Source organism: Protomyctophum parallelum, assembly GCF_964188405.1.
Source record: "Protomyctophum parallelum genome assembly, chromosome: 15".
In the NCBI taxonomy this organism is placed as follows: Eukaryota; Metazoa; Chordata; class Actinopteri; order Myctophiformes; family Myctophidae; genus Protomyctophum; species Protomyctophum parallelum.
The window spans coordinates 17859148-17930566 of NC_139710.1; the positions used below are offsets into that span (position 1 = coordinate 17859148).

At 42.9% G+C, this 71419-nt stretch overlaps 5 protein-coding genes across 9 annotated transcripts in view; 2 read left to right on the plus strand and 3 right to left on the minus strand.

Annotated features, from left to right (window-relative positions):
- The first annotated feature begins 10055 nt into the window (after positions 1-10055).
- Positions 10056-22985, plus strand: LOC310872186 (E3 ubiquitin-protein ligase ARK2C-like). Of its 4 annotated transcripts, none has more exons than XM_083783921.1 (9): positions 10084-10226; positions 11130-13780; positions 13903-14233; positions 15627-15755; positions 15899-16028; positions 16234-16338; positions 16800-16895; positions 17947-18050; positions 18857-22985. In XM_083783921.1, the coding sequence occupies exons 3-9, from the start codon at positions 14007-14009 to the stop codon at positions 18972-18974; spliced, it is 909 nt and encodes a 302-aa protein (XP_083640047.1). In that variant the 5' UTR covers positions 10084-10226; positions 11130-13780; positions 13903-14006; the 3' UTR covers positions 18975-22985. The 4 variants fall into 4 exon arrangements, with proteins under 4 accessions (XP_083640045.1, XP_083640047.1, XP_083640048.1 ...); XM_083783922.1 differs by having other exon boundaries at positions 11130-11300; XM_083783919.1 differs by lacking the exon at positions 11130-13780 and having other exon boundaries at positions 10056-10226.
- A 10615-nt stretch (positions 22986-33600) lies between these two features.
- Positions 33601-39310, plus strand: LOC310872204 (ATP synthase subunit alpha, mitochondrial-like). The gene is made up of 11 exons (XM_083783948.1): positions 33601-33754; positions 34278-34356; positions 34842-35011; positions 35557-35730; positions 36154-36320; positions 36542-36842; positions 37577-37801; positions 37907-38014; positions 38151-38295; positions 38383-38533; positions 38644-39310. The coding sequence occupies exons 1-11, from the start codon at positions 33695-33697 to the stop codon at positions 38720-38722; spliced, it is 1659 nt and encodes a 552-aa protein (XP_083640074.1). The 5' UTR covers positions 33601-33694; the 3' UTR covers positions 38723-39310.
- Positions 39311-43422: 4112 nt separating this feature from the next.
- On the minus strand, positions 43423-51209 carry LOC310871929 (phospholipid phosphatase 1-like). Its single transcript, XM_083783566.1, has 6 exons — positions 50789-51209; positions 47655-47812; positions 46742-47022; positions 46420-46477; positions 45728-45904; positions 43423-44634 (listed from the first exon to the last, which is right to left on the minus strand). The coding sequence occupies exons 1-6, from the start codon at positions 50847-50849 to the stop codon at positions 44500-44502; spliced, it is 870 nt and encodes a 289-aa protein (XP_083639692.1). The 5' UTR covers positions 50850-51209; the 3' UTR covers positions 43423-44499.
- A 5003-nt stretch (positions 51210-56212) lies between these two features.
- On the minus strand, positions 56213-65105 carry LOC310872081 (chondroitin sulfate N-acetylgalactosaminyltransferase 1-like). Its single transcript, XM_083783782.1, has 11 exons — positions 64907-65105; positions 63935-64062; positions 63059-63734; positions 62241-62341; positions 61737-61915; positions 60379-60595; positions 59903-60004; positions 57594-57775; positions 57039-57133; positions 56815-56896; positions 56213-56707 (listed from the first exon to the last, which is right to left on the minus strand). The coding sequence occupies exons 3-11, from the start codon at positions 63422-63424 to the stop codon at positions 56403-56405; spliced, it is 1629 nt and encodes a 542-aa protein (XP_083639908.1). The 5' UTR covers positions 63425-63734; positions 63935-64062; positions 64907-65105; the 3' UTR covers positions 56213-56402.
- A 5206-nt stretch (positions 65106-70311) lies between these two features.
- The window catches only part of rnf122 (ring finger protein 122), a 17177-nt gene continuing 16069 nt past the window's right edge, over positions 70312-71419 (minus strand). For both annotated transcript variants that reach the window (XM_083784243.1, XM_083784242.1), the window contains exon 6: positions 70312-71419. This exon is cut by the window's right edge and continues 1070 nt beyond it. The gene's annotated coding sequence lies outside the window, so the exon portion shown is untranslated.

Here is a 71419-nt window from a genome sequence, read left to right on the forward strand (position 1 = left end):
CATGGTCACGGACCGCATACTGGCCAAGGTCATTTATACTGGGGAAGATCATTTACTAGTCTTATAAAGGTCATTTATACTGGTCAAGGTCATTTACTAGTCTCATGAAGGTAATTTATACTGGTCACAGTCATATACTGGTCACGGTCATTTCTACTGGTGAAGGTCATTTATACTGGTCAAGGTCATTTGTACTTGTCAAGGTCATTTATACTGGTCAAGGTCATTTACTAGCCTTATTGAAGGTAATTTATACTGCTCAAGGTCATTGATATTGGTCAAGGTCATTAAGTGGCACGCTATAGTGCGCGATTTTTCATCATTGTTGAGGATTTGAAAAAAGGTTAAATCGCAGAAAAGCGAAAGGCTAAAGTCCATGGTCACGGAGGGCATACTATAGTATGTTGTTTTTCATTTTTTGGTGGTGTGCGGGCTCCATCCAATAACTACACCAGTTGTGATGCAATAGAGTTTGCTGTGACCGTTGTGAATTATGGGTGGTGTGGTCTTTGCCAAGACGGTGGATTGTGGCCCATGCCTTCCTGCTGTTATTTGTCATGTTGGTGTTCTCTATATCTTTTCGTCCTGGGCATGACGTTAAACTGTTCCGTTCGAGAGGACCGGCGACCCTCGAATGTAAACAGCCACAAAAGGAAACTATGTGTGTGTGAGGTGTTCTCTATCATTTCATTCCAGACTTTCCTTCGTTCATTCCCAACTTCACTGTCTATCTCCTGTGTTCTCCATTCATCTTGAGCGATACACAGTCGTCTGATGTGCGGGGGGAGGTGCCGGCTAGCGCATAAAGGCACGGGACAGGTGTTGTCTTGACGCATCCCGTGTTGATGCGACAGGTGTCATTTAGGGCTGTGTCGACCAATTTGGTGTGACGTGATCGGCTCCAGCTTGAGCAGGCATACTCTGCTGTAGAGAAAGACAGGGCCATGGCAGTTGCACAGATTGTTTGTGGGTCTGCGCCCCTCTTGGAGTTCACTAGTTTTCACAGGATGTTATTGTGGGTGTTGACCGTGGCTTTTGTGTTCTCCAGGTGTTTTTTGAAGAAGAGTGTCCTGTCCAGTGTAACTCCAAGATACATGGGGTGGGTATGGTTGGAGAGTTTGTGACCATCCCAAGTGACGCTCAGTTCTTTTTTCGCGTCTCGGTTCCTCAGGTGGAAGCTGCATAGTTGGGTTTGTGTGTGTCTTTCTTTTTCTGTCTTTCTTTCTTAGGACGGAGATCAAGGTAGACGCCGTTGGAAGGCTCAACACAAGCCGATGCCCCTAGAGATCCATCCCAAAGCTTCCCTCAGGGAGCCCAGCAAGCCAGCTAGCCAGCAAGCCTGCCCAGTCAGCGAACGCAGCCAGTCAGCTCCGCCAGTCAGCCAGTGTAGAAAGTCAGGCTGCCAAGCCAGAGCATATCAGCCCTTGCAGTCAGCCACTGCAGCCATGCCAGCCTTGCTCAGTCAGCTCAGCCAGGCCTCTCTCGAGGCCTGGCTCTCTGTCTGCCTGGCCCGGTCTGCCCCGCCCTGCCTTGCAGCAACAGAACCAGCCTTTCTGGCAAGCCAGCCAGCTCAGAATGCGAGCTGAGCAAGCCAGTGCAGCAACAAGCCCAGACTAGGTTACTGCAGCCTTACTGTGCAGCCACAGCCACTCAGCGGAGATCAGCAGGAGCTGGCCAGGCTCCAACCCTTGCAGCGCAGCCTTAGGCCGGATAGTCCCCCTGCCTGCACTTTGTTGCCTTCCTGGCCTGTCTGCCTGCCTAGGCGCCTCGGTCTTCCTGTCTGTCTGCCTTGGCCTGCCTGTCTGAAACTGGTTAAGACTAACTGCGTGCTTGCCAGCTGCGCTGGCTTGCTGAGCTCGTATTCTGAGCTGGCTGGCTTGCTAGCAAGGCTGGTTCTGTTGCTGCAAGGCAGGGCAGGGCAGACCGGGCCAGGCAGACAGAGAGCCAGGCCTCGAGAGAGGCCTGGCTGAGCTGACTGAGCAAGGCTGGTATGGCTGCAATGGCGGACTGCAAGGGCTGATATGCTCTGGCTTGTCAGCCTGACTTTCTACACTGGCTGACTGACGGAGCTGGCTGGCTGCGTTGGCTGACTGGGCGGGCTTGCTGGCTAGCTGGCTTGCTGGACTCCCTGAGGGAAGCTTTGGGATGGATCTCTAGGGGCATCGGCTTGTGTTGAGCCTTCCAACGGCGTCTACCTTGATCTTCATCCTAAGAAAGACAGACAGAAAAAGAAAGACACACACAAAGTCAACTATGCAGCTTCCACATGAGGAAGGCAGGCAGGAAGGCAGGCAGGCACGCAGGCAGGCACAAGCTGCCTGCGTGCTTGCTTCGCCCTCCAGTTGCTGCTCCAGTTATTTGTTTTCCCTCAAACCCATCCTCAATGTGTTGGGTGAGGTTGAGCTCTGTCCAGCACAGGACGGGACGGAAACCACCTTGGTCTTTAGTCAGCTTGGTGTCTATGAGTGGTATGAGGCGTTGGAGTAGCAGCCTCTCTTGTAGGTGATGCAGAGGAGGGAAATGGGTCGGTAGCTCTTTGAGGATGATGGGTCTTTGCCAGGTTTGGGGATTGCAACCATTTTGGCCTTTCTCCAGACAGAAGGGATGGTTTTCTGTGCCATGCATGTGTTCAGCATCCCCACGAGCCAGGTCTTTGCGTTAGGTTCCAGGTGCTGTATAATTTCTGCCAGTATGTCATCAATCCCTGCTGCTTTTCCGGGTTTCAACTTTCCCATTGCAGTTTCGAGTTCTTCTAGGTCGAAGGGTTTGGTTTGAGGGCTGGCTGATTGTGGTTGGTCTGATACCACTGTGCGATGGTATTCTCCTGTGGGTCGGCGGCGGTGTTGGTTACGACTGTTGGCCACCAGTTGTGATGCAACAGAGTTCGCTGTGACCGTTGTGAATTATGGGTGGCTCCCTGAGGTCCTTGATCCCCATGGGGTCCAACAGTGGTCATTGAAGCGTGCACACACACATGCACACATGCACCTACACACGCACAGGCGCACATGCGTATGCACACCTGGACCTTTAAATTAACAACAACACAAAAACTAAGGCACTGGTGTCGGACTTCTGGTTTACCGGAACGGGGTTCAACTCCCTGCAGTGCCCTGCTCAATGTGTTGTATTTCATTCATTGGTCCATGGTCTCAGGTCATTGAGCGGCGCGCTATAGTGCGCGATTCTTCATCATTGTTGAGGATTTTTTAAAGGTGAAAATCAAGGAAAAGCAAAAGGCTATAGTCCATGGTCACGGACCGCATACTGGTCAAGGTCATTTATACTGGTGAAGATCATTTACTAGTCTTATAAAGGTCATTTATACTGGTCACGGTCATTTACTAGTCTCATGAAGGTCATGTATACTGGTCAGTCATATACTGGTCACGGTCATTTCTACTGGTGAAGGTCATTTATACTGGTCAAGGTCATTTGTACTTGTCAAGGTCATTTATACTGGTCAAGGTAATTTACTAGTCTTATTGAAGGTAATTTATACTGCTCAAGGTCATTGATATTGGTCAAGGTCATTAAGTAGCACGCTATAGTGCACGATTCTTCATCATTGTTGAGGATTTGAAAAAAGGTTACATCGCAGAAAAGCGAAAGGCTAAAGTCCATGGTCACGGAGGGCATACTATAGTATGTTGTTTTTCATTTTTTGGTGGTGTGCGGGCTCCATCCAATAACTACACCAGTTGTGATGCAATAGAGTTTGCTGTGACCGTTGTGAATTATGGGTGGTGTGGTCTTTGCCAAGACGGTGGATTGTGGCCCATGCCTTCCTGCTGTTATTTGTCATGTTGGTGTTCTCTATATCTTTTCGTCCTGGGCATGACGTTAAACTGTTCCGTTCGAGAGGACCGGCGACCCTCGAATGTAAACAGCCACGAAAGGAAACTATGTGTGTGTGAGGTGTTCTATCATTTCATTCCAGTACTACTACTTTGGGTAGTGGCTGGACGTTTGTGTAGATATTGAAAAGGAGGGGGCGAGCAGGCTACCTTGTGGTAGGCCGTTCTTTTGGGCTTTCCATTTACTCCTCTGGTCATTTAACTGGACATAGAAGCGCCTGTTGTTGATGAGGCTTTTCCTGACCATTGTGCGGTGTTGGACAGTGTCGTAGGCAGCAGAGAGATCTCTGAATGCTGCTCCAGTTATTTGTTTTCCCTCAAACCCATCCTCAATGTGTTGGGTGAGGTTGAGCTCTGTCCAGCACAGGACGGGACGGAAACCAGCTTGGTCTTTAGTCAGCTTGGTGTCTATGAGTGGTATGAGGCGTTGGAGTAGCAGCCTCTCTTGTAGGTGATGCAGAGGAGGGAAATGGGTCGGTAGCTCTTTGGGGGTGATGGGTCTTTGCCAGGTTTGGGGATTGCAACCACTTTGGCCTTTCTCCAGACAGAAGGGATGGTTTTCTGTGCCATGCATTTATTCAGTATCCCCACGAGCCAGGTCTTTGCGTTAGGTCCCAGGTGCTGTATCATTTCTGCCAGTATGTCATCAATCCCTGCTGCTTTTCCGGGTTTCAACTTTCCCATTGCAGTTTCGAGTTCTTCTAGGTCGAAGGGTTTGGTTTGAGGGCTGGCTGATTGAGGTTGGTCTGATACCACTGTGTGATGGTATTCTCCTGTGGGTCGGTGGCGGTGTTGGTCACAACTGGTGGCCAACAGTCGTAACCAACACCGCCACCGACCCACATAGAATACCATCGTACAGTGGTATCAGACCAACCACAATCAGCCAGTCCTCAAACCAAACCCTTCGACCTAGAAGAACTTGAAACTGCAATGGGAAAGTTGAAACCCGGAAAAGCAGCAGGGATTGATGACATGCTGGAAGAAATGATACAGCACCTGGGACCTAGCGCAAAGACCTGGCTTGTGGGGATGCTGAACACGTGCATGGCACAGAAAACCATCCCTTCTGTCTGGAGAAAGGCCAAAGTGGTTGCAATCCCTAAACCTGGCAAAGACCCATTATCCCCGAAGAGCTACCGACACATTTCCTTCCTCTGCATCACCTACAAGCTCTATGAGAGGCACTAACATTTCTGAACAGACTATATTTACATCAATATGTCTGGGTCCCCACATACTCACTCAGGGTTGACGTGTCACACCTGCAGTGGTGGGAGGGGCACCAAAATGTGGTGTTTTGATTGGTTGATGGGGGCACTCCCTTAGTATAAAAGTGTATGTTTTGTGTACACATGACCTGATGAAGATCAAATATATCGAAACGTTGTCAGTATTTCAATACAGAACGGTTTTTTTACACCTGTGATGTGCGGGCTCCATCCAATACCTACACCAGTTGTGATGCAACAGAGTTTGCTGTGACCGTTGTGAATTATGGGTGGTGTGGTCTTTGCCAAGACGGTGGATTGTGGCTCATGCCTTCCTGCTGTTATTTGTCATGTTGGTGTTCTCTATATCTTTTCGTCCTGGGCATGACGTTAAACTGTTCCGTTCGAGAGGACCGGCAACCCTCGAATGTAAACAGGAGTAGCAGCCTCTCTTGTAGGTGATGCAGAGGAGGGAAATGGGTCGGTAGCTCTTTGGGGATGATGGGTCTTTGCCAGGTTTGGGGATTGCAACCACTTTGGCCTTTCTCCAGACAGAAGGGATGGTTTTCTGTGCCATGCATGTATTCAGTATCCCCACGAGCCAGGTCTTTGCGTTAGGTCCCAGGTGCTGTATCATTTCTGCCAGTATGTCATCAATCCCTGCTGCTTTTCCGGGTTTCAACTTTCCCATTGCAGTTTCGAGTTCTTCTAGGTCGAAGGGTTTGGTTTGAGGGCTGGCTGATTGAGGTTGGTCTGATACCACTGTGCGATGGTATTCTCCTGTGGGTCGGTGGCGGTTTTTCGCGTCTCGGTTCCTCAGGTGCAAGCTGCATAGTTGGGTTTGTGTGTGTCTTTCTTTTTCTGTCTTTCTTTCTTAGGACGGAGATCAAGGTAGACGCCGTTGGAAGGCTCAACACAAGCCGATGCACCTAGAGATCCATCCCAAAGCTTCCCTCAGGGAGTTCAGCAAGCCAGCTAGCCAGCAACCCTGCCCAGTCAGCGAACGCAGCCAGTCGGCTCCGCCAGTCAGCCAGTGTAGAAAGTCAGGCTGCCAAGCCAGAGCATATCAGCCGTTGCAGTCAGCCACTGCAGCCATACCAGCCTTGCTCAGTCAGCTCAGCCAGGCCTCTCTCGAGGCCTGGCTCTCTGTCTGCCTGGCCCGGTCTGCCCTGCCCTGCCTTGCAGCAACAGAACCAGCCTTTCTGGCAAGCCAGCCAGCTCAGAATGCGAGCTGAGCAAGCCAGTGCAGCAGCAAGCCCAGACTAGGTTACCGCAGCCTTACTGTGCAGCCACAGCCACTCAGCCAAGACCAGCAGGAGCTGGCCAGGCTCCAACCCTTGCAGCGCAGCCTTAGGCCGGATAGTCCCCCTGCCTGCACTTTGTTGCCTTCCTGGCCTGTCTGCCTGCCTAGGCGCCTCGGTCTTCCTGTCTGTCTGCCTTGGCCTGCCTGTCTGAAACTGGTTTAGACTAACTGCGTGCTTGCCAGCTGCGTTGGCTTGCTGAGCTCGTATTCTGAGCTGGCTGGCTTGCTAGCAAGGCTGGTTCTGTTGCTGCAAGGCAGGGCAGGGCAGACCGGGCCAGGCAGACAGAGAGCCAGGCCTCGAGAGAGGCCTGGCTGAGCTGACTGAGCAAGGCTGGTATGGCTGCAATGGCGGACTGCAAGGGCTGATATGCTCTGGCTTGTCAGCCTGACTTTCTACACTGGCTGACTGGCAGAGCTTGCTGGCTGCGTTGGCTGACTGGGCGGGCTTGCTGGCTAGCTGGCTTGCTGGGCTCCCTGAGGGAAGCTTTGGGATGGATCTCTAGGGGCATCGGCTTGTGTTGAGCCTTCCAACGGCGTCTACCTTGATCTTCATCCTAAGAAAGACAGACAGAAAAAGAAAGACACACACAAAGTCAACTATGCAGCTTCCACATGAGGAAGGCAGGCAGGCAGGCAGGCACAAGCTGCCTGCGTGCTTGCTTCGCCCTCCAGTTGCTGCTCCAGTTATTTGTTTTCCCTCAAACCCATCCTCAATGTGTTGGGTGAGGTTGAGCTCTGTCCAGCACAGGACGGGACGGAAACCAGCTTGGTCTTTAGTCAGCTTGGTGTCTATGAGTGGTATGAGGCGTTGGAGTAGCAGCCTCTCTTGTAGGTGATGCAGAGGAGGGAAATGGGTCGGTAGCTCTTTGAGGATGATGGGTCTTTGCCAGGTTTGGGGATTGCAACCATTTTGGCCTTTCTCCAGACAGAAGGGATGGTTTTCTGTGCCATGCATGTGTTCAGCATCCCCACGAGCCAGGTCTTTGCGTTAGGTTCCAGGTGCTGTATAATTTCTGCCAGTATGTCATCAATCCCTGCTGCTTTTCCGGGTTTCAACTTTCCCATTGCAGTTTCGAGTTCTTCTAGGTCGAAGGGTTTGGTTTGAGGGCTGGCTGATTGTGGTTGGTCTGATACCACTGTGCGATGGTATTCTCCTGTGGGTCGGCGGCGGTGTTGGTTACGACTGTTGGCCACCAGTTGTGATGCAACAGAGTTCGCTGTGACCGTTGTGAATTATGGGTGGCTCCCTGAGGTCCTTGATCGCCATTGGGTCCAACAGTGGTCATTGAAGCGTGCACACACACATGCACACATGCACCTACACACGCACAGGCGCACATGCGTATGCACACCTGGACCTTTAAATGAACAACAACACAAAAACTAAGGCACTGGTGTCGGACTTCTGGTTTACCGGAACGGGGTTCAACTCCCTGCAGTGCCCTGCTCAATGTGTTGTATTTCATTCATTGGTCCATGGTCTCAGGTCATTGAGCGGCGCGCTATAGTGCGCGATTCTTCATCATTGTTGAGGATTTTTTAAAGGTGAAAATCAAGGAAAAGCAAAAGGCTATAGTCCATGGTCACGGACCGCATACTGGTCAAGGTCATTTATACTGGTGAAGATCATTTACTAGTCTTATAAAGGTCATTTATACTGGTCAAGGTCATTTACTAGTCTCATGAAGGTCATGTATACTGGTCACAGTCATATACTGGTCACGGTCATTTCTACTGGTGAAGGTCATTTATACTGGTCAAGGTCATTTGTACTTGTCAAGGTCATTTATACTGGTCAAGTCATTTACTAGTCTTATTGAAGGTAATTTATACTGCTCAAGGTCATTGATATTGGTCAAGGTCATTAAGTGGCACGCTATAGTGCACGATTCTTCATCATTGTTGAGGATTTGAAAAAAGGTTAAATCGCAGAAAAGCGAAAGGCTAAAGTCCATGGTCACGGAGGGCATACTATAGTATGTTGTTTTTCTTTTTTTGGTGGTGTGCGGGCTCCATCCAATAACTACACCAGTTGTGATGCAATAGAGTTTGCTGTGACCGTTGTGAATTATGGGTGGTGTGGTCTTTGCCAAGACGGTGGATTGTGGCCCATGCCTTCCTGCTGTTATTAGTGTGGGCAACCAGACTCTAGTAATTGTAACACTTTATTATTAGTGTGGTTGCCTGAAGGCAACCATACTATTGTTTTAGTGACCTTTTATTCTTTTTATAGATAAACTTTATTTTGTCGCGTTATACCTCCCACAGTTTTTGTCGCACGCACTCGAGCCATATGTCAAAACGACGGGCTACATCGGGAATCGTGTGCGTGTATTTTGCTAAGACATTTGTTGAATAGTTTAATTGATATGAATTAATTCGTGCATTAAATTGCCCCATAGACATGAATGGGAAAATGCAAAGACTCACTTTCAAGTATTTTTTCCTCTGAGACCGTAAGGGCTATACATACAAGACTTGGAGGAGAGATTCATAATAATTACTAAAATTAATTACCTTAGAACTATATCGGTCGGCCTCATGGTGGCGCTATAACAGCCAACTTTACATTTTTGGGTATAACTCTTGAACCGTAGGTCGTAAAATCAAAATGTTTTTTCCCCTGGATTCCTTGGGTCATGACGCATCTCCCCATATAGGCCACGCCCATTTCCGCCATGATAGATTTTCCGCCATTTTGAATTTTGTCCAAAACAAACTTTTTGCTTTTCCTCCTACATATTTTGTCCAAATCTCACAGAAATCGGCACACATGATCTCTGGACATATCCGATTAAAACACCAAATGCAGAATTTTGGTAGTGCGTATCGTTCGGCGGTAATCGTCTTCCGAAGTTAGTAGGAGGGGCCTATATCACAAAAATGCCATAAATCACGAACGGAATGTCCAATCCATCCCACATTTTTAATCACATGTCCGGGGTGGTTCAATCAACCAAGTTCTAAAAGCAATTCCATTTTCATCCATAGGGGGCGCCGCAAATGCGAGAAATGTAACCGTTTGTCGCAAAAACATGAATTTCGGGGGTTAAATCCCCTCTGAATTACTTACGCATGATCTAAGGCGTGACTTGAAATTGTAATTGGCTGGCAATATTAGTGGGAGGGGCATATGTAAGCCACTGCGGCAACCACACTCTGCAATTTTTTTAAATTGCGAATTTTCTAGTTCTTTTATGCAAGTCATGTTTATTTTGTATTCCTTGATGACAAAAAAAGATGCACACGTAGAAAGTACAGAGTAGGCCTACAGTCAAACACAGGGCTCTATTTTCGTCCATGCTAAACCCCTTATCCCTAAACTACTTATTTTTGTATTACTACTATTTTTACTAGCTCTGTCAATTCTACCCGGAGCCAACCTGAACCTAGAATATCACAATGGAATGGGTTGCAAAATGTTGGGTCATGTGCCCCAGGCTGAGAGGTTGTCGAATTAGTTCGTTTTGGTGATGATAATAATGATGAGGATAATGTTTAAAATACATGAACAAACAGTGCATTAATATCGCCCCCTTTCGTGTCGGATACAAAACGACACGTCTGCTTTGTCAGCTATGTGTAAACCGGTCGTTAGCCGGACGGGACTGTAGATGGCGCAGTTTTGCGGATTGAACAACCCAGCGCCATCATGTCCATTCCCAATCCCGTCGTCGGGCTCCAGTCGAGTCAGACAACCGTATGCCGTTAACCGTCTGAATGTAGAGAGATCCGCATGGGCTGTTTTATCTCTCCAAAAGAACCCCACGGAAAGATAAGACCAGGATCCAAGGATGGTTTTAGTGCATGTCGGATATCTGGTTCTTCCCGTATTCGGCTCAGTAAGAAATAGAGGTACAGTATGTATATCGGTTTTAAATCCCCAACATGTGCCCTGTTTATCTTAATATTCACACTGCAGCTGCTAGAGCTAGCTTAGCCCCTGCTAGCTGTTGTGTTAGCATCGCGCTACCTAGCTTCCTCAAATCGGACGAACAAAATAAGAGGACAAAAATACCGAAACGTGACGTAGGTCGACTCTTTATTCGATAACGACACGTATAAAATACAAAGTGACTAATGTCGCCTGTTGTAATTGTGTCTGATTGTAAGATAAAATGTCGCCACTTCAAAAGATAAGCTAACTGGCTGGTGGACTCCGACTATTTACTGGAACTGAAACGTTCTCCACTGAACATTACACATGTTCGGGCTAGAAGGTCCAGAAAGACTCCGACAAATCACACAAAGACCCGCGTAGAATTTGCGATACACACCATTATCAACGAACAAAAAAAATCTATTGATTTATAATGTTTATAATTTTGGATGCGTATTTTTTTTTACCGTGACGTTATGGTTTATTTGGACTATTAAACGCCGCAAAATAGCCGGAGCCTGCCAGCCAGTCAGCTTATCCGTGTCTGGATGATGTCATTTGAAGATCATCTGCTGCTGTTTGCGACCATCACAAATTAATCATGTTATCCAGGCCGATTGATTGATAGAGGCGCGTAAATAATGAACGGATTAATTAATTGGCGGTCACTTCCGAGCCAACATTGTGATCACTCGTTTAATTACCATTTGGCAACTTAAAGCAGCAGCTGTTTGAAGCTGTCTGGACAAACACCCCAAACATACCGTTACAGTGTCAGGTCTATTTTTAATCAAGCTACAGTGTAACATTAATTTCACAACAGTGGCATCAATGATTTCATTGTGCTTTTATTTCTGTTCTTATTCCCTGTTTCATAGTATCGAGGCTGGCTCTACATTCTGCATTTATCAGATCTATGTCGTCCCCCCATTGTGTAGCTAATGATCATCTGCTGCTGTGTGGTGTGGCGTGGCCTCTGCCTGTTCTCTGCATTTAGCTGTATTGTGAATCCCTTCTTCATTTCCTCTTTCCATCAGAAGACGACATTGGTATTAAAAAGCACCCCCTCCTAAGAATGTATTCAGCCATAGACTTTCCATGTTAAACGGACTAAAAAAATAGCTAACACCTTTAGCAGAGCACCTTTTGTCTTTTATTTTTTCTGTCAAATTGCTGTAGCATAAACATTTTAGCTCCTTCTAGATCAATTGAATGTCATTGTGTACCTCCCATCCAGTCTTGATAGACAACATGCTGTAAATTCCTGTAAAGTGGATACATTTTGCATGATTTCAATTACCGCACTGCATTGTTGAACACCAGATATTGGCTCATCCTCCTCTTCTCCACACAAGGTGCATTGTACATGACTCAGATGACATTTAATTAAACGCATGCAATTTGGAATCATATGCATGCCCGTCTATTGATCAGCTTAAACATATCCACTCAGCATTCTTGCCAATGCTGCTATGTGATCACTTGAAATGAGTAAACGTACACTGCACCTGCACACAACAACCTGCCATAACTGTCTCCATTTTTGTGTAATCCTTTGTTCCCCTTGCAAATTTCTAAGCTTTGAAACACACTGAATTGTCAGGTCTGTTTGGCCTTTGAGGGCAAAACAAATCCCTAAACCTAAAGAGCAAAAGCAAAACCTACTCACTGGTGGTTCATCACGTCCCAATTTCCCCCCCACTAACAAAGGCCAAAATGCTATCCATTTCACAGGGATGCCTATCTCCTGACCTGCACTGCTAAAATATCCTCTATTAGTAATAACGTCTTTATTGTTTGGTTGTGGTCTCTCTTTACCTTTTTTGTTCTGGTAATAGTACTTAAAATGCATGGTCACATTTATGATTCATAATTTTTTGTTTTTTGTTTTTTCTACATTGACTAGTGAAAATCCAATGTAATCTTTCTGTAGTAAAGATGTACCCTGCTGTACTGGAATCATGTGCTGTAGCCAACACGTTTGCTCATTGGATGCTGCTTTTGTTCTTTTAACCCTATATGGAGCATGGTGGGCCTTGCCTTCAGTCTATGTTGTTTATTTTTGTTGCATGGTATTATATACTATTACAGAGAAGAAAAAAACACAAATTCCACATATACTAATATTTTTCAATAAAGAATATAGTGTTTTTCCTAACCTTCAGTGTGCTTCTTGCTGATTTCCATTTATTGTCCTCCCTCTCCCTTGTCCCTACCTTCCCCCCCCCACCCCTCCACCCCACCCACTTCCTCTCCCGCTGTGACAAAGATAGACAATTTTCAAGCTTTCTTCATCACAAGCCCTGATTGAGTCTATCTGCTGTCATTCATGGTGGTTGTTTTCACTGAGACACTTGAAAATGCAGCATGCTTCTGTACAGTCCTCGCGTGAGCCTCGAGACCAAGGGCACCAAGGTCATCCCTTGTCTGGTTTATTTATGGTAGTGCAGGAAAAAAAAGCAGTGGAGAAAAAAACATGATTAATAACACTATTGGGTTTTCTTTAATTCAGCTGGATGTGCTACAGCAGTGCTGCATCTTTCAAGTGTGCTCCCTAGTAAATGCAATGTAGATTTTTGCCTATCTCCTCATGGTTTTTTCAAAGAGTTAAACTGTTTCCATCAGAACTTGCCATACATGTTTTACACCATCAAAGCAGGGCAAAAATTAAATGGCATTATTTTATGTAAATCACGTTATACTTGAGTAACACATACTACTTTTGAGTTACGGCAGATGGGTGTAACGGTGCACAGTAAATGGAACATTCCTGTGCATACCTGATTTAGTTTCCTATTGCCAAGGTATTCCGAAGAGGCCTAATGTTTTACATTTGTTGTTGCACAATCTTTACCTCATAATGAAAGCTTGTAAGTCTAAAGTACAGTAGTAAAACCATATTGTGCCATAACATAATGTAGCCTATCTTTCTCCCCTTGGAGCCTCAACTGCTGTCGTTTAATTCCAGCTGCCAAATAGCTGTGGTTAGAGAGAGCAGAAAAGCACAGAAATGGCATTCAAGCTATTTCCTCTAACCTTACGAATGGTAATGTGCTAGAGGAGCATGCAGAACTGTACTTTATGTATGAGAGAAGAAGAATATTGGCTGAGGCAAAGACAGACTATAAAATACTGGATGTATTACTTTGAGTCCAGTCAAGGGGTTGCTTTGTTTCCATAAGCTCTACTGTGTAGAGAGATTTAAGTAAATAAGCAGTACATCTATTGAAAGATTGGTTGAATTGCAATGGATTTCACCCAAATGCAGCAACCTACTGGCCATAATTTCCAAGAATTGCACTGGATGTTATATTCAAGTTATTGGTTGTTGAGCCAATCACTTGTTCTGGTCCCGTCTATTGCCTTAAGAATCAGAAGACCAGGAGTGGCAATCGAACCACAGCGTGGAATAGGATATCAAAGACCATTTAATCACGTTTGAAAGTTCACACAGTGCATTGGTATTCGATGTCATGGGACTTGTGGTAATCGTCACTTTCCCATCCCACAGACGTATGTTTCACCATAGGTAAGCGTTAGGGCTTCATTAAGATGTTACACACACAGTGACACCACATTTTCACCCACAGTAAATTCTACCTCATCTCTCTTGAGCTGTCTGACGAGCACTCTTTTATCCTCCCCTCACAGGATCCCATTTCAACCGGCAGCAGCAGCAACAACAGCAGCAGCAGCAGCACAGTCATGCTACCTCTTGCCGGCACTTCCAGTTAGGTCCTCAGGCCCCGCTGCCCATGGACTTCCCCATGCCAGGGCAGCCCCAGTCAGGCATTAACCCCCACCTGGCCCCTCCTGGCCACCAGCATGGCCCCCCGCTCCACCCACCCCTCAACCCCCTGCCCGCACCCCAGTTCCAGGACATCCCTGCCCCTCCCTTCCTACCTCAGGCATTACACCAGCAATACCTCCTCCAGCAACAGATCCTCGAGGCCCAGCACCGACACATCCTGCCACCCTCCAGGTATGGACCCTGGATCATGTTAAAGGGATGATTGTTGGGGTCACTCAGGTGGCGCAGGGGTAGTTTTTGCCCATCACTGTGGAGAATAGGGGTTTGAATCCTCCCTGGTGCCTCCTGCTTGGCCAAGAGTCCATATAAACACAAATGGCAGTGTTCGCGCCTTCGCGGGAGGGAAACGAGGTGGGGAGGGTGACCTCTGCCGCTGCACTAGCAATCAATCCTCCCAGTGAACCCTCTTTTGGGTGAAAATCTGTGTTTTGATGGTATTGGACGAGACACATTGATTGTCTGTGCTCTCCCTAGGACCAATAAAAATGGGCTGGCCACTTTTATGCTTGGCCATACATTATTTTATACAGTTTCAGGCTTTAATGTTTTATGCTTGGCCATGCAGTTCCAGCTACTTGTTATTACTACTACTAGTGTTGTTATTACTTGCGCAAGTACTGCGATTGGCTGGGTATGTATATATGTCATTGTCCTCTCTTGTTTAAGACCGTAGCCTGATCAGGGACCAGCATCTCTGGCAACATCATTATTAACAGGCAATGAGGGACCAGTATTCCTGGTGATGTCATTGGCATCGCCAGTGGTGAGCACAGCTCATGAAATCTCTACTTCAATCCCAATAGGATTAATGATTGAAACAGATTTGGTTAGGTCACTATCAACAGCCAATAAGGGACCACCATTCTTGGTGACGTTGGTGATCGGTTGGGTATGTATGCATGTCGGGGTATGAATGGTCAATGGTGGTCCCTTATTGGCTGTTGATGGTGACGTAACTAAGGTATGTTTCAGGCCAGGGTTGGTATAAGGTCAAAGGGTCTAAAGGATTTAGAACAGCAGTTGTAATAGTATATGGCACCTCGACAGAGTGCATTTCTAGTTTCTTTCTTCCCCCCCCCCCCCTTTTTCTAAAATAAATAAATGGGGGGGGTCTTGGGTTGCATATAGCAGGAATACACTGATCAATTTATTTTCTTTTAAGGAAGTGGTTAATACCACATTTAAGTAGAGATCTTACACGATGTTGAAATGTTGGCCCATTTCGATATACGACGATATCCAGGGTCAAATCAGCCGATACCAACATATTACATTGGTATGATATAGTTATATAGAGCTTATTGCTCACATTATAATTGCATCAATATCAGTGAAATATCGGTGAAGAAATATCTGTCTATCTGTGAAAAAGATATCTGAATTATTTATAGGTTCGATACAGATTTTTTGTTTTGTTTTTTGAAATATCGGACGATATCGATATGCTACGGATAATATTGTGCATCACCACATTTAAGGTAACTTTGCTTCCGGAATCTGACCACATGCAGCCTGCAAATAAATTCCTAATACTGTGTTAACATTGTTAATCCTCCTTAAACAGACGCACCCCAGAGAGAGTTCCTCACCAGCCCCACAGACTGCGGCCTGGGTACGAGTTTGCTCCGCCTCTCCATGTCCCTCCTCAGCCTGTGGTCCAACAGCCCCGTTATCTGGCTGAAGGAACAGACTGGTAAGAAACCACCCAATAGAGCAGAATTGAATAAATAAATGACACAAGGCTAAATGAGATACCGTAAAGCGTTTATCTTATGGTTGTGCACAGACATTCTGATTAGATACTAAAACTGGTTTTTCTGTTCATTGTCTGTCTAGGGACCTGAGTGTGGATGCTGGGCTTCCCCCGCACCAGTACCACATCCACCCTCTACCACAGCACTATCAGCACTACTTGACCTCTCCCAGGATGCACCACTTCCCCAGAAACAACGCCTCAACGCAAGTGGTGAGCCCACCTCAGTGCAGTCTAATCAATGTGTCAACGAAAGTTCAAACTATTTTTTACAATATTCACTCAGTGGCTATTTTGCGCTTATTTCACACTCGTTCAATTCTCTTGTGGGCATGCCATCCGAAGCCATATAACACAAGGTTGCCTTACATCCCTCATTGTCATATTGCAGGATTGATGTTACCTTGTTATTTTCCAGGTTGTTCATGAGATCAGAAACTATCCATACCCCCAGCTCCACTTGCTAGCACTGCAGAGTCTCAACCCCTCCCGCCATGCATCTGCTGTTAGAGAGAGTTATGAGGTACGTCCGGCCGCCCTCGCTACTTCCTCTCTTCATCAAGCATACCTGTCTTGCCTAATTTATCACCATCTGTGACCAATGCCCCCATTAGGCTCAAGTGTGTCACCGATTTTCTTTCTTTATGGATTCCAAATCTCTTCGAATGTATTTAATCTTGAGAAAATTTTCTTGTCATTTGCCATGTCATTGATTACTTGACTATCACTGAGAACTACTCAAGCACCTACGGCTCATGATCTATTTGCTGAGCAAGGATCAACCATTCATGACCATTAAATTACCAGCCTTATCACTGAAACCTTCCACCATGATGTATTTTTCCATAGATATTCTTAGCTATGGTCAAAAGTCTGGCAGGTGATTGGATAACAGTTTTCTTTTGTCAAATTCCAATTGTACAAAAACAAATTGTTTTTTCCCTTGGATCTTATGTTTTGCCCCTGCTCTTGTTCCCTTTGTAGGAGCTTTTGCAGTTGGAGGATAGGCTTGGCAGCGTGAACCGTGGAGCAGTTCAGACCACCATAGAGAGGTTCACTTTCCCACACAAGTATAAGAAGGTAAGACAGAACATGATCCTTAACCGAACACAAGCTGTGCTTGATGTGGTGCCGTATGCAATACAACAGTGGGCATATGTACTGTATGTAGGCCTGTCAACAATTATTATATAATCACCTAATCGCAATTAATTGAGATTACACACTGAAATGTAATTTCAGTGTGTGTGTGTGTGTGTGTGTGTGTGTGTATGTATACATATACATATACATATACATATACATATACATATACATATACATATACATATACATATACATATACATATACATATACATATACATATACATATACATATACGTGTGTGTGTGTGTGTGTGTGTGTGTGTGTGTGTGTGTGTATTTCTTATTCATATAAATTAAGTGGTGAAAAGAAGGGAACATTGGCTAGAGAGTAGCAAATGTTCAGACACATTTTCTGTCAACAGATAAGTCAGACACTCTGCAGTAGGTCCGACTCAGTGTAGGGATGACTCATCTCAGCCTGCTGCAGAGGATTTGAGTATGAAATGAATTAAAAAACACCCTTTGCATCTTTAATTAACAACACCTGCATTCGGAAAGAGTTGGAGAAGCCAGAACAGTACAAAATATCAGAATAAGAGGATGTTGGCCTGGGCGGTTAGCTCAACCTGCTGAGCCAGCCTGACAGCGTGCCGCGGGTTCGACTCCCGATCCCGACGGCCTTGACTCCCGATCCCGACGGCCTTTGCCGCGTGTCTTTCCCCCATCTCTCCCCATTTCCTGTCAGACTACTTTCATCCTATCAATAAAGGCAGAAAAAGTCAAAATGAAATATCTTTAAAAAAATAATTAGAGGATGTTGTTGAATCCATTGTACTTGAAAACCAGATCCCCCCCACCCCTTCCATTGGTGGGACATCAGATTTTAGTGAATGTGTCTACCTTAAGCAGGCGCCTCTTTGATTTTGTGCAGGACCGTGACTCTTGCCAGCCATGGCAGCAAGGTGACAGCTCTTACCTTTCAACTGCACAGCACACAGACACTGTATACACCTCATTGTTTGCCTTTGTTTGCTTCCTGTTTCAGAGAATACCTATGGACCTGAAAATGTGTCTGGATGACGAGGAGTTGGACACTGATGAAAAATGTACTATCTGTCTGTCGATGCTCGAAGACGGGGAGGATGTCAGGTATAACCATACATTCGGAAATGGCAGTTTTTGAAAGGGAATAAAATGAATGAATTGTACTTTGTCATAATCATACCACCCGTCCCTATTCATACAGGCATCTCTTCCCAAATTAAGTTTACTGGAATGGTGAAACATGAATTACTCTAGTCTGGATATTTCTGAGATTTCTTATTTCTATTGAAGCTTGATGTGGACAAGAAATCTGGCGCTGATAAGTTCGGTGGTTTGCGACATTAGCTCTATATTGACTCACTTATAGACAGCTAAACTCCTGCAGAAGTATTGCTATGTCAAATCTATCTGTAAATTATGGCTATGAGGTAAATCCTTTAAAAAAATCTTATAGCGCATGACCAGCATTACAGCCCTAGCAGGCTAAGTTAAATTTCTACTGGAAGTTGAATAACAAAAGAAAGAAAAACTTGAGTAAATCTTTATCTATTCTACAGAAAAGAGGGATAATATGGTGCGATGATATATTATTAAGTAATATCTATTTTCGGTGGGATTCCTCTTATTCTCAAACCTCTGTGCCCACTGTCGCAGCTCGTATAATACTTTCCGACTCATAGATTGGAGTACACACAACTGTGTACACACCTGTGAGTCATAGGCAAGTCACTTCAAGGCCGTTGACAGTAGCTCAGGGTAGCCTAGTTTAGTAGCAGTTCCTCTCACAAGTTTTTTTAAAGGTCAAACTATACATTAAATTGCTCCCTTGTTCTAATGTTATTGATTGATACATTCTCTGGATTTCCTTTTTTTGTAACGGTATATTGTGTCTTCTATCACCCCCTGCTCAGGAGATTACCCTGCATGCACCTCTTCCACCAGGCGTGTGTGGACCAGTGGCTGGGCACCAGCAGGAAGTGCCCCATATGCAGAGTGGACATTGAGACCCAGCTGACCCCAGACAGTTGATGCCTCCTCCTCCTGACCTTTGCAGCTTTGGATCTGGTCTTGTAATCCCCCCACCCTCCCCTCCCTTCCTTCCCCCAAGGGGAAGCTCTGCCAAACGTCCCTCTTCCTCCCTCTGCATCACTCAACAAGCCTGCCTTCTGAGCCAGCCGAAGAAGACAACCAATGTGACAGAGGGATAAACAAAGCACACTCACACACGCAACACAACAGGGAACCGGGGTCCACGCGTGACGTGGGCGGACAGATGGATCGGGATAGGTGGATGTCCAAAGAGATTGACAAACGATTGGAGGCAAAATGTATGTATGGACAGATGTGCTGAGGCTCCCTGTGATTGTCTGTCTGATTAGCCGCTTAACCGTTTAACCACAAAGATTTATAAAATATCTTTAAATATAGGCAATCTACAAGCTATTTTCAAAATAATTTAAAACTGTTTGTGGTTGAGTGGTGGAGGCCATTTCTCTGCCATTACATTTAACCCTCTTACCCCCAGGCCTGTGAAAAATCCTTTAAGCTGCACTCTAACCCAGCCCTCCCTCAGCACATCTGTACAGAGCATTATCAAATGATTAGCATGAGGTTGTCTAGTGTGAACTCTTGTAGCTGAATGCCCGTGGTGTACTGGAGTGTAGTGCTGAATAAGTATTTACAGAGTAACAGTGTTGTGTAGCAAGCAAAAAGAAGAAAAAAAGAAAAGAAAAAAAGAGCCTTTCGCTTTGAGAAATATGTACGTATGTGAAAATTAAATCTACAGACAGGGCAAGTACGACTCAGAGTGTAGAGTAGGAGAGTAGCTACACGCTTTGATCTCGCCGCAAAGTGGGTGCCTATGGGCTATAGTTCCAAACATTGCTCCTATGGCTGGAACTATCCCCTTGAGATAGAATGGGCACTTCCGCATTCCATTGTTACAATGGGAGTCAATGCTAGTGTCGCCACCCTCTTACTATATTACTCTGGTACGACTGTGCGTGGGGAGTCTGGTGGTAGGTTAATTCTTCATAGGCACTGAGGAAGGAGGTAGCTGTGTGGAAAAAAAGACAAAAACAAACATCCTCCTCCCCCTCTCTCTCGTCTATCACGGTTTTGGATTTACAGTTGGTAGATGCCATCGGAGTCTCTGCTAAATCCGCTACCTGCAGGCATGGCTTCCAGTGATCTGTGTAGTGTTGTAGTTGGGCCTCTGATACCCTAGAGCAGAGGCCTTTCTTTCAGATGTGCATGTTGTATGGCAGGCTTGGGCTGTGTTGTTGTTGTGGAGCAGTAGAAACAGGGACTGTGTCTGTGCATGTGAACCGTATACTATGATTCTGATGACCACCACTCATCCATAGCGGAGGACGAGAATGCACCTAATAACCCCCCTCCTCCCCCTACTCATTCTGATGAGATCCAAGTTGCCCTTGGACACCGGGCTAAGACCTGATTTCTACTTTGTCGTACAATGTGGCGCTCTGCGAAAATAGTGGATCTGCAAGCTCACAACAAGTAATTTGTATGCTATTTTTGCCAAGCGACACTGCTGTACAACGGCTTACAAATTAAGCATAAGACCAGTGTGGCATCGTCTCCTGATGACTGGTGTGAGTAGATCTGTGTCGAACAGCAACTTGGTATCCGTCGCCTCATTCATGGCATGATCATGAGAGGCTGGCATGGGCTTGAGGATGCAGTGCCTGAGTCTTGCCGTTGAAGTGAATTGAGAACGACATTTGTATGACCTATTACCAGAACCTTATTGCCTATTGAACAAGCACATGTGATTTCTAGTGAATTGCCTCCGTTGTGTATTGGCTCAGTTCATTTCAATCTAAGTTGCTCCCATCATTTGATAAAAGACTGTCTGGTGTTACAGGGAAAAGTAAAACTAGTTTGCCTATGATATGTGCTAGAATGTGTATGATTGTCATCATGGTAGTAGTGTATGGTATTGCTAGAACGACCATAATAAGTTCAGTGATAGAAGCCGTTTTCTCTATATCATGCATGAACCATGTCGGATTAGTTCACTTGAAGGAGGGTGAAAGGGAGAAAAAGCCATCCATTAAAAAATACCAAACAATTATTCTTCTTAACTTTAAGTTTGAATATTCTTTAGATTGTCTCTTTCTTCCATGTGTTTCTTTCTCTCTTTATTCCCGCCTTTCTTATTTAAATTATTTGTCTTATGATTTTTGCTCTCATGCCAATTTGGACGTGGTACTAATACGCTTAGTGCTTGTCCATCTTTACCATACTGAAGAAATAGCTGCAATGCTGCAAAAACATATTTATTGTCGTTATAATGTAGCTTGTGTTTTTGTAAATGCACTATAATATGGAGTTGCCTGATCTTTTTGGTTTGGTGGTGTGGGGTCTCCTTGTCCTAGATTATGTGTTTGTATTCAGTTGAAGGTATCTCCATGCTTCCTCGTGGTCTTTTGGAGGGTAACTTGACTGTTTGTGTTGCATTTATTCTTTTTCCTTCGTACGAAACCTCCATCCAAAAAAAGAAAAAACTACAGATGGATGAACATGGAGGCTTGCTAGTTCACATAGAATGCTGTGATTAAAGATGCCTTAAGTATTTAACAATCATTATTTATTACTAACTGTAGCTAGCTAGCTATTGTGGTGGAGTATTTAATGTCTCTATCTCATAACTTTGCAATTTAATCAATATATTTATTTAGAAATAACAAAATATTGAACAAAAAAAAAGAATACCTCATTATGCATTGGTCGGTGGGGATGCTTTTGCATGCCATTTGTGTTTTCTTTTTCAAAGGAGAAAAAAAGAAACTTGTTGAATATTGACTAGGAGTGTTCTAAACACTATTTCTAGCCAGCATGGTGCTGTTGATCTGGATTACATTCCATCCATCCAAGTCATTTCTTTTCTTTTATTTATTTTCTTGTTTTGAATTTTATCCTCTGCTTGAGTCTTGTGGGTGATAGCCCCTTTCTCTTAGCATGGCTCAACAACTGGCTTGCTTTTGAAGTATGATACAGCTTTACTTTCAGTAATCAACCATATTTAATTTGGAGTTTATGGGTGTCGTGTTTTGTTTTTGATTTGACCATGTTTATGATAATCCATACTATCTGGATCTCAGATCAGTGCTTATTTAGGACCCACATAATGAACTGTATTATTTGGTACTATGTATTGCTGGCAAATGCGATGTTTGTGTTGGGCCGAGGAGGTGGCTAACATGCTAACTTGAGCTATTGATTTATGTTGAGCAAATTTCTGGTGTATTACTGTGGTATACAATATAGATTGCGTGTTTTACACCTGGGAATAATAAGCTAACCACATTTTCGGTGTGCATTTCTTAATAATATTCTACTAATCCTGCTTATTATTGTACCATTTATTGGATTGGAATAACGCTGGCTGGTCTTACTATTATTTCATTTCCTGCTATCACTGGCCTTACCCCATGCCCTACACAGTGTACCCCATTACTCCAGAGCGAACTGGACAGTAGCCATAGTATTAACTCAAGCTGGTGAACCGGAATGAACAGTAGATCTTAAAGCACAAGCTTTTTAATGCATGTCCTTCTCAGGTTTTCCTATGTGTACGTGGGAGTAGCTCTGTAGATGTGTTTAATATGATGCTGTACCTTCTTGAATATTTCAGATGTTTCTTTGCTGCTGAAAAAAATGTTGATTATTAACCTGCCAGTGAAAAAGGGAAGTGGCCATCTTTGTACAACACACTGCTGTTTTGCTGTAACCGCGCAATGTTTTATGATCTTGAGTATTTTATAGAAAAGTAGAAGTATGTATCAATAATATGAAAGCAATAGCTAAATCATAATGAAGAATAACATGATCAGTGAATATTGTGGAAAATCTTTAGATTCACTCTGGGTGGATTTTGTACTGTATTTATTACTAATGATGATGCAAAAAGTTGCATAGCTTAACCCAAACTGTTCTGTCTCCTTTTTTATTTATTGTCTTGTATATGATCTTTTTGTATGTGTTTTTCAAATAAACTGCCGAAAATGCTGAGAACGTATCTAACTTATATGTCTCGTTCTACTGTGGTATTCTCTGCTTAACCCACTTCATGCCATTGCCATTAATATACAATTAAAGCCAATTAATCAATGCTACCCTTAACACCATTGCCCTAGCCCTACGGCAATTGCACTTTTATAGTGCTTTCGATTGATCAAGTCTACAGACACTAGATTTCATGCTTATTTATACTTCATACTTTATACTTCATAGGCCTACTTTCACCTAGAAACTTCGTTCAGCTATCTTTGGATTCTTTTTATTGTTGATTTAATGTTTGTGTCGAAATATTTAACTTTATTTTAATCCCATGGTGAAAATCATCCAACCCACCTAGCTTTGGCATACTTTTTGTAGAAACCTTTAAGACTTTTGAATATGTCACACATTTTCACAACAAAATCACAGTTCAACTATGCTTCTATGCAGTATGCACAGCTTTGTGTGTTTGTATGTATGAGCACGGAATGTGCTCAGCTGATTGGCTGAGCACAGCATGTGATGTATGATAATGTATGATGATGTATGCGCCACACATGCATGGTTTTTAAGGGAATAGGTCAAATGCAGTGCGTGATTAGGCACACCTAAAAGTGTTCTCAAAATAACTTGTGCTCACGGCCAAAGTATTCCCCAGAATTTATAAACCGAGATCAAAATCAAATTCCGTTTCCCTAATGAGTCTGACCGTGATATGATTGTGTATTCTATTCCAAAAATCACTGATTTTCCGGCATGCCCAAAAAGAATGCAGGTTACCCTCTTCCATCTGACACTTCCAACAATATGGGTTTTCCTTCACACCCAAATCCTATTCCAAAACTGTTTTTCTTTTAAGATTTGTTTTTTCTGCCTTTATTGATAGTTTCAAGTGAAGCTTGACATAGGAAAGAGGAGGGGAGAGACATGCAGCAAGGGTCGTCATGTGCGGGACTTGAACATGCAACTCGCTGTCAGGCCAGAGCCTATATGTGGCATGCACCTGGACCACTAGGCCACAGGACACCCATTCCAGACACCTCTTTGTCCCCTCACTGTCAGAAAGCATAGAGTAATATATAGAAGTCTCATCATGTCCATTATTTTTGTGGGGCGCTAGCCCCTTCCTATACACAGGTTTAATGTTTGTCTTTAGTTCAATGATTGTTTTGTAAACGCATTGACAATGAATGGAAAATGTACGTCATCATAATGTATCATTTACGTCATATTGTCTCTTTATTGTTAATGATGATTAATGTTTGTGTTTGCACCGTTTCTTTACATCGCCATTACATCACCTAATCAACATGAGTCAGAACTAAAAAACATTGCAAGGATGCAACTGGGACGTATCCTCAGTGATGTATCCCAAGGTCATCTGGGTTTCGGGTCTTCCAACATCATACCCCTCACTCGGGTGACCCAGCCGGGGTGATCAAGTCCAGACTTACGTCCCAGTAGCTACCCTCGGTCAGTCCCATTAGGGACACACAATCTGCTGCTTCAGAACTACTCTGCCTAGTCCCTCCGGCGCGTGGAGGGACTAGGCTCTGTGGGTTGACTCCTGGCCGGGCACCTCCTACGTCTCACCAGGTCCTCTCCTGCTCTCACCAGGTTCACCTGCAGGACCTGTGCGCCGCACCAGATTCCCAGCACCAGACACTTCATTCGGGAGTGGTGGATTCCGCACTCTCCACCGGGGCCAACGGTGGTGCCGCAGGCTCCACTTGCGGCTTGAATGGCCCTCCTAAAGGCTTAAAGTCAGACTGTAATATATTAGCGCCCCTCACTTCACACAGGTGTGATTTTTTATCTTCATATAGGTCCCCAAGGGTATGGGTACCTTTATCTATCCATTCTGTCCAAACGAAAGTGGATTTGACTATACACAATTTGAACAGGTCTGTAACTCTGAAAGTGTACACATTTATTTAATAATAGCCTTTTTCAGGGCATACAAGTCATCAGGCATATGATCTTACAATACTGAGAGTCATTTCAGAACATTCCATTCATGTATGGTGGTTACAATGTTAAAATAGAAGTTTCGCACAGATAAAATAATTGAAAACATTCAAGTATTGTTTTTGTTTCATTCTACTGCACGCGCGCACGTTCCCACACACGCACATGCACACACGCACACACAAACACAGTTCATCGAAATAATCAGCGGCGACTCGTGGGGTGGGGGCTAAGAAATCCATTATACTAGGCTACCCATAGTTCACCCTTGCACTATATAGGTCTCTTTCCTGATTGGATGAAATTGGTAACCCACCTGAAAATGTATTTTCTGGGCCCGCCAGGTGCATGCCGGTCCAGGTGCATGCCACATATAGGCTTTGGCCTGACAGCACGTCGTGTGTTCGAGTCCCTGATGACCTTTGCTGCATGTCTCTCCCCTTCTCTCTTTCCTGTCAGTCTTCACTTGATACTATCAATAAAGCCAAAAACAAATCTAAAATCACTCTCCCCCTCCTCTCTCTCTCTCTCTCTCTCTCTCTCTCTCTCTCTCTCTCTCTCTCTCTCTCTCTCTCTCTCTCTCTCTCTCTCTCTCTCATTAGCAGGCAACAGTGCTGCACTGTCTCTCTCTCTGTTTCTGGCACAACAGCGCCCCTACTGGTACTAATAGTCATACTCGTGCTCACAGTCACATAGGTGCATGGGTGGGTTAACATCACATAGATAGGCGGACATGGACATTGCTGTTCTTTGGAGTGGTTGCACCACTCAAAAAAACCCCACTATAACGCAATATTTTCGTGCTCGGACCCTGCAGGGACCCAGCCACACACATAGCTGTCTATAGGAGTGGTTGCACCACTCAAAAATAAAATGTATTTTCTGTTTATCAAACACTATAGCCATGATATAGCATACTATCAGAATTACAAAAAGACAAAAGACCAAAGACAATCACTTCTACCACCTTTAAGTTAGATCATTAAAGTAATAATTAATGTTGGTCTCAGAATTTCAAACAATGGACTACATCTGTGTGCATAAAGGGGCCAAGGGCTAATATTTTGCTAATGAAGTAGGGCAGCCATAGCTTAATGGGAGAGGTCACCTGAGATTTGAGAATCGGAAGGTCCCTGGTTTGACCCCCATCTCCGCTCTGTGTGTCATAGTGTTCATGAGCAAGACACTTGACCCTTAACTGCTCCCTGACAAACTGTTCCTAATAAATAGGATGGGTTAAATGCAGAGGACAAATAATATGTAGGCCTATGTGCAAATGAACTGTGAATGAACAGAATTAACTGTACTTAAAGTATTAAAACTTAGATTTGATTTTCTTTTTACATTTTAACCACACAATCGTGTATGGTTAAAATATACTTTTTAGATGGGGGTCAGCTGTGGCCAAAAAAGGTTTGCAGCACGAATTTTTCGCATAACTGAATTGCCACAATATAATCTTGGAAATTCATGTGATTTGTGATATCTGCAGTGACACATCATGTTGTTCCCCTATTTTGCGATACAATGTAACACTTGATAGTAGGCGTTTCTGGTATGAATGTATATAAAAATCGCCTTCAATCGCCTTGTTACACGGACATCATGGCTCACTTCAGCATGCAAGAATCTCAGCTTGAATTGACTGCCGAAGAGACAGATGGTAAGAGATTTTACTAGAAATGTGAAATTACAGAAATATACTACTAAATAAATGCTATTTTATAATGCTAAATGTAACTACCTTTTAGGTTTTTAGACTCACCATGCTGTGTGTGTGTGTGTGTGTGTGTGTGTGTGTGTGTGTGTGTGTGTGTGTGTGTGTGTGTGTGTGTGTGTGTGTGTGTGTGTGTGTGTGTGTGTGTGTGTGTGTGTGTGTGTGTGTGTCCTCTCCAGATTTCCCAGCCCAGTTCAAAATCTTCAAATGGTGCAAGGACAATCGTTACATCTGCGCTGTTGGGAGCCTTCTGAGTCTGGCTGCCATCGTCGGCTTGATCATTGCCCTAAGCGGTAAGACATGTTTTATATATCTACATAATGATGATCCAACATAGTTTTCTTTTGTTCCCAATAGCATACAGAAAACCCATAAAATATGTTGTGGAATTAGTAGTATTACAATATAATAATATACAATACAATTAGTAGTGTGGTACAATTATAGATGCACTAGATCAAATAAAGCAGCTTTTCTTCACGTTTTCATTGACTTATGTCACCTATCATGAATTACTATGACTAAACTAAACTACTATACCCTATGACTGACAGGTGTCTTGTGTGACTGATTATCTATATCACTGAGTGATCTCTTCTCCAGGTTCTGGTACAGTTACAGATACAGGTACAGAGGATGCCAAGGTAGGAAGTTGGCCCTTCTTGGTCCATGTTAGGCATGAAGTCCAACCAGACGTCACCGTCAGGTGCTTTGGTTCCCTGATCAACAGTGAATGGGTCCTCTCTGCTGCCGACTGCTACCTGAAAATGTGGTAAATGAGACAGACTCATCAAGTTTATAGCCTAATCTTTGGCAGCGGGGGCCTGACTGTGATAGGACATACAACTTCTAAGTTCAGCGGTTCCCCACATTTTTCAAAAAAATTGAAACAGAAAGATAAGCAATTCAATTTTTCACTGGTATGTTTTTCTCTTTTCCAGGGCCCACGACCAATTGCTTGTTACCTTGGGGACAGACCTACTACACCCAAATGGAGGGTCCAGAGCTGTTGCTGAAGTTGTGTTTCATCCAGGATATGACCCTGACTCTGGTGCCAACGGCATGGCTCTGCTCCGCCTGGCTTCTCCTGTCCAGTTCACTGACACGATCAGACCTGTGTGTCTGGCATCCAGTGGCAGCGTGTTCAGAAACGGCACTCCCAGCTGGGTCCTTGGCTGGAATAAGACTGGAGAGCCATGTGAGCATGACATCACATGTCACTTGAAATGGTGTAAAGTCACCACATTTGTCACAAAATCCTGTAGAATTCCATTGAATAATGTTTTGACAAACTGCCGAGTTATAATACAAATATGCCAAAAATATGGTCACCTGGTTGATACTATTAACTGTATAAGGCAGCTCAACAGTGAGAGGCTGCAGACTGATAAGATTGTTCTATTTCTATTGTTTCTATCTACAGATCCTGGACCTGTTCAGCATGTCCAGCTTACAGTTGTCAACAACAAAGTCTGTACCATCTATCCAGGACCTATTATGACAGAGGCCATGATCTGTGCTGGTTTGCTGGATAGTGACACGTCATTCTATTATCCGGTATAATGCCATTGAGATGCCATTCAAATCCTAGCTATAACTGAGTAGAACTGAAGAGTAAAACAATGTTAATTTCTGTCTTATCAGGATGGAGGTCCAATGATCAGCAAATACGGCTCTAACTGGGTCCAGTCTGGTGTTGTTATTGGGGATTGGAATTGGCCACGTCCCAGTGCCAGAGTTTTGTGCAGAGTGGACCATTTCGAGATGTGGATCGAGTCCATTGTCAAAACTGGCCTGTGCTTCATCCGGTTTGAGTCTGACAGCAACTCTACCTACCCCGGCCTGCCAGCTGTTGTTGGTTCAGTGCCAATAGGTAATACAGTCTTAGACCAGTCGTTCTCAAACCTTTTCATTTCAAGGACCCCCATTACTCTGAGAGCGTACAACTAGAAGGGTCCATTTCACGCTCTCAGAGTTAAAGAGTTAAGGGTCAATTTGATGCAATTTCTGTCTTTAATGTCTGTAGTAATCTGATTGCCACCAATATAGAGCTGTTTGTCTGTTTATGGTTTAATTATGATCAGGTACACGGTCAGTGAAGGCTGTAATTTGTCATTGTGTACTGTCTCCTTTTTGTCTCATCCTCAGACCCGGTTGACCTTGATGAGTGAATGGTGGGAGCTCTGCGAGCAAATGGTGGGAGGTAAGGTAACGTTTTGTAATCTCATTCAATGGGTACATTGAGTACCCAGTAAGATTAACACTGAGGATTTTATTGTGTACATTCCATTTCAACCTCACGCACGCACGCACGCACGCACGCACGCACGCACGCACGCACGCACGCACGCACACACACACACACACACACACACACACACACACACACACACACACACACACACACACACAGCCCCCACCAGGAAGTGCAGGCATCGGAAACGGCATAGACGCAGAGAAACATAATTATGTGATACTATTACTGACAATAAATACATGCTCTTTGTTTTGTTTTTCTGTTTCCAGATCATGGACTAATGAAGGAGGAGAAGAGTCATGATTGTCTACTGCAACAACTCCAACATGTTCAGCTCTCATCTGCCCGCTTTTCACCTGCACTGCTCCAAAGACCACAACACAGCAGTCCTCCAAGACCTTCACTGGCTTCCGCTCAACAAACCTACAAGAGCCCTCAACAACCTCCCCCCTAACTATCTGTCCTTCTCCACCAGCATGAAGCATGTGATGCAAGAAGTACTTTTTGAAATGTAGACACATTCTGTCACAAGTAAATTCCTGATTTCAAAATATACTTAAAGTACCAAAAGTAACTATATGTAGTGACTCTCTTGGGGCATAATTCACCATGGTTCTTTAAGGGGATTGGGCGGGGCTTCTGGAGGGATTAGGTGCGTGTGTTGTGTTGTCAGTGTGAGTGCAGAGTGTGAAATAAATGTTCTGCGTGCCCAACATCAGAATTTGCAATACTTTCATTCTTTCTGCTACAAGTATTATTGAATTTATTCAGTGTAATTTTCAACATGCCATTCATTCATTCATTAATGTGTTTTATGGCCTACTATATATTGGCTATAATTTATAACTAATCTAAAAGGTATGACAAATAGCTCAGAATAAGTTGAATCGAGTCTTATAACTGATGAGTACCCACAGTTTACTTGAGCTAGCAATTTAAAAAAAAGAAAATAAGCTAAAAACTGATCACAAAGTGACAGGTTAAGAGCTTACAGATCTGCTATTTTTGAAATATCTTGATATGTTTTGATTTTTGAAACACGAGACTGAAAGTGGTAAATAATCCAAAAGGCTTTTAAAATTGTGGAATAGTTTATGGAAAGGTTTCAGGGCTGACATTTATATGGGAGACAGAGACACTGCATGCAAACCACAGCCTTTCATACATTGTGGCAACAATAACCATTTTTTTCAAGTGACAAATCTAATGCAATGCAACTTTCGGTTAGATTTCCCTCATACGAATAAACATATTTCCAGCAGCCATTGTTTCTATATTTTTGCACTCTTTATCCAATACAGTGTAGTCTTCTTTCATTTTATTCCTGCCGTTTTGTGCCCACCTGACATTGGTGCCCAAGACTGAAGCACTGTATTAAAATCCCTGCATTAAGCCTGTTTTCAGTGAACTGAAACATAATACAACTTTAATTTATAACTAAGGGCAGGATAAAGGAACAATACTACTAATAAGGATGAATAGATGAATGAAATTGAATAATACATTTTATTGCTTTTGTGATAAATGAAATGTCATGTGTCAAGGGCCCAGGGCAGGAGTCATCGCCATGCTGGCTTGTGGTGGATATTGTTTTAGCTAAATCCTATTTTTGCCACCGACATACAAAAGAGCAGACAATAATATTACCAGAAACACATAAAGAGCTGTAGCCTTACCAGATCTGTAACTCTGAGAGTGCAGAAATTGAACCAATTAAATGGGGGTCCTTGGAAATAAAAAGTTAGAAAACCACTGTCCTAGTGGACACCATGTCAGTGGCGTATGGACCTGGCGATGGGCCCCGGTGCAAATTATTGTCTCCACCAGGCCGAAGGCATGTGGGGAGAGTATGTTTTGCACTCCGTCCGTCCGTGTGTCCGTCCGTCCGTGTGTGTGTCCGTCCGTCCGTGTGTCCGTGAGCAGCTAATCTCGGCCACCGTTAACCCGGTCGATGCCAAATTTTGCACACACACTCCCTGGATGCCAACGATGAACCTCTGCCCCAAACTTTCCAGAACGGCCTGTTATAGCACCACCAGGAGGCCGCTTTGTGCAAAACAAGTTTTTGCACAGTACACCTACAGATTTTGTCCAAACATCACGCAAATTGGTACACAGTCTCTCTAGAGCCATTCAACGAAACCGGTCTTTCAGATTTCTCAGACTCCATCCTGATTGGTTAAGATTGGCTTCCAAAGTTCACAGGAGTGCTCAGTTTCAAACAAAATGCTGCAAATCATGAACACATCGCGTGATTTCCCTGAAATTGTGCACCCACATTCCCACTAGGCCCAGGACGAAATGCCACATGAACAATTTCAACTCAGACTCAAGGTGGCGCTATAACTGGCCCAAAACTGTTTTTACCTCTAACTGCACTGATCTGTGGATAACTTTGTATGCCAACTCCCTAGAGGCCAAGGAAAAACCTTTGCCTGGAATTTTTCACATCTGCTCTTTATAGCGCCACCAGGAGGCCGACATATGTAAAACACATTTTCTATTATTACTCCTTCAAATTTTATCCAAATTTCACGCAAATCGGTATACACTATCTCCATAGTCATGTGATCAACACGGAGCGGCACCATTTCCCATCTTCCATCCTGATTGGCTAAGATTGGCTTCCAAAGCTCACACGATTCGTCCATTTCGAAAAAAGGCCACAAATCACAAACACAGTGTGCAATTTCCCTTACATTATACACGCACATTTTCACTAGGCCGAGGACGACATGCCACAATTTTTTCCTCAAAATCAGCCTCACGGTGGCGCTATAACAGGCCAATTCCTGTTTTTAGCTATAACTGCATCGATCTTTATACAACTTATGTATGCACACATGGAAAAACATTGTACCTGCATCCCTCGAACACTAACCTCCGGCCCAAATCTTCCTCAACAGCCTGTTATAGCGCCACCATGAGGCCACAACCTGACCTGCCCTGGTGGAGACCTGTGCCGATTGGCACTTTGTCTAGTTTTTTTTTTTTTTTTTGGCCCCTCACCCCCGCCCTAAACACAAGCACGCACGCACGCGCGCACACACACACACACACACACACACACACACACACACACACACACACACACACACACACACACACACACACACACACACACACACACACACACACACACACAGGTCTACGCCTGTGGGACTCATACATAGTGTCTATAATAGTAAATCAGAGTCAAACATATTCTGAAGAAAACCTTAACATTCTGTAATTGGTTCTTATGATCGATGTGCCACGGAAAGGACAGGTCTTTGTCACGGACACATTTTGTCCGTGTGGACACATTGATGACCCCTGGCCCAGGGCAAAGGTCGTAGAGGTCAAGAATGGTTTGGTAAAAAATATTTGGTTTTATACATTTTTTAAACAATGACAAAGAAAAAAGGTGTGCTAAAGTTGCATTTGATGAAATAATTAGACAGTATGATGTTACTGATGTTTTTTGTGTAAAAGGACAGAGGCATGCAGACACACATACACACTGCCCAGACTGAACTGAATTGGTCTCTTGTTTTAGTAGAGACTATAGTCTCTACTAAAACAAGCCTACGTGTATATATAAAGTATACTTCATATATACACGTATATATACACCCCTGGCCCAGGGCAAAGGTCGTAGAGGTCTAGAATGGTTTGGATGAATAAGTAAAAAATATTTGGTTTTATACATTTTTTAAACAAAAAAAGATTACTAAAGTTGCATTTGATTAAATAATTTGTTACTGATGTTTTTTGTGTAAAAGGACAGAGGCATGCAGACACATACACTGCCCAGACTGAACTGAATTAGTCTCTTGTTTTAGTACAAGCCTACATATATATAAAGTATACTTTATATATACACATAGGCTACATCACTATTAGTCATGTACTATGCACTATGTTTTTCTTTTAACTGCAATGATGAGCCTGCAGAAACAAGCATTTCACCCATTGCTGAGCCATGAGGGCCTGAGGCCCATAGGGCAGGAGCCTATCTCCTGTTTCTGTAGCGTGAGGCAGCTTGATGTACAAGTACACCCTGGCGCCTGGACATGACACTAGTATGTCGCAGGGACTTACCCCCAATCCAACCATTGATGCTGAGTGTCAAGCAGGGAGGCACTGGGTCCCATTTTTAGTGTCTTTCTTTGGTATGAACCGGCCGGGGATCGAACCCCGACCTCCCAGTCTCAGGGTGGACACTCCAGAGCCTTAGATAGACTCTGGGACACTAAATGGTAAATGGTGCATTTATAGAGCCTTTATCCAAGGCACTTTACATAGATTGTGCATTACATTCACCCATTCACACACACATTCATACACCGATTGCGGTGGAAGCCATGCAAGGTACCAACCAGCACATCGGGAGCAATTTGGGGTTCGGTGTCTTGCCCAAGGACACTTCGACATGTAGACAGGAGGAACCGGGATTCAAACCGCCGACCCATGGATCATTGGACGACCTGCTCTACCTCTTGAGCCACAGTCGCCCCACAGTCGACACTCTCTAACCACAAGGCCACAAGCTGTTACTTGTAAGGTGACAATAAAGTTTGATTCTGATTCTGACGCACGCGCACGCGCGCACACACACGCACACGCATGGGTACTTCCTGTCTTTCAGTACCACTAGGTGGCAGCGCGTAGACGCGCAGCAGCAGTTACGTCGGCCATAATATAAATAGAAGAAGCGTTCCTTTCAGCCATTACTTTCACACTGCAGGCAGGTCGTTGCCAGTCTACTCGGAGGACAGGTCACACATCAACCCAGACAAAATGCTGTCCGTCAGAGTTGCAGCGGCTCTTGCCAGGGCCCTTCCCAGGAGAGCTGGATTGGTAAGCATTTCAGTGAAATTGAACGGTTTTGTATCTGGAAATAATGTTTGACAGTTTCAATGTCCACGTTAACATTGTGGGCGTGAAGGGTATAATGCTGCAGGCCTCGGCTCGAACACCGCTAATGTGAACTTGGGGACAAAATGTGCACAATCCAAAATGGGGGCGGTGAGACATGTCTCAGGGGGTTAACAGTTTGATATTAAATTAATGTTTAAATACGAGTTTCCCTATATTTATATTTATATTCGATTCGTGACAGTAAATTGCTGTCTCTCGTCTTGCATTGGGCTTATATGCAAGCTAAGTTTGAGCTAAGCTAAGCGGTGCTAACGCTAGCCGAATGCGCCGTTCACTGAAGCACACGCTCTGAAGGTCAGAAAGACTGACAGCGCATGTTCTCTCTGCAGACACTCAGTCTGCCCTGGAAATGTTCACAATATCCAAGTGCCATGTTCTCTGTGTCTTTTTGATTTTAAGAATGCATATTTTTATAAGAATGTGTGAATGTTATTGACGCTAGGTGGCGAAGACACTTCCAGCCGCTTGCGTTGGGGTCAACCATCTGCACACACACAGAGCACTGCTGGCTGCAAAGACTGGTGAGAAGGAACATGACTTTAAATGTCATCAAGTTAATTAATTGATTATAAATATTCAGCTGCAGCATGTCTCTTTATTGTAATCTGAGGCTACTGCTGTATAATCAGTCACGACTATTTATAGCTTGTAAATGTTTCTTGCGCACTAGAAAGAGGGATTTCACTTTAAAACTAGCACTGCAGGCATCTGGCTTCTGTGCATTCTAGATATAGATTTTAAGTTGCTTGATTCAGTATTTGAATATTATATTTTTGGTTTAACACACCCCTCCTACATAATAAAGCCCTTTGAACTTCTACCTCTGAATGTAACAAAGTTATTGTAATTGAAAATGCATGTTCCTGCTTCTGATGACAGGTATTGTCCTTCTAGTGTGTAAGGGGGCCATGCTTTAAGAAAATGTCTACGTCTACCATGAAGGTCACATTCAATGGACACCACTTTTGTCTGAGCCATATGTGTGTGTGTATATATATTTTTCCAGGCACTGCTGAGGTGTCTTCCATCTTGGAGGATAAAATCTTGGGAGCAGACACCTCTGCTGACCTAGAGGAGACGGGCCGTGTGCTGTCCATCGGTGATGGTATTGCCAGAGTGTATGGTCTCAGGAATGTCCAGGCAGAGGAGATGGTGGAATTCTCTTCTGGACTCAAGGTAGATGAAGTAGAAAGTCTAAATCATAACCTAAGTCTGTTTTATTTTTGATTAATTACTATATATATATTTTTTTAAATAGTGTCTGTATATCATTGTCTGGTAGAAACCTTGTGTCGAACTGTTCTTTTGTTAAATTAAATCTTTATTAACCCATTCTGAGATCAGATTGTAAAAATGTCCTGACAGTTTTCTGAAAAAGCTATGTTTCTGTCAGTCATTCTTCGATTTTTCAAAAATAGCAGACCTACAAGCTCGTAGCGTGCCACTCTGTGGCGTGCTATGAGCTTGTAGATATGCAATTTTTCAACACCAAAAGGGGTTCCTGCCCCAAAATGGGGTGGTAATGGCTTTCACTACTTTAGTGCGACACTTGTATGATAACGGGCTTTAATTTATGACAAGTAGTAATGGGAAGGACTAAAATTACATGGATGCTTTCCTGAATTGAAAGGTGTAACTGTGTCTATAGGCTTTCCAGTTCTAACTGGGTTAAAATTCCACACTTCCACACTTAACATGACATATAATTTCTTCTCTTCCAGGGTATGTCTCTGAACTTGGAGCCTGACAACGTTGGTGTTGTGGTGTTCGGTAATGACAAGCTGATCAAGGAGGGTGACATTGTGAAAAGGACTGGTGCCATCGTGGATGTGCCTGTCGGTGATGAGCTTCTGGGCCGTGTAGTAGATGCTCTGGGAAACGCCATCGATGGAAAGGTTGGCACCAATTATTTTTCGTAAATTGCCCTCGAGTGATTTTGACAATCGCCCATTAGGGCCGATTCATACTCCTATTTTAGAGCTGAATAAAAGTCGGTTCGGCTCTGTAGAGCCTACAATGTGACGTCATTTGAGGTTCGGGGGGGGTACCGTCCTAAAGTCGGCTCTTTGGTGCTACTGAGCCAAAATCATTTCGGCACTACAGCGCCGAAACGGTGGTAAAATGGGAGTATGAATCGGCCCTTAGTTTAAAATGTAGCACCAAATATTATTTATCTTCATATAAATACAATTGTCTGCATTGTATTTGGTTTACCTTTACTCTATACTATAGTCTTTAAAAAAAAATACACGATGGCATTGTTTTTTTATTATTATGACAAAAAATAGTCCATTGATTCACCCCTTTTTTGTCCTCAGGGTCCTCTAGGCTCCAGCATCCGTAGGCGTGTGGGTCTCAAGGCCCCTGGCATCATTCCCCGTATCTCTGTGAGGGAGCCCATGCAGACTGGCATCAAGGCTGTGGACAGCTTGGTGCCCATTGGTAGAGGTCAGCGTGAGCTGATCATTGGTGACAGGCAGACTGGGTGAGTTTACTTGGTTATTTTATTCTTTGAAGTTGTAGTGATTAGTGAATGGAGCCCACAGCTTGTATACAATTAATTGCTTATCTACCCACTGATGTGTCGCTATGCGTCCTGTGTCGGACTCAATTACATACATTTTCAATATAATTGAATATAACTACTTAATTGAAAACCTAACCTAGCCCTACCGCCACAAAGAATTTCTTAATGTCCTCCAACAGCAAAACAGCCATTGCCATTGATACCATCATTAACCAGAAGCGCTTCAACGACGGAACAGACGAGAAGAAGAAGCTGTACTGTATCTACGTGGCCATCGGCCAGAAGAGATCCACCGTGGCTCAGCTGGTGAAGAGGCTGACTGACGCTGACGCCATGAGGTACACTATCGTGGTCTCTGCCACCGCCTCCGATGCTGCTCCCCTGCAGTACCTGGCCCCCTACGCTGGCTGCTCCATGGGAGAGTTCTTCAGAGACAACGGCAAACATGCCCTGATCATCTATGATGACTTGTCCAAGCAGGTGAGAGTGTGAACACTGAGCTATTGCTCTACATATTGATAGCGGTGCCATTCAAATGGAGGCACCTTAACAGTTATCGCGTCATTGGCGTACATCTACAGCAATTAATAAATGATACGCTCCACGCCATTGATGTACGGCAATTGGTGTGTTCTAGTGCTTTTGATTGATCAAGTCATAATGCTACTCACGTTGGCATCTGGTTGCTAGCTGTTGTCAATAACACTGCATCATGCCATCTTGATCGTCGTGCCCATAAACATCCACTGTTTCTTTCAATCGCCAGTATCTCCTATTCCTTGTCCCAGATGGCATTTTTGGTCAAAACAAGCTTTTAGGCTGTGATCCTTCTACATGTTATAGCAGCACCCGTGGCAAACATGGACAGATGTTACATCGTCGCACACGGTGATTTGAAGATCCAAAACTCCAGACCTTATGTTGGGGCCTAACATAAGGTCTATACTTCCGGTCTGGAGTTTTGGATCTTCAAAATAAGAGCTGAACAGGGAAAAATGCTGGCGTGAATTATATCAGTTATCAATAAATGCTGGTGTAGTTTGGATTAACTTGTATAGCACACATTGTTAACCCCACCAAAATAACAATACAAAGCTGCAAAAACATTGGCAATGTGAAAATCTGAACATCTGACTTGTGAGGACTTTGAGCTCTGCTCTAATTAAAGGCTATAGTTGCTAATAACTAATAGCTGCATCATTCTCTCTCCCCAGGCTGTTGCCTACCGTCAGATGTCTCTGCTGCTGCGTCGTCCCCCTGGTCGTGAGGCCTACCCCGGTGATGTGTTCTATCTGCATTCCCGTCTGCTGGAGAGAGCTGCCAAGATGAATGAGAACTTTGGTGGTGGCTCTCTCACTGCCCTTCCCGTCATCGAGACCCAGGCTGGTGACGTGTCTGCCTACATCCCCACCAATGTGATCTCCATCACAGATGGACAGGTGTGTCAATGGAATTTTGTAGGATTTTCATTGCTATGGTTGTTGGTAATCTGGCACATACAAAAAAACATTTATTGCTACTATAATTTATTTTCTCTGCTGTAGATCTTCTTGGAGACCGAGCTGTTCTACAAGGGTATCCGCCCAGCTATCAACGTGGGTCTGTCTGTGTCCAGAGTAGGTTCTGCTGCTCAGACCAAGGCCATGAAGCAGGTAGGTTTAAATTCCTCATGTGCTACAATGACTACACCTTTTTGCATATAGCACAGCATGGATGCTATAGCTCTTCAATTAAAAGGGTATAATCGCACACATCCTAAACCTAAATCCTCTGATTTGTCCTTGGTAGGTGGCTGGTACCATGAAGCTGGAGCTGGCCCAGTACCGTGAGGTTGCAGCCTTTGCCCAGTTTGGTTCTGACCTGGATGCTGCCACCCAGCAGCTCCTCAACAGGGGTGTTAGGCTCACTGAGCTGCTCAAGCAGGGACAGTACTGTGAGTACATCAAATCTCTTGTTTGTGTTGCTACAAAGAATATACACAATATGCTAAGAACTTGTGCTATGTGCATTCCTCCTGCAGGCCCCATGGCTATCGAGGAGCAGGTAACGGTCATCTATGCTGGTGTCAGAGGTCACCTTGACAAGATGGAGCCCAGCAAGATCACAAAGTTCGAGAAGGCTTTCCTTGCGCATGTCCTCGGCAGCCACCAGGAGTTGCTTGCAACAATTAGGTGAGTTTGCCACATTAATAATTGGACAGGGGGGGGCACCACGATATCGCTTGACACCACTGTCTTATTTTGAATTGTCCTAACCAGCTGTTCTTTGCTTCATGTTTCAGGACCGATGGCCAGATCTCTGAGACATCAGACGCTAAACTGAAGCAGATTGTGTTGACCTTCCTGTCTACTTTCGAGTAACTGCTAGCTAGCACTTCCCTGTTTGATCTTCAGTGTCCATGCTATGTGTCCTGTGTCCTCATGCTTTATGTATGTCAGCACACTGAAGGCCAAAACTCCCTGTACAGATTTCCGAAGAATAAACTTTTACAACCCTACTATGCTGTAAAATTCTGTTTTGATTATAAGCCTATACAGTTGTGAGTTGGTGAACCAGTAAGCACATTTCACTTGTGGCACATCAGATGGGCCAACATACTATTTGGAAAAGAACATGGGCACTTGTTGGGGTTTAAAAAATATATATATATCCCAGCTAATTTCTCATGTTTAGTTTGTTCTAAGATGCATTTGTTGTAGTTATTGAATTTAACAATGCATTTACCAGACTGTCAAACCCACATGTACTGAGCTGGCCGTAGGGCATTCTGAGGACAAATGCATAGCTTATAAAGTGGAGGTGTACTGTTCCTGTCTGCCCATCAATGCTGGTGCACTGTATGATTGTATTGACAGTGTAAGCCTTGTCTGCAAAATAAAACTTGGTTTGCAGGATTGGGTGAAATGTTTGATACAATAAACATGGTGACGTTTGTCAAAAGGAATCAACCATCTGTCGTTTGTACCATCATGCCTTGCCCCTTTTTATTTTATTTCCTGATGTAGCTTAATATGTGAATACTGAGACTGTTAGTACAAGGGTTTAATGTAACATGCCTGGTAATTTTTCAATATTAACGTTAAGCCAACATTGCATCCAAGCATTTGCAATAGTTTCCTCGTTATTGCTGTACTTAATGTGTCCAGTAGATGGTGATATTGGCAAAGGTTTTAGCAGTTCAGGAGTCTGGAACTGACATGCCCCGAAATAAGTTTTTGAAGTATTTACTAACAGTTTGCAGAATTACAGTACATTTCAAGCACAACTCTATACATAAAACTTAACTGGACGACCAATAAAGGACTAGACTTGTTTACAAGCGGGTCCAGATCAATTCATAACATTTAGAGACCTATACACTATATATATATATAGCCAAAAAACAGGAAATCAAAGGAGGTAAAAAGGGGAACAAACAGTGAGGGGGAAATATTTAGTTTTTTTGTTTTTTACCTCCTTTATGATGAATTCCTGTTCTGTGGCTATATAGAAGTGTATTTGTACATTTCTAAATGTTTTGATGAATGAATTGAACAAGGTGGACCCTCTTGTAAACAAGTGTAATGCTTTATTCAGTTTATTGGGTCGTGCACTTACAGTTAACAGTCTTTGTATTGAGTTGTGCTTGAAATGTACTGTAATTCTGCAAACTTAATAAATATTTCAATCAATAAAAACAAACTGGGGCCAGTTTCGAATAGCAGCCATCCGTAGGTGGCCTTTCAGAGCGGTTTTGAAGGAGTCAATTAAGGGATTTACATGTATTAATGACTGTTGGTAGGGCGTTCCACATTTTGGTGGCATAGTCCCTGGGTTGCACATGGTTTGTTGAGCTCCCTCTGGTGTTGTGTGAGTGGACTTCGTTGACATTAAGGAAGTATTTAGTCAAGTACAGGTATCTTGGTGGTGTATCGAATCTTGTGGACCAGCCCATTGCAAGATGCTGTACTCTGTCGTCAACCCTAAGCCACTCCAGCCTGTCAAAGTGGGCAGGGGTGAGGTGGGTTCAGGGAGTGAGCCCAAGTAGTAGCCTGACCAGTTTGTTTTGGAAAGTCTGGAGGTTGGAGCCTTGTTTTAAGGCCCTTTGAGGTGCTGTGGTACTAAGAGGTGCATGCTAGTCGAAGAAACCTTGTATGAGGGCTCCTGTTAGGGTCTTCAAGGTGTTTTTGACGACCAGTGAGGAGATCCTGTATAGGAATCTTGTTCTTTGGTTGACTTTTTTGATTACATTGGTGGCCATTTTATCACCGGAAAGATTTGCCTCCAGGATGGAACCAAGGTAGGTAATTTCATCTTTTCGTATGATAATTTATTTGTCACCCACTCTAACCAAGAAGCCATCTGCCTTGCTGAGATTTCGATTTGATCCAAAGAGAATGGGTTCAGTTTTCCCCAGGTGTAAAGATAGTTTATCAGCGAGCCAGGTGCAGATTCTACCAAGTTTGGAGCTGAGGGCCTTTTCAACCTGCAGTTTGTTCCTGTCCGAGAAAGCAGTGCTGAGTCATCTGCGAACAGGAACAAATTGCAGTCACAAGCTAATGTCATGTCGTTTAAATATATTAGGAACAGTATAGGCCCTAGTATATGCTCCTTGTGGAACACCACAGCTCACTGGGAGGGGGGGGGGATCTTGGGGGACCTGTCCCTGTTTGACGGAGAGATTTATTTATATGTAGGTGATGATTGGAGCTATAGAGATGGCCGAGTCGCTGAGAAATTTGGAGGGAATATTCAGTCATGGCCAGACGGCCAGTGGCCTTGTGGGGTAGAAGGCTTTGATGTGCTCTACACCAAAGCGCCCAGAGTGGGAGGGCAATTTGTTAACCAGCGTTGTTGCAATGCATAGATTCATAAATAATTTATTGCACCCTTAATTATATTGTCACAAATATTTCTGAAGTTCTGATTGTCAGATTGTTGATTTGATATCTTTGCTATTTGTCATGACGGTAGTTATAGGACTTGGTGACTAATTGTTTCAGTTAATTTTGTAGCCTACAGGGATCTGGTAAAGCAACAAAATGTGACTTCAACAGTGTTCTCTCATCTCGCTTTATCAACTTCTTGAGCACGGTTCAAGGTCACTTACTACATCCCTCCTATACAACCTAGTGAACCTATCTCATCAAATTTGTATTGTGCAAGTAATTTTCTTAACAATTTGAAATATTCACCTTATCCACTGAGACATGGCTTGCTAGTACCACACATGGTGTCTTATATTTAAATTAGCTGTACTTTGTCGATCCTGGCTGTGGGTATAATTCCTCCTACATTTGATCCATCCTAAGTAACCACCTAAATCATATACTAGCTAAATAGACCTGAGTTGCAAATGTATGGTTCTGCACTCTTCCCTCTACAGTCTACACTCTACAGTCTACACCATATCTCTTAGCTGAAAATAGCCAATCTACAAGCATATATTTGTGTCTGAGGAAACCAGCGCACCCGAATGAAACCCTTGTGAACACGGGGAGATGACGCCCTAATTGGCTTCAAACCCACAGCTTTCTGTGCCACCCAGGTTGTGAGTGTTGACTTGAAATAGTTTGCTATTTTCTGGTTTTTCTTATGTCACAGAACAGTTATGTCAATGTAGAATACATGAAAAATTACGTGACAAAAGGAATTTTATTTTTTACCAAGAAAGCACATCAAGGCAGTGTTACAAATACAGTTGTTTAATAGAGTTGTTTATGAGGAAATAATATTTAGAAACTAAAGCAGGTACGGTGGCATGAATAGATCCATGTGTGCAGATGTGGCTGCATTCTTATTAAGCCTATTAATGCCTTTAATGACCCGTTTTATAAAACAATGTAGCTCTTTCAATGTAGACTGTTTCCACTTAACACAGTGGCATTGAATTGATTATATCACGAGCAGCATCATTGCCTGGTGACAGCATGAGCAACATGTGACAAGAGACAGAATGGAGTTGCTGTGAATAAGGACTATTGTCTGGGACAGGGTGACAACACCTCTGCTTCCACAACAACAGCTCAGATAAAAAGTCACAATTCACACCAGGATAGAATTTACACATTTTGTGGCAAATGAAAAAAAAATTGTCCATACCACCCAGCCTAATATAAGCATAATTTGCAACACCCCAATGTAATTGATCCATGGTACACAAATTCATAATAAATGTCTCATTTGTCACTTGCATCTATCCGCCTTGTAGTTCCCCTGCAACATCCCCAGGAAGTTTCACCAGATATTTCAAACATCCATGATTTCAACTAGATCATGAACTTTACTAAAGTACATATTTTCCTGACTATGTACCAGCTTTCAATTCTATCTTGATGGTAATTGTGTGTTGAACACCCAATTCGCAAATGTCTGCAAAATAAATGTTTTGCTCTCTAATAAAATTCCAAATGTCATATGACAAATTCGATCAAAATCACATTACTCCGTTTCACTTCGTATATCTAGCAGCTTGACAAATGAGAACAACCTTTATCATAAGTAGTCTAATTTATATCACAGAGGTATTTCAGTATACAAAAAAGCACAATCCACTAGTTGCCAAACATACGTACACAAGTTATAAAAATGATTGGTGTTTAATGCTGTGACTGTGAAGCCTCCCTTTAACCTAGTTCTCTCTGTTGCTGTAATAGGATTTCAACTCCAAAGATCTTCTGCCATTTACGGCACAGGATCCAAGCCTGTGTATTGACAGACGGTTTCCCCATGTAGGGCAAGTTGACCGCACCTCTTAGCAGAACACTGCTTGAACTGGAAGATCCATATACTATCTCTTATTATGCAGACTTACACTGGGATGGGTGACCCACCCAAACAAGTTTTGAGTATCAATCTCAGCTCAACAATGTGAGTTACATTAAGCTTCTGTTTCAACAGACAAAACCATAGCACGCCCTCAATGTAATTAGCAGGTTTCAAATATGTGATGATTTTTGGCTAATCTCGCAAGATGCCCCTATCATGGACATTATACTAGAGCATGAAAAACCAGATTCACCAGTTTCAGAGATTAACTTATTTTCACAACATTAAAAAAAATGTCTACAGCTTTGGAGCATTACCGTTGACAAACAATGTAAGCTTTATAAATATACTGTAAAAAAAATCATTGCATTGATCATTTTCCATCTAATTTGTTTACAATAAATGATTGCAGGGAGGGAAGAATATGTAGCAGCAACAATTTGGCAAAGGCAATAATTTAAAATTATGTACAAGAAATATATTATCATTGAGTTCCGACTCCATTTTACAGTCCAGGTTTTCTCATTCACAGGCCTGCTACAAGCCAGCTTACAGTGTGCACACAGACACTCATTATATTCTGGGCAAATGGAATTTCATTCATCCATGACAGCCACAGACCAATATATACTTGCAACCACATTTCCAACGAGCTACACTGTAAAAGGTAAGGCTATCATTAGGCTTTTAGGTAAACTGAACATACTGTGTTTTGTCATTAAACAAGAATGCACTTAATAGACTGCATGCCTCTGCCAATGCCGTTTGCTCATGTGAAAGTTTGGCCTCATGTTGGCTCTATAGGCATGGTGGGATTACATGACTGAGGGGGTGAAAAGATATAGTCATTTGAAAATGTAAAGTTTGACCTGATGGTGGCGCTAGACTAGAGGAATGGGGTCACCATTGGACCATATGGGATTCTTTGGACCATAAATGTGCACAGAACATTTCATGGCAATCTGGATTCTGGACATTATGTATACTTCTATACTATGAAGATATGTTGGTCACCGACAGACAGAAATAAAAATCTCCTTTGTAGAGATAACAGTTACATTCCATACATAATAACATATTGGAATCACCTAAAAACCAAATAAACAACATTTCTGCTTCTGTTTACTTGAGTCCCATTTTACCATAACCTTTCTTAGTGCACTTATCTTCCTGCAGTCAAAGGTTACACGCCAAACTGAAGGGAATACCTGCCTGAGCTTGAAGGTGGTGTCCTTGGCTTTGTGACGAATCGTGTCAAAGAAATACATAAAAAGCAGTTAATGCCAAAGAACTTCTTTGGTCCTCCGTAACCATAGGCGATAGTGGCTAGCTAGTTCATGCATAGCCTTCAGTTTATGTCTAGTCAAGTGTAGTCTGTCAGGCCATCGTTTCAGCCAGTACTCCCATAGCACTGGTTTCCATTGGTAGTGTTCTCCTGTAAATTGGTCTGTGGGGCTTCCTCCGAGTCCTCAAGTGCCTCCGAAGGGACAACTGGTCGTTTGAATAAATCAGATACAAAGAACACCTATAGATGAGGAAGAATGACAGACGGTAAATATTGGGCCCACCAAAAAGAGACTCAAGACAATCAGAGCACATTATTGCCTTCTATCCAGTCATTGTGATGAAATAGTTTAGAATTCAGTGGTTCCCAAACTTTTCAGGTTTCAGACCCAAAAGAGAGATTAGACGTTTGCCCATGACCCAAACTAGTGAAAATAGCAGTGCACAGCGGGTCACTTCACACTCACAGTTCACACCACAAGCTTGTAGATCATCGATTTTTACTACTTCTTAATTATTATATTAGTTTGTTTTAAAATGTATAACATTATTAAAGGACCAAGCAGTCCTGAAATGACTTGGTCCTTTATTGTTTTTGTCTGTTTTCTTGTCTGTTTTCTTCTTTTCAATCCGCCAAAAATAGCAGTTCTGGCTGAACCGTGCAGTCGGTTTTCGTGAAACTCGGCAACATGGTACAGGGCCATGTCAAATGGTGGCGCTATAGCACTCAATTGAAAATGCAAACTTTGAACGTGCATAGCTCATGAACCGTTTGACCGTCGGCAATGAAACTTCGACACACATGTGTCTCCTAATGCCGAACAAGTTTCGTGCCCTTACTTTTGACCTCTGACCTCTAGATCACCCGGCATTTTGAATTATATGAAAATCAGGATCTTTGATCAAAATGCACGAAAAGTTCTACACGTGAACTTTGGACCAAGGGAATCTATAGTACTTTTTTTAAGTGAAAAAATTAAGAATGAAAATTGCAGTTTTGTGAAAATTCTTCTTTTGCCCATAATACATACAGTACAACACAAGTCTGTGTTTAATGGCCGCTCCAATGCATTTCCATTCGAAATAAATTTTTTCTAGTTTTACTTATTTTTTATAAGTCGAGTCGTGACCAATACAAATTGGTCCGTGATCCACCAATGGGTTTTGACCCACTGTTTGGGAAACAGTGGTTTAGAATACGGTAACCTCAAAGCAAATAAGAAAAATATTTTTCTGTTCCTTGACCAGACAACAACACTAGAACATTCTGCAGTACTGCCATGACAACTGAATTTTCATTGTGGGATCAATAAAGGTCCAAATGTGAAACTCACTGTGAGAACAGCCACTAGGGCACCATGCAGGAGACCAACCAGCACATCACTCCAGTGATGTTTGTAGTCAGACACTCGTGACAGACCCACATACAGGGCTGTTGCCGCTAGGAAGAACTGGATGGTGGGGCGTAGCAGCCTCGCCCAGTCTGACTGTAGTCTGGCCTGGATGTACAGCTACAGAGGTAAACATAACAGTCAGTCTTGACAGGATTAACAAAGCTGAGAACAAACAGAATCGGCTCTAAGGTTGCGTTTCAACAGTTTTTGAAACACAGCAGGATTAGGAAAGGTATGCATATCTTTTTTACTGCAAGCCATCTAGATGAGAGTCTGTGTGTCCAGAGCTAATCTCGCTGGACTGATCAGTGGCATGTTTCTTGTGCACACTGCCTTGTAGACCACAGAAGTAAATCCATGAATTTTAGAATGGAAATCAATGAGACTCTGATCCGGTCCAAATATGGACATATGAAGGCCATATGAAGTCCGCGATCAACACTGGAGCCATGGTGCTGTTCCCAAGTGTAGATACCAAGATCCATGTGATTCGATTTATTTATAGATACATTTTTACAAAAATCAACATTATATTGATAGCATCACATGTACAGTAACATGTGAACTGATATTGAACTATAACTATAATGAAAAGGACAAGAAAATACATGAAACGAGAAAAATGTACTTACTATGAGGAACAGCATGCAATACATAGAGAAAGATGCATGGCCAGAATAGAATGAAAGTCTGGGGGGGAAACAGAAGTAAAAAGCTGATAAGTCTCATATTGATTTACAATAAGTCAGCAGATGTACGTATTGAAACGTATAAATTGACCACGGGAATGATGCTATATGCTTTGCAGATCATATGGAATAAAAACTTATGCCAGTTAAAAATGAAGCTACATCTGTTGTAAATCTGTGTATAAAGAAAGAATCTACTCCTTAAAATCACACACACACACACACACACACACACACACACACACACACGTGTGGAAGCCATTACCTTGCCTCTTCGATCAAGAACTTGTTTCCGGTACAGTTAACATTCTCTATGTATCCGCCTGCCTTGCAGTTAAGGCCGACCCAGGCCGGTTTGCACACAGCCAAGAAGTGTGGCCGAAGACGTCCAATGGTATACTTGGCTATGTCAGTCAGAGACTGATTAGCAGCAGCTCCGAACACATAGCTACCCACAGCTTTGTAGATGGATGGCACATAGGCGGTCGCCACAAGTAGATTTTTTACACGAGACATGTAGACGGAGAGCCACTCGCCACAGATTATCTGTAACAGAGCAAATAGACTATTAATACTGAAAGCCTTTTTCACAAGCAATACTTTGATAATCAAATATGAGGTGGTGTGAACAACGTAATGGCCTTGTGATTGTAAGAAAAAGATTATGATCAGGCAAACTGTCTATAGAGAGTATGCACATGCATGATTCTCCCATCAGGACACACCCCCCCTCATCTAGACTGAGTGGCAAAACATTGAGCAGCATGGAGTGTTGGAGTTTGGAAGCGCTCGTTGGAAATCACTCAACTGTCCTGCGTACCACCTGTTTCTAAATACCACATAATGCAGGAGGCAGCAAAATGTTGTGTTAATGAAAAGAAGCACTTCCAAACTGACACTTATAAGTGACACAAAATAATCAAATGCAGGGCATTTCTTGACAGAAAGTAGCTCATAACGTTTCTATGGTGGATTTTTATGAAACAAAAACTTTGCAGATAGAAAGAGGATAATTCAAGCTTTTCGTATAGCTGCAATGTTGGTGAGTTTAACATTGTTTAATGCATTGCAATCAGACAGTACTTTTCTGTTTGGATGAATGGGCTGTCAAGGCCAGAAAGTAGTTTCCAGGTACGATGATGTCACACGCATACCCTCTATTATGAACACTGACTTACAATAATCAGTGTGAATGGTATCATGACACCAGCCAGCAACTGGTAGGATATGGTGTCCTCTTTGTAGGGGTATTTGATAGACTCGTCATTACAGAAGAAACCCCGTTTGAATGGCGTTTGAATCTGTTGAGAGTCGAGGATGAAGAAGGGAAGTCCAACTTGCAGAGAGAAAGAAGAAACAAGATAATATTAATAATAATAGCTATTATATTATATAGCACTTCGTCAGCGTTTTTCAGAATAAATAAAATAAAATATAAGCTACAGAATTGAAAACAAATATGTATAAAATATAAACTGCAGTGAGAAATAAAACATTCAGAGAATCAAGCAATAAAATAAGTGCAGTCTCTGCACAAATTTGCCTGTAATTTAAATGGTTGCATCAAGAGTAAGACCAGCTGTCTTGAGAAAATAATGAAGGGACTGATCCAGAAGATCTAGCAAGTAAGGGGAAGCCAACTACTACTTGGAAGAGGAAGTTGTGACACAATATCCAATAACAATAATTCACTTCCCCTCAAACAAACTTTCTTCTTGGCTGTCCAAAATATCTTCTGAACCTGAACAGAAAACATGGCACAAGAACAGGCTGCAGTACATGAGTCATGAGTGACACACTTGTATACAAACAAATGAGTTAGTAATGTTGATTAGCACATATTACTGTAGGGCAGGATTCCCCAATTAGCGGCCTGCGGCCGCAGAGCGCCCCCTTGTGGCCCACAGAAGAATATAATACAAAAAAAGGGGTCTTGCCCTGAACATTAATTTTAGGGCAAGACCTCGACCTCGCACGTGCCGACTCGGCCCCCAGCCTGGTATCGTAGTCAAAATATGGCCCTTGAGGAAACTTTATTGGGGAACCCTGCTGTAGGGTGAAAGGTGAAAGTTAGCAATAATTACACTGTCATCGACTCATCATGTATCTATGGATGGACCCAACCTGACAACGCCATACTTAATTTAGCATTTAACATTAGAGTAAGTGAATAACATCACATCAAGTCTTTGGCTATCGGTTGATAGTCACATACTACATTCTAGTGAGCTAACTGAGTTATCCTCAAGTCACAGGCCTTTGGTTAGGCATAATTAGTCCTTTTGAGACAAATACATAGTACTTTGCATATTTTGTTGGAGAACAAACTGGCTGTGTGTGAACGCAGACTTTGCTGACTACAATGCCCCATAAAGTATTCAGTGTCATGTAGTTAGATTGGAGGTTGTCAAAAACAAATATAAACTAAAACACTGACAACATATATAGGCTACTGTAATGAGGCGCAGAGGAAACTCGATGATCTACTACAGGGGTCCTCAACTAGAAATGCTGAAGGTCCACAAATCATTTTTGAATAAAACCATGGTCCAGTCTCATGCGCAGTGCACGTAAATAAAATTGCGGGTCGCGGGCCACGTGGGCCCCACGGGGTGGGGCTGCCCCCCTCGCCCCCCACCCCTAGAAACAACTATGCCTGTTTAGTACAGTCAAACCAAGCTATACAAACCGGGTCCTATCCCAATCAACACTGGGGTGGCAGAGTATGAAAATATAATTTTTCACTTTGACAAATATTCATTATTCACACCTCCAAAAATCCAATTTTGTTCATTCAACTGAATGTGTGAAATTGTGAATGTGTCACTGCTAGTGAGCCAGTCAGCGCAACATTGTCATCATGACATGCCGGCCCATAATACACATATTCAGAGTGTTAATTGCGTTTCTCGGCATTGATCGAATACAACAGAGAATTCAGACCCCCAGGAACACTTAGTCTACTTGCCAGCCCATAGAGCCCCATTGTGAACCCGGACATGTTGAGTACACCAAGGTTTTATGTTAGAAATGTCGAGTATGGGTCCCCAGTATGTAGAAACTGCCGGATGCTAACTTGCATACCTGTTGAGCAAATTTCATAATTGGCATATGTGACTATACCATTAACAACCTATCGAAGGCAAAAAAGTCAAAATTTCATCATGCTTTGCAGCATGTCAATCTAGGGGGTTTTCATGATGCTGAATCCATTCCAAGCATCAGTTTTGGGGGGGAAAAAACACACTCATTTAGATAAAAACGGCCATAGCCACTGACATTTTCACATTTGTGATGACGGCTATGGCCGTTTTAGCCAAAGGAGTGACTATTTTGCCTACAGGTTAATGGTATGGTCACATTATGCAAATTGCTCAACATATGCAAGTTAGCATCCGGCAGTTTCTACATGGACCCATACTCAACATTTCTAACATAAAACCTTGGTGTACTCAACAACATGCCTGGGTTCAGATTCTTGCAAGTGGACTAACTCCCAGGGCTCGTACGGTAGTGTAGGCCTACTCTGTGCCACTTTATTATGTGCTCTACTGGCCACTTTATGTGTTGCAGCTTTCCGTGCTTGGACACAGACAGACAGACATAGGGACACACATTTCTGCATAATGAACAAAAAAACTGGCTGGAACTTGCATGGTCTTGAAATGTATGTCAGACCTCTAGAGGTGCAGTATTGTCAGTTGTTGTAGCCTACCATAGGTCTCCATGTTAACTGAGGGCAGAGCTTTCACAAAAGGGAAGTTATGAATAGAAATGCTGTTAGTTCTGGAGTCTTCTGAGTTCTGACACAAACCATGTTGAATATCCGTAGTTTAGACTTTAGACTTGAAGTCACTCACAGTCTGATTATTACTGTCTTTAATTATTACACAGAAACAAGCCAAACTTGGTTAAAAATGGCCTACACTTTCCATTACCTAATATAGGCTACCTCACTATTTTCCAGTTGTGAAATTCAAATGTGCTATTTTAGTTTCGGATCCCGTCTTAAAAATGACTGTTGTAGGCAATGTGAGGAAAACTCAGAAACGACGTGGTACGTGTCTTTGAACAGACTTGTATTTCCCGTCTTGACTGCACATTTGCACAAACTGGTTTCCACAGTTTAGGGTAGGCCTATATGAATAATTTGATTATCTATTCTGAGATTCTTTCGGAATCTAAACAATTGTGTTATATCAAACAATGAAAGTTTGTAATTAACGCGTGCTAGGATGGCACAAGGAGGTGATGAGCTGCATTAACACCATTAGAAAGGAGTAGCCTTCAGCTTCAGGTCAGCCCAACTTACCCAGGAGAACACAGGTTATGTCCAGGATCACAAGTAGGATCTGTCCCGGAATTTCGAACATCTTGAGTCTTCGGTTCTTCTATGTCGTTGAAAAAAATATTGCGTCTCGACTGATCGCCTGCCGGGTGACTTTCGGCGAGAGGAGCCTATCTGTGGAACATGTGTCGCTATTTGCACAACACATTGAAACACAATGTTGTCATTGCGATGTAACTCTACCAAAGTCCAAAAACTAACGGTAAAATGTTTTTCGACACTAGGCCTACTAACTAGGGCTAAAGCTAGCCTAGTTCTATATTCTAAAACCACTATAGCCTTAGCCTTACTCTCAGTCTCACCCTTTAAACTGGTCACAAACCAACATGATAACAGCTCCTAACAGTGCCCCCGTCCTCCTCTCTGTCTGACTCTTCTGTGTTGTGGTTCTTCTGATTCTGAACAACACAGGACTCGTATCAGTTGTAGAGGACCTATCCTGTGGCTGCGTTGACGTCGGCCGATGCTGAACTGACTCCACCTCTTCTCTAGCTCCCAATTTGATGAGGTAACGTTACAGCAGAGATGAATGAATGCTATTATTACATACCCACCTCAGGCTCAGTTACTAGGCTACTACTACGTCATCACATAAATAAACTATATGTTACAATCTTGGACGTATTCTTTTAATGAATAACCAAAGTATCAATATAGGCTAGTGGTAAATACATTTTAGACATTGGCCTATTTCTAAATGTCTACAATAAACTGTACAGTGTAGAAATAACTAATAGGTAGGCTATATGAGGGGTGCCCTCGGCGCAGCCATAACTGAGGTCAGGGCTTGACACCTCAGCATTGATTGACTACACCTGGCCTACAGGGCACTGCTCCATGGATTCGTCTATAGCCATTAGCCAGTCAGATACAGTAGGAGTAGATCTGACCTTTATATTGATCCCTGGCTCCAGGGGAATTCAAGCAGACAAACAGTGCAGATACAGAAGAGAAAGGGTACAAAATCAGAGCTAGTTAACAAAATTCTTCTAGTAATAAAAATGCTGCAAAAATATGGAGTAGCCATATCAATACACTCAAGCAGGCCCGGCGCCACGAGGGGTCAAAGGGGGTACTTGACCCCTCAACCCGACCTCCTTGACCCCTCAAAAAAATGTAATGTCAATAATAAAATATAAAACGACCTTTTGTGCTGGATTGGTTTTCTAGTGATATTTGGCAGTGATATTCACTAGCAGCACTGGTTATAACAACTCTAAACATGCTGCTACAAACAAACAAAAAAGTATTGTACAGGCATGCAAGGAACATCTAACATGCGTCATGGCCATCTCCCATCTGGAAAGAACAGGAAGTACGACATTCCTGAGGCACAGGAATTTAACACATGTTAATTCGGATCTGACATGATTGTCTGCCATTGGGGGGGGGGAGGGGTGCTATTGATGCAGTGGATCAGAGAGAGTGGCAAAGTGGGCTGTGGACTATTGTGGACAGACAAGCTGAAGAATGTATTCTTTGAGCACAGACGCAGTTCACTTATTGTGGTCTGCAGGTTAATATCAGAATACTGATATGTTATTGATTTCAGCTGTTACAATTGCAATTCCAAACATGCGAACATGACCCGCTTTAATTACTTCAGTCTAATGTGTTAATAGTGTAACGCGGGAACAACTGCCATTCTATGCCCTGCTACAACATTGCCCACAGCCTATGATGTGTGTCTTTACTAGACGTAATCTGTTGCCACCACGGACTGACTCACCCACCAAAGAGACAGTAGTAGTATGAGTTTACCTGTACTGCTGCTGTATTATTGCCGACCTATGAAGTCCTGTTGTTATTGTGCCAACCTGTTGGAAGTACACTGTATGTCTGCCGTTCTGCCAGTAAACAGCCTGCTACTGAAAACCCTTGTTGTGGCATCATTCCTCGCCTCTAAACCACAGAAAGTTAGTCCACAACAATAGCTTAATGACTACTAGTACTAGTCTTTTTTATGTCCAATATTTGTATTTCAGTTCATAATCATAAAGTTAATGTATTTGCACTGCGACACGTTTTGAGCTTGTAGATCAGCTACCTTGACTATATGCATTGTGGGTGAGTTTGAAATATAGTGGCCCTCTCCATCATCAAAGTTTCCCACCCCTGCCCTATCCAATGTTTTGTTTTGTAGCCTACTGCTGATGTTGGCAAATGGTAATAATAGCACAGTAAAGATCTAATATGATGTGTGTAGTTCTTTATAGATCTAGCCTCTTCATTTTTATCTCAAATTGCACCAGATTGAAGCATCTGGAGCCCAGGGGGGCATGCCTCCCCCCGGGCGGGGCTGCGCTATCATTCTAATCTTGCATAGAACCGCCTGAGTCATACAACTGATACTGCCTGCTTGATTTAACAACGCAATATGATTTTTTTCCCCTTTTTCGTCCCCTCAAAAATCTCAATTGACCCCTCAGTCATTTCATCCTGGCGCCGGGCCCGCAATACAGTTAGTCAAACCCCTCAATCCGCTCCATGGAATCAAGATCCATATGGAAGCCTGTGAGACGAGAAAGCACACCTGATAAAACTCAAGTAGTAACAATGCATTGTTGGGACATGCAGTGAGTGAGGGGGAGAAAGAAGCTCAGTGAATCATCAAAAAGTCCCCTGGCAGTCAAAAGCCTATGTAACTAACCAGCATAGGGCTAGTCCAATACAAGCCTGAGCCAGCCCTAATTATAAGCTTCATGCTTCAAAAGTTAAGTTTTAAGTCTATTCTTAACATCATTCCCCAGTTTTATTTCCATCTTGCGAGGAGATAAAACTTGAGAGAGGGTGTCTGCCACCCGGTCTCTGACGCAAACTGGAAGATGGCTCCATTATGGAGCCATTGCTCCTCTCCTATGGAGCCTCCATAGGAGAGGAGCAATGTGTTATTTAAAACCGTGTTTGACCATTCAGGGCTTTGTAGGTGAGAAGGATTTTAAATAATATTCAGGATTTTACAGGGAGCCAGTGATATTTTTGTCCAAGTTCTTGTCAATATATATCAGCTGGAGAGACTGGTATGGAATTGCAATAATCTAGCCTGAGGTATCAAATGTGGACTAATTCTTTATTTTTTATGATCAGTACTTTTTTGGATTTTTTTTACAAATAGACAGAAAAAACAACAGCAGAATACATATGCATGGACATTATATATGAGCACAAAAACATAATATAAAACAAGGATAGACAAGATAAACGAAAAAATTAAAATAAAAGCATAAATTTAAAATTGAAATTAGTTTACACGACCAAACACGCTGCATCATCAACCGTATCATATCTTCGTATATCGTGTCTTATCATAACTAAGTAAACAATCAAAAGGGCATTGTCTAACCATGGATCACATCAAGGGCCTGCAACATGACTGAGGAACATGTGCCACTTCAAATCATATTTATCTGATTTATTCATCTTAAAAGATAACTTCTCCAAATCAGCCACAATACCAAGCTGAATGAACCATACATGTGCTGGAGGCAAATCCTCAGACTTCCATTCCTTAACAATTTTCCTGCCCACCATTAATGCTGTATGAATCCAGTCAGCTAGACTGCGGGGAGATGTTTTAATGGCGATGCATCACCCAGAATAAACAGAGCAGGTGTATAAAGAATAGCTATAGTTATTTAGATATGGTGTACGACTGTTTGCCTGTTATCAAACAATATGGCAGACAAGGGCGAGGCAGTAGGGTAATTCCTTAAAACAGGTTAAACTTCAGGCTAGAGGACATGAGCATTCAAAACCCCCTCAGGTCAGGGTAAAGGAAATGCAGCAGGTACAGGCTGGAATGAAACGGGCACAACTGAGATTAATCAAATTACCTTTGATTGTAATTTATATTGATCATGTGTATAATTAATACGTGTAGGCAGCATGTAGTTTTATTTCTGAGAAGCAGAAGTCGATCGAGACTTGTTGACTGTAGTAGGCTATTTAATGTTGATACAGTCTTCTTCTTCTTCGTGTTTGGCCATCCTCTATATCACGTCTTTCCAGTGGTTGGTGCAGGCGAGTGCAGCGGCATTTGGTTCGGCCAGGTCATCTCCAGCACATTGTGGAGCATAGATACATCTCATCATGTGGTCCATTATTTGTGGTTCGCCAATCACCACACACACACACACGCATCAGAAAATGTTAGTTTCATTTTTTTGTGAATTAATCACTATACAGACAATACGACAACATTAAAGCAGCTCCAATATAAAACAGTAGCCATAGACTACTTTTTTAAAGAATATGCCAGATCTTTGCTATATTACATAGGTGGAAAAATAATCACTACGAACGACTCAACGTAGCATGCCATTTTGCAATTTTGACCATCACCTTCATTGTGCCCTGAGATATAAGAACATTTGTACTCGAGTATTTACAGCTCTCATAAATCTGAGTTGTTGTCTCTGGCTCTTTTTGTGTCCTTATATTTTCTTGTTCCTTCAATACAGATGTACCTAGAAGACCTTTACATTTTTCATCGCTTTGCGTCTATTTTGACACACGTTTCAATTGACTAGGTAGCCTACAGCAGAGACGAAATGTTTTTATAATCGTCATGGGGGCCCACCCTCTCCCCCCACTTATACATCCCCCCTTCACACTAAACCCAAGCGGTTTAGGTTCTAAACACTTAAGGCCGATTCATACTCCTATTTTACCGCTGTTTCGGTGCTGAAATGATTTTGGCTCGTCAGAAATTTTCAGTAGCACCGAAGAGCTGACTTTAGGACGGTACACACACACCCAAAGCGAGTTTGAAACTAGACCAACAACAAAAAAATGCCATACCTATTGGGAGAAATAACACAAACACAGCAGCAAGATTTGTGAACTTTGCGACAAATGAAGATTAGCTAATGGAATACAACCACCCTAAGGAATAATTGTCTGTAGGCCTACCAAGTAGACCTATAGCACATGTAAACAGAGCTGCAACCTTTAAACACATCTTAAATCTGATGTTTATACATTACATTATATTAATACATTATATATATTTAAAAAAGTCTTGAGAAAAAAATGCTGCTATTTGTCCCAAAGTGACTGCAAAAAAGCTTTTTACCCTGTATATAACGATGCAATGTGAGCTCTGTCTACAAAATGCTGTCCAACTAAAAGAAGTGGCCTTGATGACATGCATATTATATTGGAGGAGACAAGGGTTGTCGAGGGGGGGTCTGTCTGTGGCTGTGCTCTCCCTATACTGTAGGACTTAGCAGCGATAAGCGAATAATAATATATACGCTAATGGAGAATTGGCTTAATGATGAGATTGACACACATGCACGCACACGCGCGCGCACACACACACACACACACACACACACACACACACACCACAGCAGGTGGAGGCTATTAATCGACACTAGACACACAGAAAATAAATAACTTTAGTAATTTCACATTCATTGGTTCAGAATAATATTTCACTTTTCATTATATAGCCAATAATTGTCTTGAAATTGAAAAGGATGATATACTGTAAATGTAATTATGGTAAAGCGGGTATGCCATGAATCACAGTGACTAATGGGTGTCAACGAGGCCCCACCGCCACTACTATCCTCTATCCACCCAATTTCCAATTCCTGTATGTTCCATTTCTTTGCTTCTGAGAGGTCAGGTGAACCTCAATCTCTTGTTTGAATAACTGCTCCCCCAAGTGGCCATGTGAGGCTTCACTCATGGCTTTGGTCTGCATACACATCTTGTACTTGTCAGGAGGCAGCTCATCCATGCAATGTTTCTCATGCCACAAGTGGAAAAGTCCACGAGATGGAGAGCGAATCACCTTCAGTTTACTGTGAAGGTACTTCCTGTACAAATGTACATCTTCCAGTCCCCAGCCTTTGATGCTCCGGTCAAAACCGCCTGTCAAGATACGGAGATGTTAAGCCATTACAAAACTGTATCTATGGCATTAGTAAGGATGTATTAAATTATTAATTAAACTAAACAAGCTGGCGTTTCTCATTTACCTATGTTGATGAAATCTGACCTGTACTGGCATGTCATACCAAAGCCAAAATCTCTCCAGAATCCAGTGTCCTTCTTTATCACCTGTGTATCAGTAAGCCAAGACACATCAACATTTCACTTAGAGCAGCCTTTCACATTATTGCAATATCTGGTCAGTCAGTCAGTCAGTCAGTCAGTCAGTCAGTCAGTCAGTCAGTCAGTCTTGCTTGAGTCTCTAACCTACCAGTTGTTGCTGAATACTGGGAAGATATGTCTGATTGGTGTAGAGCAGAGATGGATTGTACAGGCTGAACAGCACTGGGTAGTATACCTTTTTACCTAAAGCCAAAGAATCAAACAAAAATACAAACTCCATAAATATGACGTATTAAGTTCAGTTGATAGTGATGACTGCTATTTTCCTCTGCAGGAAAGTAGGCTACTGTAAATAACAGTTACTAAATCAAAAGCTTTTATTGAAATAAGATACCGGTAACCATGGAATAAATGAACAAGTGGCCTATAGGCCTGCCCTAATCAATACACATTGGGGGATGTATGTGTACAGCAAGCCACTAGCCACCTCACACTACAAACACAGGACATAGGCTCCTGCCCTATGGGCCACATGGCTCGGGAACCATTCACTAGCCACCTCACACTACAAACACAGGACATAGGCTCCTGCCCTATGGGCCACATGGCTCGGGAACCATTCGTTCCCAAGGGTACATACCTACTAAAGCCAATGAGCATATTTTGAGCAAGCAGTTAATAGTGGAGTGTTCCTTTCTCTCACCAGCCTCTGCATGGACTCGGCAAGATGTTAGGAAGTCAGAGGTGAAGTGGATGTCAACATCACAGAAGAAGAGCAGGACATTATGGCTCCGCCTCCAAGCGCGGGCGCCCACTTCTAAGCCACGCCCACGAGAAAACTCCTCATTTAGCTGGATCAGTGTGAAGTTCCGGAACCGAGTTTCCCTGGGGTAAGAGGGGGCAAGGTTGGCCCAAGTCAAGTTACCCTAATTGACCATATTCACATACTCTTATGTTGTATATTGGGGGGAGGGGGGTGATATGATAGTCCATGTGGCGTGATTATGAATCCCACCAACATTATAGGCAGGTCTGCCTTACCATGTGTCTGATTGGCTCCCAGGCAGGCATAGTTTTACTGGTGTTAGGTTTAGGGTTAGGTTTAGGCATAGTTTAACTGTGGTTGGGGTTAGGGTTAGGTTTAGGCATAGTTGCAAAAATGACAACTCTCAATCACAGCAATTACTGGCCAATCACAGTGCAGATTTCCTAGAACTGTGTTGGAAACTTGGGATCCATAACGCATCAATGTGTGGCTGATTACTAACATTCACTGATAATAGCAAAACTTCTCATTTTCAACATCATAGATCCTGTTAAACACATTATAGAGGATCTATTTTGTGATCAAACTCCTGTAGCCGCAGGCTTGACAGTATCTGAGTGGGATAACATCCTCAATAACGGAGAGAGAAGATACTGTAAGATTAGGGTTTTCTCATCATACTCAAAGCATTAAAGTGAGGTCTATGTTGATCCCCGCGGTACAGAGGTTTCCCAGGATTAGCTGATTAAGGAAGCGATAAAACACTGTTACCCTCTCGCTTCCAGTTTTTATCACATCCCCTCATTATCCGCAATGCAGTACAGAAACATCGTCAATTATGAATTGCAAAAGAGATCTCGGCAAGAAGCAGAACAGCTTATATTGCAGCAATGCAGTAATTAAAGAAAAGAAGGCCATGTTGCTCAGTTATTTGGGTTAATCTGTCACTTATTCAAATGGCATGCAAAATTATGTGTTAAGATCAACAAAGTTTGCCATCTGCAGTAAAAACTGATATTGTGAACACTTCATAAGATGAACCGAGAGACATTTTAGTGGATTGAATGAGAATCTTTCCATTCAAATGGCCTGTGATTTATTGCATTGCTTAGTTTCTATCCGGGCAGCTCTAGCACTCGCCTTCTGACCACAAAGTCATGGGTTCGGGCACCGCCAACTCCGTGCGGCAAGTCGTCTGGTAAATACTGGAAGCTGATGGTAGGTGTTGCGCTCCACCTCAGCAATCCATCTCCCAGGGGTCTAGCGCATTGAAACAGGAATAGACTCCTGCGTTCTTGGCTGACACAAACAATAAGCCTCTCTGATCTACTACAGTACTGTCTGTATGGACTTGTGTCCACGCACAAAGTCAGTGCCTGAGTCAAGCTATACTATAACTTAAACACTCAATCGATGTAGGCGATTTGCACAACGCATCCTATCATGATGTGTGGTAAGCTGGAGGATCTGCTAAATTTCTTATTTTTAAATTAAACATTTAAGTCTCTGTACGTGTAATGTACGTATGTCTGTAATCCACGTAACTCGAAAACCGTTCGCCCCACCGACTTCACATTTGAAACACGCGTTCCACACCCCCACAGGGAGTGCAGTGCCCGGTGTCGAGTCCGTCCGATCGCCTGTTGTCCAGAACCAGCACAGAAGCCACTGCCCAGGCTCTGGACAGGGCCCCTGCCCAGGCTCTGGACAAGGCCCCTGCCCAGGCTCTGGACTGATCACACCTGATCACCCCTACTTAACCCCTTTTGGACGGAATTGATTTTCTTTCTTTTTTTGTGTGGCTTTTCTGCCTTTGACAAGTGAAGAATGACAGGAAAGAGGGGGAGAGAGACAGGGAGAGACATGCAGCAAAGGTCGACATGAACATGACTTGAACACGCAGGCCAGAGCTTATATGTGGCATGCGTCTGGACCGTTAGTCCGGCGGGCGCCCCGGACGGAATTAATTTCTAATGATGAAAAATATGTCTTTATGTTTCTGCCATCAATCAGATGCTATAATAAGTTGAGACTTTTACTAAGTAACTTCTACCTATTTTGAAAGTAGCTCGGTTATACTTTAAACTTCTTTGGAAGTGTAATGCAAGCCTTAAGTAGCCTGCCCAACACTACACAAATCTAAGCTTACTATGTCAGAAACATTGTGGAATGTGTGCGTTTCTATTTTACTGATCATTATGAGGACGTCTGAGTAGCGTGGTCAACAGTGGTCTCTTTAGTCGTACCTAGTGGTTTGGTCCAGCATGCCTTTCACCTCATCTAACTGGTCATGGCCAAAGTAGACCACAGTGAGATGGATCCTACCATCTTGCCGGATGCACACCTCTCTGTGACAGGAAAGGGAAGGTATGATAGGGTTACTTATAATAATGTGTTACTATTCCAGGTGGTGGAAGGTAATTAAGTATTTACTCAAGTACATTTTTGAGGTACTTTTACTTTACTTGAGAATGTCCAGTTCAATAATTTATACTTCTACTCCACTACATCTCAGAGGTAAATATTGTCCACTTACTTATATTGTACTTCACTACAATTATTTGAAAACTTTAGTGACTAGAATACTTCAAATATTCAAAAATAGCCATTCAACAAGTTCAGCTATTGAATAGTTTGACTTTTATACTGTAGTTGTATTGTGAGGCCAATACTTGTGTGAGTGTGTGTGTGTGTGTGTGTGTGTGTGTGTTTGTGCTGCTACCTGAAGTTGCTGATGAACTGTCTGAAGGCATCGGCCCTCTTGGACAGAGGAACGATGATGTTGATGAGAGTGCTGCGCGTGTCCACACTCTCGCTCCTCACCTTCATCAACGGCCCAAAAGGCCTAAAGAACACCAGCTGTGTGAAGACGTGAGGCCTGTCACCCTTAAACATCATGTCATACACTGTTCCCCTGTCCCTCTCTGTACGGCTCAGCCCTGGTCAGACAGAGGAAGACAGAGAGGGTGTTCGTTGAAGTACCTTTCTGGATCTCGAAAGCGTACGAGGCCCACCCATCTGTCCACTTGACTCTGTCAAAACCGCTCTCAAAGAGCACCTATGGACAGCTGCAATTCGAAACTGTCACAGTCACAGACTCTGCCTGTCTAGCTCTTGTAATTCTATGTTATGTTCTAGTTGTTTTGGTTCTATGTTGTCTTCCCCAGGTGTTTCTCATGTGTAATCACTAATCAGCCCTCCTGTGTATATTAGTCTTGTTCCCCAGTCAGTCCTTGTCCAGTCATTTTTTGGTGTCACTCCTTGTTCAGTGTTTGTGTTGTTTTCCCTGTTATTTTATAATAAATCACCCATCTTGCATCTTGAACTCTGTCTGCTTGCTGTCCTGCATTTGGGTCCTCACCACACCACCGGAACGTGACAGAAACTGGCCCCCGTAAATAAAGTCTGAGTCCCCCCCTCCCCTTTTTCCTCTTACTGTACATGTTTTTCCCTTTATTACTTTCTTATTTTTGTATTTTATTTTTGAGTGGTGCAACCAGTCCTACAACCAGCAATGTCCGTGTTCACCTATGCCTGTGTTCACCTATGTGTTCACCTGTGTTCATGTGACTATTGAGCATCATATAATGAGTACCAGTTTGCCAGAAACAGATTAGCACTGTTGCCTGCTAATGATACATTAATACATCAATCAATCAATTGTGTTCCATCTTGAGTCAATGGTACTAAGGTAGTATGCTTTGAAACAAAGGGAGTCTACCAACGTGCCTCAAGCCTGGAACGCCTTAAGCTGCATACAAAAAAAGTCAAGGGGATTCCCCTTTGGCTGAGTTGTACTGTACCCTGGTACATTCCAGGCAATATTACTTACAGTATAATGCAGCTGAGGGAAGTTATTAGCGAAATGATGAAAAAGCTAAATGTAAATGACATTCACTTTCATCAGAAAGAGGCGAGAGGAGAAAAGAAGTTAAGCTCTCAGATTGCATCTAAACCAATAAGCAAGCACCTTGGGACAGAGCCGGCTATAATAAAGATCCACTGTGTTTTAGAAACGCCAACGAGACAATAGTAAACCTCCCATTATCCCTTATGTAACTTCAATGCTTCATGTCTCACCTTCTATGAAATCAGATGGGGAGTATGTGTGCTTCTGCCGAGTTGAGTCACTGTGTTGCTGGGGTCCATTGAGGACGTGCAGAGCCGTCTCCAGAGTACTTATCAGCTCATCCCTGTGGTCTTTCCTCACAGGCCTCTCCTCAGGGTGCCTGGTCAGCCCTGTCTCCAACTGGTACACCCTGAATGGAAAAAAAACATTAACACATTTTCTATGATCTCACTGTGGGCTGGTGGTCATACGGTGATGGTCACAACTCACAAGAGATACACATATAGTTCGTAACAGTCATTTTTGTTCCTTTCAATACTACTACGACGACCAACTAGAATCTAGACAACCGTCCCTCTCGGTATGTGACCGGTGGAGACCCTGTGCTTCTGGTTATTAAACGAAAGCATACGACAATCAAACAACATAGCAGAAGTAATATTTTAAACCCAGGACTTCATTTCCATGGATGTACTACTATTAACATGGAGCTAATTAAAGGTAATCCTACTCACCTACGCAGAGTGAAGGTTTCAAAAGGAATTACACCATACTCGCTGGTCAACTTCAGTCCAGAATTCACTTCAGCCTGGCTCAGCTGGGACCGGAAGAATTCCTATAAAACAAGACAGTATTTACAGCATATCTGTATCTATAGGAATTTATATTTACCACATACCCAGCCTTTATTGGCCCTGGGTGAGGGGAGTACCACACAACACACCTTCAACAACAACACACCTTCCATGTTCTGAACCACTCTCTCCCCACACTTTCAGGGAGTCCCAGAAGGACTACTGTATACATTTATTGTCTCCACCAGACCGAAGGCATGGGGAGAGAGTACGTTTTGCACTCCGTCTGTCCGTGTGTGTGTGTGTGTGTCTGTCTGTCTGTCTGTCTGTCTGTTATCAGCTAATCTCCGGCACCGTTAACCTGGGCGATGCCACACACACTCCCTGGATGCCAACGATGAACCTCTGCCCCACATTTTCCAGAACGGCCTGTTATAGCGCCATCATTTGAAAAACACATTCTTTGCTGTTACTACAGTATCTCTATAGTCATGTGTTCAAGACGGATCTGTCCGATATTTCATATTCCATCCTAATTGGCTAACATTGGCTTTCAAAGTTTGCAGGATTGGCCCGTTTGGAACAAAAAACCTCAAATCTTGAACGCAGCATGCAATTTACGTGAAATCTTTCACAGACTTTCCTACTAGGCTGAGGAATATATCCCACCAACAGGTGGATTTTTGCTTTATTATTATTATTATTAAAGGTATATATTATTTTATATTTTGTTAAACTATAGGGCCTGCCATTCCTACCTTGAGGTCAGAGTGTGTAGGGGCTTTGTGCAGGCTGTCCAGTCCAAGGGGCATCACCCCTTTGGCCTTTGCTTTCTGCAGGGTCTCTTGAAGCTGCCGAGTCCTCTCCTGGAGGGCCTCCTTCAGCTGTGCTATCTGCTTCATCAGACTGTTAATATAATGCTTGTGAGAGTCCTCTCTCTCCTGTAACAAAGCCAGGTATCCTTCCTTGCTGCTGGCCCCTCCTGACCAAAGCAGTGAGGCTTGGTCGCGGTGATCAGCTGGCTTACAGGCCAGGAGGTAGAACAGGGTCAAACAGCAGCAGACGAGCAGCACGATCACCCCGACACGGCCTGTCAGAGCCCGCAGCCACCTCCGAAGCATCATGTCTAATGAGTTACTATGAAGTAGGGGGTTTGAAGAGTTCGCAGCTCTGTACTCAGGACATAATCATGCCCCACCTGTCTTGTGGAGATGCACTAGAAAAATATAAACCATCCATTTAGGGTCCCAGCCCGTACTGTAGTTAAAGAAATATCTCTTCAGCGGAGACATCGTCTTGTTCTCTCTGTGCAAACTCATGTCGTCATTAGGAGGTCACATCGGTCAACTTCATCCGCTGGTGCCATCTTCCCACAGTGTCAATTTGTCTCTCATTTGGAATCCATGTTTTGGAGCCCAGGAGCAATAAAATCACCTAGAATGATATAATCGCATTAACAAAGGCAAGGCAAGGCAAAATGCTCTTGATCAACAACTGTTTTGAACAACAGAGCAGTGTGGTGTCCCATCATCAGAAACAGAAATACATCATTCAAACGGAAAACTGCCATTTCTCCCTGACATGCATGGGCTCCCATTGCGACAGTGAAACAATATAAACCACGGGTAACTCACTTCAAGCAGTGTAGAGAAGATGTAGTGGATTGAGGACGGTTTCGGTGGGTTCTGGTGGTCTGTTGGCCAGGGTTAGACTGGGCTAACGTAGAGAAGATATCTGACCTCACATTCTGAGTGCCACGACGCTGGAGAGGGAAATGACAGAAACAAGTATTTCTCTGTGTGTCTTTCCCGTGTGTGTGTGTGTGTGTGTGTGTGCGACTTTGCGTGCATGCACGCAAATGTGCGTTTGTGTGCATGCACGCACGTGTATGTGTTGCCATCGTCAAAGTTTACTCACAGCACAGTTGGCTCTTTATTGCACAGGTAGAGACTGATCTCATGAAAGACCTGCTTATGTTTTCGAGCTCCACCCATGCTGTGTGTGTGTGTGTGTGTGTGTGTGTGTGTGTGTGTGTGTGTGTGTGTGTGTGTGTGTGTGTGTGTGTGTGTGTGTGTGTGTGTGTGTGTGTGTGTGTGTGTGTGTGTGTGTGTGTGTGTGTGTGTGTGTGTGTGTGTGTGTGTGTGTGTGTGTGTGTGTGTGTGTGTGCATAGTGCATAGAGTACAGCACCATTCTCTCTCTCTCTCTCAGACATTTAGTATTAAAACTCTATAACTGTTAGCAGGCTACTTAATAAAATATTCATGCTCTTTTGGAATCTTACGCCTTACTGAAATGCTTGCGCAGCAGCCATGATTTAAAGAGCCTTACAGTCATGATGATTGTAATCTTGCTTGGCACGTGGAACAGAACTATAAGAGCCAGCCTCCTGTCTGTTTGAAATGCTTGCAAAGCATTTATTTTGGTGCACATGCAGGTGAATACCTGACAAGCTGTTACAGCTCAGTGGCTCATATACTCATACAGTAAATGCATTACATCCCACAGATCAGATACAAATTCGATGCTAAAACATCCTCTCCGTTTACATATTTTACACTCACTGAATGGAACTCTTACTGAAGTTTATGATGAAACCTCTACTCACCTGCTGCTTGTGATATGACAGCAAACGAATGAAGTGTTCTTCAATCCATCCCAGTCTCTCACTGTGTCTATTTATGTAATTCTGTTACATACAGAGCATGTTAACAAAGTCCATGGTCTCAGAATCAAAATGTCAGTATAATTGTCAGAAATCAAATGCATTGATCCAGAGGACAGTGACGGATATCAGTCTCTCTATCTCTCTCTCTCTCTCTCTCTCTCTCTCTCTCTCTCTCTCTCTCTCTCTCTCTCTCTCTCTCTCTCTCTCTCTCTCTCTCTCTCTCTCTCTCTCTCTCTCTCTCCCTGTCTCCCCCTCCCTGCTGGAATATTTAGGGTATGGCCTGTGAACAGTGAACAGAAGTGACTTCTACTGAGCTCGGTGTACCCACTCTATCTCATCCTCTCTTCTCAGTCTCCACCCTTTTGTTGCGCCTCCCTCTCACCATTCCTCCCTCGCTTAACTTTCTATGAGAGCCAGTGTGTGTTCGCTTCCATCTGATTAGATCTTGGACCATCTGCCTTTATACCTGGCAGTGCAATTATAGAAGTCAATGCAAGTAAGGAATGAACCGTAGTAGATACTCTGCGTGTAATCTACTCTAGATTCTGACAATGGAAACAAGCCCTTACAGCTTTTTGTGTTATCCATCGTAATAATCAGCATCAGTATCAACTTCAAGACGGTATCGAGGTCAGTATCATGTCGGTATCATGGTCAGTATCATGTCAGTATCGTGTATCACGGTCAGTATCATGTCAGTATCGTGTATCACGGTCAGTATCGTGTCAGTATCATGGTCAGTATCATGTCAGTATCGTGTATCACGGTCAGTATCATGTCAGTATCATGTCAGTATCGTGTCAGTATCATGGTCAGTATCATGTCAGTATCGTGTATCACGGTCAGTATCACGGTCAGTATCATGTCAGTATCGTGTCAGTATCATGGTCAGTATCATGTCAGTATCATGTCAGTATCATGGTCAGTATCGTGTCAGTATCATGGTCAGTATCATGGTCAGTATCATGTCAGTATCATGGTCAGTATCGTGTCAGTATCATGGTCAGTAATCAGTATCATGGTCAGTAATCAGTATCATGGTCAGTAATCAGTATCATGGTCAGTATCGTGTCAGTATCATGGTCAGTATCGTGTCAGTATCATGGTCAGTAATCAGTATCATGGTCAGTAATCAGTATCATGGTCAGTAATCAGTATAATGGTCAGTATCGTGTCAGTATCGTGTCAGTATCGTGTCAGTATCATGGTCAGTATCGTGTCAGTATCATGGTCAGTATCATGTCAGTATCATGTCAGTATCATGTCAGTATCATGTCGGTATCATGGTCAGTATCGTGTCATTATCATGGTCAGTATCATGGTCAGTATCATGTCAGTATCATGGTCAGTATCATGGTCAGTATCGTGTCAGTATCGTGTCAGTATCATGGTCAGTATCGTGTCAGTATCATGTCAGTATCATGTCAGTATCATGTCAGTATCATGTCGGTATCATGGTCAGTATTGTGTCAGTATCATGGTCAGTATCGTGTCAGTATCATGGTCAGTATCGTGTCAGTATCGTATCAGTATCGTGTAGGTATCATGGTCAGTATCATGTCAGTATCATGGTCAGTATCGTGTCAGTATCATGGTCAGTATCGTGTCAGTATCATGTCAGTATCGTGTCAGTATCATGTCGGTATCATGGTCAGTATCGTGTCAGTATCGTGTCAGTATCATGTCGGTATCATGGTCAGTATCATGGTCAGTATCATGTCAGTATCATGGTCAGTATCATGTCAGTATCATGGTCAGTATCATGGTCAGTATCGTGTCAGTATCGTGTCAGTATCATGGTCAGTATCGTATCAGTATCATGTCAGTATCATGGTCAGTATCGTATCAGTATCATGTCAGTATCATGGTCAGTATCGTATCAGTATCATGTCAGTATCATGGTCAGTATCGTATCAGTATCATGTCAGTATCATGGTCAGTATCGTGTCAGTATCGTGTCAGTATCATGGTCAGTATCGTGTCAGTATCATGTCAGTATCATGGTCAGTATCATGGTCAGTATCGTGTCAGTATCGTGTCAGTATCATGGTCAGTATCGTGTCAGTATCATGTCAGTATCATGGTCAGTATCGTATCAGTATCATGTCAGTATCATGGTCAGTATCGTATCAGTATCATGTCAGTATCATGGTCAGTATCGTATCAGTATCATGTCAGTATCATGGTCAGTATCGTGTCAGTATCGTGTCAGTATCGTGTCAGTATCATGTCGGTATCATGGTCAGTATCGTGTCAGTATCGTGTCAGTATCATGTCGGTATCATGGTCAGTATCATGGTCAGTATCATGTCAGTATCATGGTCAGTATCATGGTCAGTATCATGGTCAGTATCATGGTCAGTATCATGGTCAGTATCATGGTCAGTATCATGGTCAGTATCATGGTCAGTATCATGTCAGTATCATGGTCAGTATCATGGTCAGTATCATGGTCAGTATCGTGTCAGTATCATGGTCAGTATCGTATCAGTATCATGTCAGTATCATGGTCAGTATCGTGTCAGTATCGTGTCAGTATCATGGTCAGTATCATGTCAGTATAATGTCAGTATCATGTCAGTATCATGGTCAGTATCATGTCAGTATCATGTCAGTATCATGTCAGTATCATGGTCAGTATCGTGTCAGTATCGTGTCAGTATCATGGTCAGTATCGTGTCAGTATCGTGTCAGTATCATGTCAGTATCGTGTCAGTATCGTGTCAGTATCATGGTCAGTATCGTGTCAGTATCGTGTCAGTATCATGGTCAGTATCATGGTCAGTATAATGGTCAGTATCGTGTCAGTATCATGGTCAGTATCATGGTCAGTATCATGGTCAGTATCGTGTCAGTATCATGGTCAGTATCGTGTCAGTATCGTGTCAGTATCATGTCAGTATCATGGTCAGTATAATGGTCAGTATCGTGTCAGTATCATGGTCAGTATCATGGTCAGTATCATGGTCAGTATCGTGTCAGTATCATGTCAGTATCATGGTCAGTATCATGGTCAGTATCGTGTCAGTATCATGTCAGTATCATGTCAGTATCATGGTCAGTATCATGTCAGTATCATGTCAGTATCATGGTCAGTATCATGGTCAGTATCATGTCAGTATCATGTCAGTATCATGGTCAGTATCATGGTCAGTATCGTGTCAGTATCATGTCAGTATCATGTCAGTATCATGGTCAGTATCATGTCAGTATCATGTCAGTATCATGGTCAGTATCATGGTCAGTATCATGTCAGTATCATGTCAGTATCATGGTCAGTATCATGTCAGTATCATGTCAGTATCATGGTCAGTATCATGTCAGTATCATGGTCAGTATCATGGTCAGTATCATGTCAGTATCATGTCAGTATCATGGTCAGTATCATGTCAGTATCATGTCAGTATCATGGTCAGTATCATGGTCAGTATCGTGTCAGTATCATGTCAGTATCATGGTCAGTATCATGGTCAGTATCGTGTCAGTATCATGTCAGTATCATGTCAGTATCATGGTCAGTATCATGTCAGTATCATGTCAGTATCATGGTCAGTATCATGGTCAGTATCATGTCAGTATCATGTCAGTATCATGGTCAGTATCATGTCAGTATCATGTCAGTATCATGGTCAGTATCATGTCAGTATCATGGTCAGTATCATGGTCAGTATCATGTCAGTATCATGTCAGTATCATGGTCAGTATCATGTCAGTATCATGGTCAGTGTCATGGTCAGTATCGTGTCAGTATCATGTCAGTATCATGTCAGTATCATGGTCAGTATCATGTCAGTATCATGTCAGTATCATGGTCAGTATCGTGTCAGTATCATGTCAGTATCATGGTCAGTATCATGGTCAGTATCGTGTCAGTATCGTGTCAGTATCGTGTCAGTATCGTGTCAGTATCGTGGTCAGTATCGTGTCAGTATCGTGTCAGTATCATGGTCAGTATCGTGTCAGTATCGTGTCAGTATCATGGTCAGTATCATGGTCAGTATCATGGTCAGTATCATGGTCAGTATCATGGTCAGTATCATGGTCAGTATCGTGTCAGTATCATGGTCAGTATCATGTCAGTATCGTGTCATTATCATGGTCAGTATCATGTCAGTATCGTGTCAGTATCATGGTCAGTATCGTGTCAGTATCATGGTCAGTATCATGGTCAGTATCGTGTATCACGGTCAGTATCATGTCAGTATCATGGTCAGTATCATGTCAGTATCATGGTCAGTATCATGTCAGTATCATGGTCAGTATCATGTCAGTATCGTGTCAGTATCATGGTCAGTATCATGTCAGTATCATGGTCAGTATCATGTCAGTATCGTGGTCAGTATCGTGTCAGTATCGTGTCAGTATCATGGTCAGTATCATGTCAGTATCGTGTCAGTATCGTGTCAGTATCATGGTCAGTATCATGGTCAGTATCATGGTCAGTATCGTGTATCACGGTCAGTATCATGTCAGTATCATGGTCAGTATCATGTCAGTATCATGGTCAGTATCATGTCAGTATCATGTCAGTATCATGTCAGTATCATGTCAGTATCATGTCAGTATCATGGTCAGTATCATGTCAGTATCATGTCAGTATCATGTCAGTATCATGTCAGTATCATGTCAGTATCATGGTCAGTATCATGTCAGTATCATGTCAGTATCATGTCAGTATCATGTCAGTATCATGGTCAGTATCATGGTCAGTATCATGGTCAGTATCGTGTATCACGGTCAGTATCATGTCAGTATCATGGTCAGTATCATGTCAGTATCATGGTCAGTATCATGTCAGTATCGTGTCAGTATCATGGTCAGTATCGTGTCAGTATCATGTCGGTATCATGTCGGTATCATGTCAGTATCATGTCAGTATCGTGTCAGTATCATGGTCAGTATCATGGGCAGTATCATGTCGGTATCATGTCGGTATCATGTCGGTATCATGGTCAGTATCATGTCAGTATCGTGTCAGTATCATGGTCAGTATCGTGTCAGTATCATGTCAGTATCATGGTCAGTATCATGTCTGTATCATGGTCAGTATCATGACAGTATCGTGTATCACGGTCAGTATCATGTCAGGATCGTGTCAGTATCGTGTCAGTATTATGGTCAGTATCGTGTCAGTATTATGGTCAGTATCATGTCGGTATCATATATAGTCATATTTTGCCATTAGATCATGTACCCTCTTGCATCAGTCAGAATGTGTAGGAATAGGAAACTACTGCCCTCTACCAGATGATGGCGCCAGCTGCATCACTAACAAACGGTACAATGAGCAAACAGACAACTGGATTTTATTTTTGTTTGAAGTCAAATATATTTACATCCTTTAAATTACAAAATGTGGAATGTGGTCAGAATGTGAGAAAACATTTCCCTTGTTCATGTCCTGCAAAAACATGTCTTTTTTTTGGCACATGGTCTCATGTGAATTATAAGTCTGCACTCTCACCTTTAATTCTGACATTTAATTATAGTGCAGGTGCCTATCTGGATCATGTGCTTGGTAAGGTTGTGCTCAATTTTGGCAGTGCTTATCTAAAACGTTGCTGTAAACCCACAATCAAGGAATGTAAAACAGAATCACCAGCATCAAACGCAACAGAATTCTGTTCTGTGTAAAAAATAAGTGGTATTTAGTTAGTTTCTCAGATGAATTCACACAACAACATTAAAGTGCTATGCTACCATTTGCTTTTCTCAGACACTAAAAGTAGTTTAGAAGATTTACCACAATTGAAAACAGTAGACCTGGTATGGTGCTTTTGACAACAGCCACACCTTGGTCTAAATATTTTGGACAATAATGGCAGCCATTTTTTTAATCGCTTGTGAATTCAGAGTGCAAATACATATACAATTCAGTCAACACATTTCAACCAATAATAAAACTGTTGGGGTGCACAAAATGATAAATTCTTGGGAGCTATGTAACAAACCCAAATCATGTAAAAGAGCGATAAAGAAAAGAAAAGTCTGAATAACATCAGATTTCAGAGACAAAATAAACTGGAACATCTATAATCAAATTGAGGTGGGCACCAGTATGGATTTCCCATATCAATATTAGTTGGACTTCTCAATACAAAATCAATAATTTGATTTGTGAGAAATGTAGCAGCACTATTCCATTTAACATTCATATTTTGCTGAAAGTTTCTGAAGCCATGTTTAGCTTCAACCAGTGTAACTTTAACTAAGGTTATGTTATTTATGGGTTTTTCACATCCTCCAAAATCTCTGTCCGAAGCTTTTGGCCAGTACTGAATTTGATACTACACTTCTTAAGACAATCAGTTGTGTCCCTGTCCCAGACTCCCAGTTATATATTATAATAGCTATCACCATTCTGGTCCATTCCATGTGGGTGCAACCCATTAAATTGTCAGCAGTCTAACTAAAATGTCTTCTTTTCTCAGATGTTAGTCTCCCTGTGATACT

Bases quoted from the DNA above. Each gene is read 5' to 3' on its own strand.
- LOC310872186 (XM_083783919.1), top strand. From the start codon at position 10,166: ATGGTTTTAGTGCATGTCGGATATCTGGTTCTTCCCGTATTCGGCTCA. The intron at 14,234-15,626 runs GTATGGACCCTG...CTCCTTAAACAG, and splicing joins CACATCCTGCCACCCTCCAG to ACGCACCCCAGAGAGAGTTC. The intron at 18,051-18,856 runs GTATAACCATAC...CCCCCTGCTCAG, and splicing joins GAAGACGGGGAGGATGTCAG to GAGATTACCCTGCATGCACC.
- LOC310872204 (XM_083783948.1), top strand. From the start codon at position 33,695: ATGCTGTCCGTCAGAGTTGCAGCGGCTCTTGCCAGGGCCCTTCCCAGG. The intron at 35,012-35,556 runs GTAGATGAAGTA...CTTCTCTTCCAG, and splicing joins AATTCTCTTCTGGACTCAAG to GGTATGTCTCTGAACTTGGA. The intron at 38,296-38,382 runs GTGAGTACATCA...TTCCTCCTGCAG, and splicing joins GCTCAAGCAGGGACAGTACT to GCCCCATGGCTATCGAGGAG.
- LOC310871929 (XM_083783566.1), bottom strand. From the start codon at position 50,849: ATGTTCGAAATTCCGGGACAGATCCTACTTGTGATCCTGGACATAACC. The intron at 46,478-46,741 runs GTAATGGCTTCC...TTTCCCCCCCAG, and splicing joins TTCTTGATCGAAGAGGCAAG to ACTTTCATTCTATTCTGGCC. The intron at 44,635-45,727 runs GTGAGTTTCACA...CCTCATCTATAG, and splicing joins CCCTAGTGGCTGTTCTCACA to GTGTTCTTTGTATCTGATTT.
- LOC310872081 (XM_083783782.1), bottom strand. From the start codon at position 63,424: ATGATGCTTCGGAGGTGGCTGCGGGCTCTGACAGGCCGTGTCGGGGTG. The intron at 61,916-62,240 runs GTGAGTAGGATT...TTTTCCATTCAG, and splicing joins GAAACCTTCACTCTGCGTAG to GGTGTACCAGTTGGAGACAG. The intron at 57,134-57,593 runs GTGAGAGAAAGG...CTTTGGCTTTAG, and splicing joins CCGAGTCCATGCAGAGGCTG to GTAAAAAGGTATACTACCCA.